Raw genomic sequence first — 72,089 nt, forward strand, 5'->3', positions numbered from 1 at the left:
ACACTTCAACACTTTGGTTTAAGATTTTTGCCATTTTATTTTCGTGTGAAAAAAATATTAGAAATTCTTACAACTTAAGCATTTTGATTAGTGTTATTGATCGGTTTTGCTTATAACGTTATTTCTCTGTATTTTTTAAAAATCTTTTTCCAGAGATAGCAGATTTTTTTAAAGATTAATCATGTTAAATTTTACTGAAATGTTGTTCAGTTATTATTTTGGAATACATTTTAACCATATTCCTCTATTAAGATTTAGATCATAAGATTATTTCAAATAGTTTTTCATATAAAGCAGATTTGTTTTGTTTTTTTCCATATAGGGCAACCATTTGTCCTATATAATAAAAGTAACAAAACAAATTTGTTTGCAATAAAAGTAGATATTTTCGTCCTTCATCTACTATTGCTGTAACTAGTTTTATTATTTAAATTTAAATTACCTAATTTTACTGAATTGTTCATTTATTAATTTCGTTGAATTGCTTGAATTTGTTTTTCTAATGAGTTACAATAAAATACCAATTTTCAAATTTAAACAACTGAATAGTTTAAACAGAGTTTCGGATTTTAGAAATGTAATTAAATTTTTATTTTAAGTGAAATTTTACAGTATCTCCAGTTAATAAAGTTTTTAAAGGTAAGAAAAAGAAAATATTTTTTGATAAAATTTTTTGTTAGCTTTGACTATTTTGTGGTATTTTTTAACTACCTTAGTGTATTTTGGCAGCCTTTATTTCCATTGAAATTCTTGAGTTCCTTCAATATTACAAAGGGAAAAAATCAAGTTTTTCACAATTTTTTACAAATATTTAAAAAATAACACCCGTTAAATTCGGCAAATGTTTTAAAATTCACAGGAAGAAAAAAAAAAGTTCGGTAAAATTACCGTACTTTATAGCAATGGTATTACTGGTTAAAAAAATAATAATTTAGATAATAAAAACCAAATTACACGAGATATACATCAATCATTTTTTATATTTTTCCCTTTCAATGGTTTACCGTGGTTTACGTAAATAATTAAAATACCGTAGTTTACCGTAAATATTGGTTTTCAAAATTATAATTTCTACTACCACTCATTTAGTAACAAGTACAAAACTATAATTAAGCTTAGCCGAATAAATGGTTTCAATGCCGATTGGTAAGGTATCATAATTAAATTACTACATTTACCAAACTTTAATAGACATTATGAATTAATATTTTAATATTAATTTTACCAACTTCATTATCAAAGCACTTCGGTAAAAATTACAGTGACTTTTGGTTTTTCCATAGAACCGGAAGCTTGGTAAACTTATTTTTAACCATCTTTTTTTCTTAGTGCATAAATGAATATGAATAAAATTAATTCCAATTACTTTATTTTAAATGTCGAAAATCCATTTTGCAACTGAAAAGACATTTAAACGAGTGAAACATCTTAAAAAGTAAAATTTGTACTAGTTTTAAAATGTAACGTTAACATTAATCTAAAATGCCAAGTAAAAAAAGTAATTCTCTGTGTGCCATATTATTTAGCAAAGTTGATAGAATTAATTAAAAACGTTGTTTTTAAAATCTGAAATGCTTAGATTATAATTTTAAAATGAAGCCTTCTTAATGTTTTGTAAGATCTTGAAAAAAATGAAAATTTTATTTGCAGAAGAAGCATTTTTTCATAAAATATTCATATTTCTTATATTTTTTTCTAAACATAACTCTTAGTTTGAAATGAAATATAAATTATCTTTTTTCTTAAATTTTCACAAAAAGAAATTTGTTAATTATTTTTAATATTTAATAATTCAGTATCAGTTGAATAATTTATCAAGGCTTTTTATTCTAATGAGAAATCACTGTATGCACACACGAGGCGTTTAATAAAGTCATACTTTTATTTTGTGAGAAACGCATATTGGGATTAATTCCAAAATTTAAATTTATTTGTTTATTTTTAGGGCAAATAATTATTTAACATGCATACTTTATGTTTTAGATATTTAAATGTAACATACTTATCATATTCACGTGTAAGAAATTCAAGCCTTTGGAGGTGGTATGCACAATGAAAGAAAAAGATTAGCAAAAAAAAATAATAATAAATAAAATAAGTACAAGTAGGATAAAACATAAATTATATACTAAAAATATAACTTAGAAAAAAAACTCCAAAATCATTGACATATTATTACTTTTCATCACAAAATGAATTGTAATTTGGATATCCATCAACAAGATTAATATCATTTGATAATTTTTGCAATACTTCGCATTCCCTTTTAATTTTTTAAATAATTGAAATATTCAGAGATACGTTTACAATTTCAAATTATTTTTAAAATTATAGCTCTAGTTGCCATACATTTAGTCACAAATACAAAAGTAAAAGAATTGAATTTATGTCATACTCTAAAGTAACATGTTTAAATTACAAAATTTTACCACATTTACCAAACGATAACGCTTATTATAAAACAGTATTTTGTTATAAATTTTAGTTTGTTATAAATTTTTCATCACAAAAGCGCTTCGGTAATAACTACCGTAGATTTTGACTTTTTCAGAGACCCAGAAGTGTGGAGAATTTCCCAATGTTAGGTAGTTTTGACCATATTTTTTTTCTCAGTGTATCAATACGTTATTTACATCGGTTTAGAACTGCACAATGGGCTATTGACAAAAGTCTAGGAAACATCCCAAATGAGGATTCAAGGACATGCCATCACACTTTGAATCATATGCGGAGGGGATTGCTCTCATCTCCCCCTTTGGAAGGCCGATGACCTGTACATAAAGGTTGAGCACTTTTCAATCGAAGAGTGTAACGAAGATCGATGCTGTGCACTCTCGGTCTTTTTGCTGGTCGATCAAAGTGATCACTCATTGAATCACTGACCACATCCAGTAATGCTTGACTTCAATCATCTTCTTGGACCTGTGCTTTAAAATCAGTTGACAGTGAGACTACTATTTTTTTTGAAGAATCTTAACAGGTTTAATACTATTCGATTATAATTAAGTTAGTCTTAGTGGAATCCTTGACTTAGCGGTTTATTTCGATAAATAACATACTCTCGAACATTAACTCTTGAAAAAGAAACAACTGTATGACGTTGGAAGAGCATTGTACTTGATTGGACCACTAAAAATGACGTATCTAATACTGACACGCCTTTAACAAATAAAATATGAGCTAAAGAGTTTTTACTTTTGCTTCAATGTAAAAAACATGATTTTAATATTATTTAAAATTCATTCCTGCATTATAATTCAAATTTTAGAATTTAAAATAAATAATTGTAAATTTAAATAAGATTGATTAATAAAAATTGTAAAGTAAAATTTATTTCTTAAATAATTGCTTTTATGATTCTCAATTTAAATCTTTTTCCTTTCTTTGGTTTACAGCGAAATATTTTGCGACTACTAATTCAAATTTATGTAGTGCAAAAATTAACTTTTAACAATCGTTGTTTGTAAGCGTTTTGTGGCAACGAACAGCATATTTTATTTATTTCAAAAACACTTCCTGGATTCATTTTTTGAAAAAATAATATAAATATCCTAATAAAATGTAAATATGAAGTAACCCCCTAATTTTATGGACAACAAAAAAAAATTTGTTTTATTTAATTAGTTTTGTTTTTCTCAACGATTTAAGAAAGCAAGAAAAAAGAAGGCTGTGCAACGTCGTTTCATAAGTAAGCGATGATACGCTTTCACGCTGGGAGCTTGGCATCCACTTGGCGTGCACTTAGATGCAAACAAACTCTCGCCATAAGGATAATGGTTTTCTTTCTTAACTTGCAACACAGAATAGTACCTCCTTCTTATCCTGTTTTTTTCTGATATTTAATCCCAAGATGAATCCGCACTAAATAATGCCTTTCCCTTAGCTGTAATGTTTAATGGGATCTCATCGCAATCGATCCGTTTTATGAAGAGTTTATTATCAGAAAAGAATGCAAAGTGTACTGTAAACAGTGCATTAAGTGAGATACTGCATTAAATAGCTCTGTAAAAAATAGTCCACTAAATAAAACTTTTTCTTGTTATTCACAATCAAATGAGATATTAAATTTTCGTTGAATTTTGTTTATCGTGTCAGAAGCCGAATTCTTGGCAATAGATGTCGCCACTAGGAAACAAGAGCAACCCATCCCTTGCCTTAATGTCCTACGAAAACAACAACAACTTATTCCGTTGTTAATAGAGTAACAGCGAGGCTATTTTTTTATTTATTTGAGAGAATTGATTTTATTTTAATTTACAGAATCAGTAAAAATTCAACAAAAATTCCTTAATTTCTGTGTTTTTATTTTTGTTATTTGTAGCTAATCGCATTATCTAAATGATATTAAATGCTTATTTCTTTCTCAAATTATTATTTCATTTTTACTTTTAAATTTGTAAATTATAATCTTGTAATCTTTTGTTAAGACCAAATTTTAATAATAAATCGCGAAAATAGGAATCGAGATGTGTGATTTTAAATCATGTAAATATTTTTTTAAATCTGGTTTGTATTTGTAGGATTAAAAGCAAAAACGAATTATTTTTGAAGAGGCGGATTATTTATTACTTTTTCAGAAATTATAAAAACTTTTCGACGATGGTGACAAATTTTTCGCGAAATATATATATATATATATATATATATATATATATATATATATATATATATATATATATATATATATATAGATAGATAAGTTCAAAATGAAGATGAAACATAGGAAAATTATAGACATATGAAAAAGGGGCTGAGGAATAATAATGAGAAAAAAATAACAAACAGCAGATTTAAAAAAAGAAAAAAGAAAAAGGATTAAATTTTTTTTTAAAAACCGGAAAATAAAAGATATAATCTTTTTATCAGCCCACACGATTACATCCGCAAAAAAGAGTGCTTTCTGTTATTGCATCAATATAGCCAAAGCAAAATATATTAATACAATATTGTCAAGAAAATTTTTTCACGAAAGTTACAACAAAAAAAATAGAACACAATAAGTAAAAATCACATGTAAAAACAGAAAATAAAATAAAAAGAAAAAACAGTATAAAACAAAATCTCCAAAGCGAGTAGCGAAATATTGAAGGGGAAATTTTTCAAGAATGATTTAAAAATATTTTCGCAACAATATTGCCAGATTACAAAATATGAAAACAAAAGCGCAAATTGAGTGTAACTAGAGGATTTTAAAGTGCCGTTCTAACAGTTTGCTGAAGTGATTTGTTATGTTGTGCATTGATTTGTTAGTTACCAAGGATGGGTCCGAAATGGATGTGCGCAAGGGAATATTATACTGGATAATTTTAAAAAATTGATCATAAATAGTTTTAGAAGATAAATATTCATTTAAGAAAAAATATAAAATAGAAAAGAGAAACATAAATTGCATGTTCTGCAAATAATTTTAGCCACGGATTTGCCCGAAATGGATTTGCACATGGAAATATTATATAAATTATCAAAGAAAAAAAAATTTTGTAGATAATTTTAGCCACGGATTTGCCCGAAATGGATTTGCACATGGAAAAATTGTACAAATTGATAAAGAAATTTTTAGTAGATAATTTTAGCCATGGATTGGACCGAAATGGATTTGCACATGGAAAATTTAGGTATATTAATAAAGGAAATGTTTTAATAAAGGAGTTTTTTAGTAAATAATTTTGACCATGGATTTGCACATGGAAAAATTATACAAATTAACAAAGAAATAATTTAGTAAATAATTTTGGCAACGGGCTTACCCGAAATGGATTTGCACATGGGAAAATTATATAGATTAACAAAAAAAATGTTTACTAAATATATCCACAAAAATATACGATTAATTCAATGATTTTATATAAACTTTTATTATTTTAGTTGGGTATCCATTGTTCTTTATCAAATTTTGAAAGAGTTTATCGATTTGTTTTTTGGATAAATAAATATTACTACATATTCTTTTAATTCTGTTCATTTCATTAAAAGTGGTATTTAAATAGATGCTACTAGAAACATTAGAATTCCAAGTAATTAGTTTATTAATATTAAAATTAAAATCATTTCTTTTATCGTATAAATCAACAAAGCAGATATTTTCAACTTTTATAATACGCAAATCCAAAAAATTGAAATTAATGTTATCATCATGATAACGAAGCAAGATTAATTCCTCAGGGTAAATATCATTTAATAAAATAGTGTAATCTTGAAAATTAAAGATAATTATGCATCAATATATCTAAAAATAAATTTAATACTAAGAGTATAATTTTTTTCATAATAATGAAAAAATAAGTTAGCTAAGAGAGATGAATAATTAATTATTCATCTCTCAAATCCATTCGCAATCCATTTCGGGTAAATCCGTTGCCAAAATTATTTACTAAATAATTTCTTTGTTAATTTGTATAATTTTTTCATGTGCAAATCCATTTCGGGCAAATTCGTGGTCAAAATTATGTACTAAAAATTTCTTTACTGAAAAAATTTCCTTTGTTAATTTATATAATTTTTCCATGCGCAAATCCATTTCGGAATAATTCGTGGCTAAAATTATCTACTAAAAAAAATGTTTTTTTCTTTGTTAGTTTTTATAATTTTTCCATGTGCAAATCCATATCGGGCAAATCCGTGGCTAAAATTATCTACTAAAATAATTTTTATTTGTTATTTTTTATAATTTTTCCATGTGCAAATCCATTTTGGGCAAATCCGGGGGTAAAATTATTTACTAAAAATTTCTTTACTACTTTTTCCATGTGCAAATCCATTTCGGGCAAATCCGTGACTAAAATTGATTGCAAAACAGGCAATTTATGTTTCTCTTTTCTGTTTTTTTATTTTTTCTTAAATAAATATTTATTTTCTAAAATTATTTAAGGTCAATTTTTTAAATTATCCAGTATAATATTACCTTGCGCACATCCATTTCAGGCCCATCCTTGATAACTAACAAATCAATGCACAGCATAACAAATCACCTCAGCAATGCTGTAAGAACGGCACTTTAAATTCCTCTAGTTACACTCAATTTGCGCTTTTGTTTTCATATTTTGTAATCTGGCAATATTGTTGCGAAAATATTTTTAAATCATTATTGAAAAATTTCCCCTTCAATATTTCGCTACTCGCTTTAGAGATTTTGTTTCATACTGTTTCTTCTTTTTATTTTAATTTCTGTTCTTACTTGTTACATTTTTACTTATTGTGTTCTATTTTATTTGTTGTAATTCTTGTAAAAAAAAATTTTTCGGTGCTCCTCGCACTATTGTATTAATATATTTTGCTTTGGCTATATTGATACAATATCAGAAAACACTCTTTTTTGCGGATATAATCGCGTGGGCTGATGAAAAGATTATTTCTTTTATTTTCCAGGTTTTTTTAAAAAAATTTAAATTTATCCTTTCTTTTTTCTTTAATCAGTTGTTTGTTTTTTGCGTTATTATTCCCCCCCCCCCCTTTTTTTTCATATGTCTATAATTTTCCTTTGTTTTATCTTCATTTTGAACTTATCTAATGAGTTCTGTTTACTTGCAGATTATGCGCAATAAATGTTTTTCTTAACTTTCTTCGTGTTTTCTTGTATTTATTTATTTTGTTGCATGTATATATATATATATATATAAACTGCTGTTTGTAGAAAATGCAACACCATGAAGGAATCATCAGAATCAAATGAAATTCGCAGCAAATGTCAATTATAGGATATTATGCAAATTAATAAAGTTTCAGAGCCATCGCGCGTGCGTGGCGCGCGCAGCGCCCTCTGAATTGATGCTGAAAGCGTATAAATAAAGTGCTGTAGCGGGACGTTGAAAATAGTCTATGATTATTTGTTAGTGGCAAACGTTTAGTGAGACCTGAGTATGCCTCCACGACGGAAGAATAAGAAATTCAAGCAACTTACGGAGTTTGAACGAGGGAGGATAATCGGCCTTCGAGAAGGAGGATTTTCCTATCGCGCAATAGCAGCTCGTATGCAGCGGAACAGTTCCACAGTGATGCGAGTTTGGAAGCAGTGGACCGACGAGCACCGAACAACTCGAAAAACAGGCACTGGACGACAGAAGGTGACGTCAGAGCGCGATGATCGACACCTGCTCCGCATGGCGGTGAATGATCGCACAGCTTCCTCCAGGCAGCTGGCAGCACATTGGTCTACTGCTACAGGTGTACAATTGTCGGCTTCGTCAATTCGTCGTCGTCTGCTGCGCCGTGGATTGCGTGCAAGGGTGCCATTATACAGGATTCCCCTCACGGCGGATCATCGACGGCTGCGTCGGCAGTGGGCTCTTGAGCACAGAGACTGGCGAGCTGATTGGCACCAAGTTGTCTTTTCAGATGAATCACGCTTCAATTTGTGGACCCATGATGGCCGTGTTCGTGTTAGACGTTATGCCGGTCAACGCTGCCTTCCTGAGTGTATTATTGAACGACATAGTGGTCGAACACCCGGAGTTATGGTCTGGGGTGCGATTTCGTATCATGGACGATCCAATTTGATACGAATTGAGGGTAATCTCAATAGCAACAGATACGTCCGTGAAGTGCTACAGCCCGAAGTCGTTCCTTTCCTTCAAGGCATCCCTGGAGCTATCTTTCAGCAGGATAATGCACGCCCACATGTTGCGCGGACTGTTACAGACTTCTGTTCAGCACAACGCATGCAACTTCTTCCTTGGCCTGCTTATTCGCCGGATATGTCGCCTATTGAGCACGTGTGGGATATGGTTGGTCGGCGTCTCACTCGTGATCCGCGTCCTGCAGTTTCCAAAGACGAACTTTGGTTGCGCATACAAGCGATATGGAATTCTCTTCCTCAAGCAGATATTCAACATCTGTTTGACTCCATGCCACGTCGTATAGCAGCACTTATTGCAGCGCGTGGTGGCTGCACCAAATACTGATTTCGGACGCTTAATTTGTTTCTTTTGTTTTGAAAATTTCATCATTTATTTGTATCAGTACAAGTCGTTTCTGCATTAAATTTCATTTGATTCTGATGATTCTTTCATGGTGTTGCATTTTCTACAAACAGCAGTTTATCTCTGTGTGTGTGTGTGTGTGTGTGTGTGTGTGCGAGTGCGTGTGCGTGTGCGTGTGTGTGTGTGTGTGTGTGTGTGTGTGTGTGTGTGTGTGTGTGTGTGTGTGTGTGTGTGTGTGTGTGTGTGTGTGTGTGTGTGTGTGTGTGTGTGTGTGTGTGTGTGTGTGTGTGAGAGAGAGAGAGAGAGAGAGAGAGAGAGAGAGAGAGAGAGAGAGAGAGAGAGAGAGAGAGAGAGAGAGAGAACAAAATATATTAAAAAAGTTTTAGCAGTAGACAAATGTCGTGTTAGTACATCACGTTTTGGCCGGACTTTGGGCTTTGGCCGAATATATATATATATATATATATATATATATATATATATATATATATATATATATATATATATATATATATATATATATATATATATATATATATATATATATATATATATATATATATATATATAAACATCATATTATTAACAATTAACATACAAAAACATTAATAATTAACATTTTATTATTAGCATTTAACATATTATTATTAACATTTAACATATTATTATTAACAATTAACATATATTATTAACATATAAGAAGTGTTGATAAATAAAAACTATTCAATAAAATTAATATTCTATATTCAGCATAATATATAAATCTTTATACATTGCACGATTTATTACAAAGCTTTTGAACATCATTTAAAAAGCATAATTACTTTTACATGATTTTAAAAATAGTTTAAAAAAATTTAATCATATGATTTTATTTATAAACTACATGATAGTAGGAAAATCATATGATATGAATTATAACTTATGAATCATTGTCATTATTTAATGTTCAATGTTTGTTTCGAAATTTTCTGCTGATAATAAATGGATTTGGCATGTAGAGACCTAAGCAGTGGAAGCAAAATAACGATGCATTAACTAGAATCTGAAATTTGATTAATTCTCTGTCACTTGAAACATAATAATATTGTAACATTGGAAAACAGACAAAGGACCTCGAATGTTTGAATTTCTGAAAAATCTATTGAATGCTTGAATTTTTATAACGTTTGTCAAACGTTTTCTATGAAATGGTGAATTAACCTTGTGATCAAGGAATGGGTTTAAACACATTATCATTTGAATTATTTCTATGTTTGGCAACTTATTTCCGATTAATGCAAATGCATTTTCTAAACAATGACAACTTGTTTGAAAATTGAATTAAATTTCTAAGTGAACTAATAATGATATAAATTGAGAGACACAGACATAAATATTGTACAAAATAGCAAATAATTGTATGTAATATACATTGTAAGAAAATTTTTAATTCAACAAAACAATTTAGAAAGATTTCGGATTAAATTACGATGTAAAGAACCAATACTTAGGGTGCATCCTCCGTGAAATGATACCGTGAAATCCATTTTTACAGTAAAGTTTTACACTGTAACTTCTACTGTACTATTTATATATTAGAGGGATTCAGTGATTGTAAGGAAGTTGACTGGAAAATTTACGGTATATCAGATTTTTCGTCCCGTAATATGTTCCTGTAAAATTGAATTTTACTGTAAAATGGGCTTGAACTTTGAGTGACATTACTACTTTTTAACGTAATTTGATCCGGAAATTTTAGCAGTGCACAATATTAATAAATAAAAAAAATTGAATTCAAATTTTATTAGATATAATCGAATGAAACTAGAAATATTTCATTAAACAGTATGGAAATCCAATATTTTAATTACAATAAAAACCAATTTATGAATAATATTCAATCTCTCATAAAATAAACCATCTGAAGCAAGTAGTTCATAAAGCAAGCAACTGTTCAGTGATCTGAATGACGGTAGAGTTGCAATCGGGAAACAATGAAAACAAAAAATAGTTTCCTCAATATTAACTATCAATATTATTTGAATGTAGTCTGAATGACAGTTGAGTTGCAATCAGGAAACAAGTAAAATAAACAATAGTGTCCACAATATTCACTATCATTACAATTTGAATGCAGTCTAAATGATGGTTGAGTTGTAATCAGGAAACAATGAAAACAAAAAATAGTTTCTTCAATATTCACTATCAGTATGATTTGATTGTAGTCTAAATGATGGTTGAGTTGTAATCAGGAAACAATGAAAGCAAAAAATAGTTTCCTCAATATTCACTATCAATATTATTTGAATGTACTCTGAATGACGGTTGAGTTGCAATCAGGAAACAAGGAAAATAAAAAATAGTGTCCTCAATATTCACTATCAATATGATTTGATTGTAGTCTAAATGATGGTTGAGTTGTAATCAGGAAACAATGAAAGCAAGAAATAGTTTCCTCAATATTCACTATCAATATGATTTGATTGTAGTCTAAATGATGGCTGAGTTGTAATCAGGAAACAATGAAAACAAAAAATAGTTTCTTCAATATTCACTATCAATACGATTTTAATGTAGTCTGAATGATGGTTGAGTTGTAATCAAGAAGCAATGAAAACGGAAAATAGTTTCCTCAATATTCACCATCAATACGATTTGAATGTAGTGTAAATGAAGGTTGAGTTGCAATCAAGAAACAATGAAAGCAAAAAACAGTTTCCTCAATATTCACTATCAATATGATTTGATTGTAGTCTTAATGGTGGTTGAGTTGTAATCAGGAAACAATCAAAACAAAAAATAGTTTCCTCAATATTCACTATCAATACGATTTTAATGTAGTCTAAATGATGGTTGAGTTGTTATCAGGAAACAATAAAAACAAAAAATCGTTTCATCAATATTCACTATCAATACGGTTTGAATGTAGTCTAAATGATGGTTAAGTTGTTTTTGAAGCAAAGTCACTTATGTTAATGTCGAAAATTATCAAATTTTTGAATAGTAAAATTTAAAAAAAATATATATTTATAGCACAACAAATGAACAAATGTTTAGAGTTTTTTTCTGAATAATTATTATTCAATATTTAACATTAAGCATTTCATCATAATGATGTTTTCACTTCATTTCATCATCCTTGTTTCCACTTCAAAAAAAATAAAAGCTTATTTCTCCTTGTAAGTAATGTTAACATGAAAATGGATGATCGCGTAGGTAAGTAATACTGCAGATTCAAACTTCTTCCCATCGCACCTCCCTTCTCCCAAAAAAAAACTTTCATTGTATGAAATGCATGGATCATGGATGCCTCAGCAGTTTTCTCGTCATACATCATAGATTCCGAACGAAAAAAAGTGGATAAAGAAGTATAGGAAAAAATACATCAAATGGTGAGCTATAACATGAAAAAAGCAACAAAAAGAACAGAAAAAAACGAGATGAATTAACTTTTTGACCTTCAAGAGACATTGAGAGAAGATCAACTCAAAATGTTCAGCGGGAAGATAGACTATAATGTTGAAGCTTATAAAATAGTTAAAAAAGGAAGAACTTTTTGATGACCAGAAAAAAATTGCTGATAAGTGAGACTATTTTGATGAAAAAAATTATGTGAAGTATAACTTTGGGGCATGGTAAATTTAGTTTCTAATTTAACGGTATAGGATGGTCGTAAAGCCTTAGAGATAAAAGTTGTAAATCATTTGAAAAAAATGAAGGAAAAAAATAGGTGAAGATGGATTAGAAAAGCTAAGAAAACATTTAAGAAAAAAGACTTTTACACGAGTTTCGAAAATGTTTGTAAAGTGCCGCAGCAATATTTCATTTATTAGAAAGGTAGTTTCGAATGCAATAATTTAAAAATAATGTGTCGCCATCTATTTATCTAAAAGCAAAATGATTTAATGTGTCATTCAAAATAGTAAATGTAAACTTTTTAATCAATCAAAGTTCTCTTATTAGTTTTCGTGGTAGGAAACTTTTCCACTCTGTGTCTTAAAATACTTCACTTTTTCATAAGAATACGAAGTTGAAATGTCCTATTTTGCAGATAACATTTTTCTACCAGTAGAAATAATATGAAAAAGGCCCCGACAGTCCAGTAACTATAATGAAGCATGGCAATGAATATTAATGCGTGTAGATTTATAGAAAAATTCTACAACTTTCGAATAACTAAGAGAAGCAAACAAAAAGATAAAAATATTAATAATAAATAGTGATGTTAAATTCAGAAATAATTAAATCTAGGGTACTTCTTTCATGCTTTCACTTTATAAATCGTCTTAGAAAAATTTAGGACGTTATTGTTATTTCGAAAGAGAAGGATAGGGAATAGATCTACTACCAAAAGGCAACGTGACTAAATCACAAATAAAAATGCAGAAATAAACATACTGTAATTTTGTTTACATAAACAAAAACCTTCCTCTTTTTCTAAACATCATATGGTAGTCGAAAAGTAAAGATATAAGGGAATATTAACATTTCACGTGATTACTCTAGATGCGTGTGTGAAACGCGCGTGAGTTTAGAAACTACATAAATTACATATGCGAACGCATGTGTATGTGCGAATTAAATTGACGTACAGTGCGCAAAAAAAGAGAATAATTTTTGATCTAATCATGGGATCTTCACGATCTAGGACTCATTAATAGTTCGTGGGGGTGACCTCAAATATGCTAATTAATTAGTGCAGACGATATTTTAAGTTACGAAATCAGACACAAAAACCTACTTTTTTGAATAAACATACCTTTTTTTCAAATGTTTTGGATTTCTAACCCCCAAAATAAAGAGGGTAGTTATAATCTGAAAAAAATGCTCCCCATAGTTTGATCAGGAGAGCGATTCTTTGGACCCCATAGTGTTAATTTTACTTTTTGCGCATTTTACCATATCTCGAGAACTTTTTAAGCAAATTGAAATTTTTGTAACACATTTGTAAAATGCAATTATACAAAAATAATTCAATATAAAAAATACGTTTTTGTAAATATTATCATTTTGGTTTTATTAAATAGTAGTAGAAAAAAATTTCTATTGTAAGGCAAAAAATTTTTTGCATAATTTTAAAGAATGTAATTTTATATGGCAAAATTTGAGTAAAATTGTTTGAATAGTTCATGAGAAATCGAATTACAAGGAAGTCGTATATTAAATATTTGAGGATAAGAAATACGAATCCATCGAAAAAAAAGATATGTTTATTCAGAGACGTTTTTGTGTCTGATTTCATAACTTAAAGTATCGTTTGCACTTCTTAGTTAGCATATTTGAGTTCACCCCCTGGTGCCATTAAAATTGAGTCTTAGAGTGTGAAGATCAAAAGTTATTCAGAGTGGTACGTTTTTTTTCTTTGTGCACTGTGTTTTAATTTTCCGGCATCTTTAAAAAATGATTTGAAATATTTTCGTAGAATCAAAATTTATTCAGGGTGGTTCGCTTTTTTTGGCGCACTGTGCAATCGTATGTGTGAATCGCATGCTGTGAAAATGCACCAAAATGCATGCAAAATGCTTTAACAAGCGGGGACCGAGGGGAAATCTTGAACACGATAATAAAAGAAGGGAGATAAGAAACATGCGTAAATTGTTAAGTCAAAAACTACTCAGGCTTCAAAAAATTAACTTAGATTAGATTTTCAAACATAAGATAAGGATGGAATGCTAGGAAGATTATTAACTAAATTATTGGAATATTTCTAAATATAGAATGATTCCCAGAAATCAAGCTCGGAAAATGAACAGTAGCTTATTATTAATTTAGCAGACCAAAACTCAAATCTCTTAAAAGAATTCCAATTATTTGGAACTACGAAAGATTATTTAATTACTTGATTTTGGACATATCTTTCATGTTAAAATTTAAGATTACGTTCAGTTTCTCCAATACACGCAAGACCACCCTGACATAAAATTAGGTAAATACATCAGAATGTCTTATAGCTAGTGCTTACAGGGGGGACATGTCTTTGAAATCAAATTTACTCAAAATATTAGAACTTCGGGAACTGACTTTCAGATAATGAGGTAAAGCAATTAAATTTGAAAAGTTCGAATAGGAGAATTTGTTGATTAGGTGATTAATTTTCTACAGATGGAATAAATTTTATTAGAAGGAAATTCACTGCGAACAGCTGTAGTTTTTTTTTTTTATTTTCTTACAATTAGTATAATCAAAAAACAAACTACTTTTCATTTATAATGCCGGAAACCTGTGAAAAAAAAACATTTTCCGCATTTCCCCCTTCCCCTACACTCTAAGCTTTGTTTAATAGATATGAAAATTGGAACTATTAGCTTTGAATTTATGTGAATGTGATATTTGTAATCTAAAGTAAATAACTCAAAAGTTCTTCCGTTCTTAAAAGAAAAAATATATTCCTTTTAGTTTTTATTATTTTGCAGAGCATTTCCTTGTTTAAGCTGCAGAGGAAACAATTACCATTTCGATAAGAATTAATTAGAATACAAGTATATTTAAACAGATGTTTAAATGTTTTAACTAAGATATCTCAAAACTTGAATCATGGAGCTTTCTGCGATTTTTTAAAAAAATTATTTTTAGATATTTTGTAAAAAGGATATTTTTATAATGGTATATGTTAAAAATGAGGTGACTATTGTACAAATAAAAGACTTGATGAACTTCAAAAGAAATTAATAAAAATTTTATCTGTGGGGGGCGGAGTTAACGACCATGCCAACCTTCATCTATCAAAAGGTACCTCGTGATTGAACCAAGTTAGCATGTCTTATATACCAGTGAATTGATGTTTAATTTTCGTAGTGGTAGTTACGCAACAGTACTCCCCCACCAGAATTTTATCAGGGATAGAATTCGATGAACGGATCTCACTGATGATTGCTGTACTTGTGAAAGACCGGGAGAGAAAGAGTCACCGAGCTTTTGAGTGCTGAATGTGAGAGGTGTATTAACTTCACAATCGAAGTCGCTCCTGTGTTGCCATTAGCAGTCGAGTATATGGAGGCAGACATTGTGTTTAATCGAGACGAGACTGAGTAGCAACAGCGTGAAGAGGTTGATTATGTCGCAGTCACAAGTAGCAAGTCAACTGTTCAATGTGGATCATCCACCGAAGTAGGCGTTACTAGATTGAAGTGTGCGTTACTGCGTGTACAAATTACGTCCGGAGGTCGCCAATGTGGGGGCGGAGTTATCGACTATGCCAACCTTCATCTATCATGAGGTACCACAACGAAAATTAAACATCAATTCACTGGTATATAAGACATGCTAACTTGATTCAATCATGAGGTACCTTTTGATAGATGAAGGTTGGCATGTTCGATAACTCCGCCCCCACATATCTATGTTACTATAATTATTTTTTATCAGTTCAAATCTTCCCATTTGTATCTTTGTTTTCTGTACAATCTTTCTCTATTTACCTATGGACGAGTGTAAAGAACACGAATATATTAACTTACGCTGTCCTAACGGAATATACAAAATGCCTATACCTCACAAAAACATATCCTTCAAGAACTTCAGTCATTTAGCTCCTAAATTCTTTAGTATTTCCACTAATTTGCAAAGCTCTCCGATCAGGAGCTCATTCAAAATCAAAGAACTTTTATTTGCAATCAACCATAGGTTGGTATGCACAGTGTGTTTAAAAGAAAGGCAAACATTTTGGTGCATAGCAATAGTCTTTTTTGCAACCTTACCCCAAACATTGCTGAGGTTAGAAAAGGGTAAAGCCCTGGACACATAGCTCAACGAGCGACACAATTTTTCCCGCGACCTCTGTTCCACTTTCAATTTAGATTGGTTGTCGTCGATCATTTGAATAGACGGTCGCCATTTTGGTGAACAGTTGAGGTGGTGAAGAGTCCTTACTTTCGATCTGTTATTTATATTTTCGTTCCTTTTTGCTTTATTTGTTTCATTCCTTAAAATTAATAATGACAGAATTGCCACGCATTTGGGTGTTCTAATAATACCAGATTAGGCTTCAAATTATAAAGTTTACATGTTGTAACACACACAATAAAAAGCATATTTAAGACAGAAAGAAATCTTCGCTCCACGAAAACCTTTAAGCGCCTTTAAAAGTGCTTAATTTCGTTTTGCAGAGACCAAAGGAGCTTCTTTTTTTCCCTTAGAAGAAATCGATGTATTAGTTTACGATGGAAATTTTATTCTTTGAATACATTCATTGTCAGGGAGGTATACTATATTTTTTCTTGTAATAAACTAAATAATATTTTTTGCATGGAATTATCTCTCTTGATTAATTTATTGAGAACAGATTTTGCTGACCCTATCCCACCATTTTTGATGCCAAAAATTCAAATCCAACAACAACAAAAAGAATGAAAATACCTGATGGGGTCTGATTTCGTTACTTTAATATATCGCATTAAAAATTAAGCCCACAAAATTTAAAATGGAATCATAATATGCGAAAAACTGATCATTAGATCAAAAGTAATTCAGCGTATTGTCTTTTTTTTTCTTTTGTGGACTGAACATTTATAACTGAATCGTTCAGAAAAACTAATAAAGTAGATTTTACGATATTACTCTAAATAATTTCATAAGACATTTTGGCCTAGTATCTTATTTTCTCTTTTTCTCTAAGTCTTTTTGTTTCTTTCCTTCCACGTGTAGGTTTTCTAGTAGTTCGTTGGTCAACCAAACAATGTACTATAACGGAATATCCTTTACTTCTCTTACTTTTGCGATCAATATTTGCCACAGGCACTCTAGTTTTCCTTACAAAAGCAAGGAAAGACGATTGTGCATTTACTTGTAACTTTTACGCTTTTGATTAAACATCCATGATGAAAGCATCAAATATTTCTTAAAGCGGTTTTTGGCTTATTACATGTTAAAATACTTCCTCAAATTTTAATATGTATCATGATAGTATTGTAATTGCACTATTCTCAAAAAGAACACGTCGAATTATCTACCAATCTTTAACTCCTGTATTTGGTAATATGGGTATGTCAAGGTAGATTTCAACTGAAGCCACCTTCTCGTGGAAAGTTGTTCTTGTAATAAATTATTATTGCATAAAACTCGAACAAGGCACGTGTATTCCAAAAATTGTAAAATTGGCTGTGATATATATATATATATATATATATATATATATATATATATATATATATATATATATATATATGTGGGAGATAGTGCAGCATAGGAGTAAATGATGACGATAATTTAACAAACATAACAATTTAATAGAAATAAAAAGATACGTAGAAGGATATAGCAGTTAGCATTATTGACATGTCTCGTGAGAGCTGCCTTCTCGCAGTGGTCTCCGGAATGCATGTGACTAAGAATTAGATTGTTCTATGGTATAAAGTAAGAGTTAATTATAAATTCGGGAGTTTCCCTTCGGGACTTCCCCTTCTGGTCAGGCTGGCGCCTCTCAATGTCAAAAGGATGATGCAACTTCCTTTAATATTACAAGATGGTGGATGACGCAATGTTCGCAGTTGTTACACTATGGTATTGAAACCTACAATCAATCGGCGATCCTGACAACAAAATGTCCTCATTTTCATCAGAATAGCTACCAGACACAGTTACCTGAAATAAAAAAGAAAAAAACGAGAAAGCAAAGTATAAAAATATAAAAAGCAATTTTTTAATTAACTGGCCACGGTTTCATGTGGTCAGCTGAAGATGAAGTATTGTTCGGTCCATCGTGATTCCCGACTTTTAGCACATCATATCTATCATTCTTCTTCACTTTTGTGATTTGGTATGGACCGAAGAACTTGGGTCTTAATTTGAGACCAGATCCAAACTGAGTTCTCTGGATTGCAACTAAATCTCCTTCTTGATATTCGTTGGCTTTCTTTCTTCTTTTATTGTACTGCCTGCGGTTCTCTTCTTGGATCTTCAAAATATTCTTTTTGGCTTCTTCTCGAATGTTCTCTCTATCTTGGATAAATGATTCCATGTGTTCTTTCTCCAGCATTTGTAGAATTTGTAAGTCCTCTTTTGTTTTCATTTTCACTCCGGTTAAAAGCTGGAACGGTGTCATCTGAGTGCTCCGAGAAACTGTAGAATTAATGGTACGCTGTACTGTTGGAACAAATTTGTACCACTTAGTAGGATCTTTTATTGATAGTTTTGCCAGTATCGGTATGAGGATCTTATGCATTATTTCCACTTGTCCATTACCACGAGGAATGCCTGTTGTTATTTTCACATGTTCGATACCTTCATCTTGGCAATAAGTCTCAAAATCTGTTGAAGTAAACGCAGTACCTCTGTCAGTAATTATTCGTGAAGGATTCCCAAAAGTTATCTGTTGAGCTTTTAACTCATCTATTGCCTCTTGACTTGACGTAGATTTGGTTGGGTAGAACCAAACAAACTTGGTAAAAGCATCTACCACGGTGAAAATATGTTTATAGTTCTTATTAGTTGATGGCATGGGACCAATGAAATCGATATGGTAAGTATCTAAGGGAATATTATTTTTAGGAATCGGGTTCAAAAACCCTTCTCTTTTTCCTGCCTTCCTATTTACTAATATACACTCTACACAATTATTTACAACATTTTCAACACATTTCTTCATATCTGGAAAGTAATAGTTTTGTTTAAGTACATCAAGAGTTTTAGTTATACCAAAATGACCATTAGCATGTGTAGATTTGATAATGTCAGTTTGCATTTGTTGTGGAACCACTAGTAAATAATTATCATTCTCAAGTTTATATAAAACATTATTTTTTACCACAAAATCGTCAATTGATTTATTTTCCAAAAGTTGCTTAATAGAGTTAATATATTCATCATTTTCCTGGTTAGTAACAATTTTAGAGGTTAGTTCGTCACAAGTAATATGCATAATTGGATATCTACTTAAACAATCAACATGTTTCATTTGTTTACCTGGGCGGTGTACAATTTCATAATCAAAATCTTCCAAAAATAATGCCCATCTAGCAATTTTAGGAGTTAATTGTTGTTTACTCATAGTCTTTTGGAAAGCTGAACAGTCTGTTACTAGTTTAAATTTATTTCCCACCAAATAATTTCGAAATTTTTTCAAAGCCTCAATTATAGCCAACACTTCAAGTTCATAACTTGAATAATTCTCCTCTTGAGGAGTCGTTTTTTTACTCATATAGTGTATTGGGTGTAATTTGTTATCATCAGATTGCTGAAAAAGAATAGCACCATACCCGAATTTACTTGCATCGGTATGCAATTCAAGCTTTGCTCCTTGTTTAAAAATGTGTAGAACTGGATTTTCAGAAAGTTTTTGTTTTAAAGTTTGAAATGCTGTTTGTTGTTCTGGGCCAAAATAAAATACACTGTTATCCCGAAGTAAATCACTTAATGGTTTAGCAATTAAAGCATAGTTGAGAATAAATTTCCTAAAATATCCGGTTAAACCAAGAAAACTCTGCACCTGTTTAGTAGACTTAGGTACAGGAAAATTTTGAACAGCTAGTGTTTTTTCGGAAGATGGTTTAATGGTACCGTTCTCAATAATATAACCCAAAAAGTTAATTTTAGACATCAAAAATTGGCATTTCTTTAAGTTAAGTTCTAGTCCATATTCGGATGCAGTTTGTAATACTCGTGTTAACCTGTTCAGTGCGTCAATTTCACTCTCTGCGGGAATAAAAATATCATCCATAAAAATGACGACAACACCTTCTCTAAGAAGATCACGGAACACATAATTGATGTACCTCTGGAATGTATTAGGGCTATTACACAACCCAAATGGCACTTTATTAAACTCATACTGCCCATCAGGTGTCACAAATGATGTGTACTTTTTACTGTCCTCGTCCACATCAATATGGAAAAACCCATTTCGAAGATCAATTTTGTTACAAATTTTAGAACCCTGTAATTGGTCTAACACATCTTCAATTAGAGGTAAGGGGTATCTATCTTTAATTGTTTTTGAATTTAATTTCCGGTAATCTATACATAATCTTAGGCTATTATCTTTCTTTTTGCAAAGAACTATTGGGGAGCAATAATCAGAGCAACTCTCTCTAATTATGTCTGTTTTTAACCATTCTGATATCTGATCATTTACCTTTTGTTTCTCAGAAAAAGATAAACGTCTAGCTCTTTGACATACTGGGATTTCATCTTTTAAAATAATTTTCATTGTTAACTTAGTGTCTTTAATTTTGTTTGGTTTGTAATTATTAATCAACGCGGACAGTTCTTTTCTAATACAAGGATCATTAACATGTGATAAATCAAGTTCATCATTACTATACACATTGTTGATATTAAATAAAAAACATTCACAAGAGCAAGAATCATTAATATTGAAACAAGAACATTCATAAAAATCTTCACTCTTAGAGGTTTTGGTTTGAGTATTTACACTTGAAGAAAGCTGACCTAGTTTTATTAATTGCTCGTAAATCGTTGAATTTATTATTGCATCTACTTTAAGTTCATCCGAAACAGCGGCGCTGACCTTCAACCCTGACTCATTGGGATATAAAGACATATGGATCTGTATAAGTTTCGCTTTCCGTTCATCCCCGAAACATGACGTCAGCATTATATTAGATTGAGAAAAATCTTTTATTTTTATTTTATTTGAATTAATCACCGATATTTGAGCTCCTGAATCAATTATAGCTTTCACCGGGTGATTTCCATTCAAATAAATCTCAGCATACTGTAACTCGTGTTTAAAATTATTTTCTCCAGATGGTTTGCAGGAATTTACACTAAATCTTTGATTACTTAAGTTATCACTAGGAGGGGTATTTTTTCTTTCTGATTTATCGCTTGTGGAATCATATGTTTTTTTCAAACTCTTTTCGCATTCCCTTGCTAAATGTTTGATCTCTCCGCATATATAGCATCGTTTCTCCGCTCTACTTTGTTTATTTATCGTTTGAGAAAAACGATCCGGATGTTTTTCTCTGAAATAATTTTTCTCGCTTCGAAAAAAAGTGTTCTGCCCATATTTATGGGTATTGGAAACTTCTCTGTAAGGCATATTTTTAGACGTAGTGTAAATGTCTAATTCTCGAGCTAACTCGACAGGATTAAACCAATTTTCTCCCTGACGGATTAAAATATGACTGACCATCTCTTTATTTAATGTCTCAATTATTTTATCGGATATGATTAAGTTACATAATGATTTAAATGTTTCAACTTTGCGTAGTTTGCAATAATACTCAAAATGTGAATTTAAGCGAGTAGCAAATTGAATAAATGTTTCTTCTTTAAATTTTGAGGCATTTTTAAAGTTATTCAAACATTCTTGGGGAGTTTGTTGAAAATCGCGCAGTATTAAAGCTTTTAATTTTTCATAGTTTTTTAAATCCTCATCTTCAATGTATAACAAGATGCTGTTTGCTTTTTCACCTAGCATGTTAATTAAGATTTCGGCTTTAAGCCCCTCATTTACGTTTTTCGTAGTAAAAGCTCTTTCCAACGATGAAAAAAATTGATTAAAGTTTTCAGGTTTCGATGGAACTGGAAGAGATAGAGTTTTAATGCTATGAATTAGATTCTCAATGTTTGTTGCGGGTGTATCATTTATTGTTTTGGGAGGGTCAATTTCAAATGCTTTGTTTTTCGCCTCTAATAAAAGCATTTCTTTCTCGAGTCTTTCTAATTTTAGTTTTTCTAACTCAACTTGAATTTCGCTTTGTTTAAGTTCCCTGTCTGCTGCCTGTACTCTTTCTTCTACGGCGTTAGCTATCAAATTTTTGACAAATTCAGAATCATTCCTAAATATTTCGGAACATTCAATTTTTTCTTTTAATTTAACGATATTATCGCTGCTGTCTGCGATGCCTCCTATTTCCTCTAATACTTTTACTAGGTCTTCTTTCTTTGAATTTTTATACATTTTTAAAATTGAAAATTTCCTACCTTGATTGAAGAGACTCTCAGTGTCCAATGGTAATCCAATGTTTCTCGATTCGTTGATTCAAACCAGATTCGTATCCCTTTCGTATCCAAGGATTTCACACTGCACTTCCACGGAAAAGTTGACTGCCCTGCTGATTTGCACAGGATATTCCAATAATTTCGGAAAGTTTCTGGATCAATTCTGCCCTTCTCGACAGAAGTTTCTGGATCAATTCTGTCCTTCGCGACAGAAGTTTCTGGATCAATTCTGTCCTTCGAGACAGATCCGGTTATTGCTGATTTAGGAAAGTTCAGGTCTCTGCTGCTGCTTTTCTCCAGTTGCTGATTTTTTGCTGCACTTCTCCCCTCTCGATCAGTATGACTCCAGAAAATTCGTGGATTCCAGCTGCTTTTGCTGCACTTTGATAAATCGCTCCTCCACGAGCGTAGAATTTCGGTGAACAGTTTCAGAGTTCGGAAATAGTTACAGCTCGATGTTCAAATCCCGGCCGAGCCCCCATTATTTGTGGGAGATAGTGCAGCATAGGAGTAAATGATGACGATAATTTAACAAACATAACAATTTAATAGAAATAAAAAGATACGTAGAAGGATATAGCAGTTAGCATTATTGACATGTCTCGTGAGAGCTGCCTTCTCGCAGTGGTCTCCGGAATGCATGTGACTAAGAATTAGATTGTTCTATGGTATAAAGTAAGAGTTAATTATAAATTCGGGAGTTTCCCTTCGGGACTTCCCCTTCTGGTCAGGCTGGCGCCTCTCAATGTCAAAAGGATGATGCAACTTCCTTTAAGGCGACAAAGGGCTTTCAAATTTTTTTTTTGAAATTATAAAGGGATTTGCTTGAAATTTTCAGGATACATTTATATTGCTAAAAACAACTTCTATACAAAATTTCAAAAAAATATTTCAAAATTTAAGAAATTAAAAAATTTAAATTTTTCAATTTTTTATGTTTTTTTTATATTACTCCTCGCGTCTGAAATTTTGTCAAAATGACAAAATTCTTTTAAAATATTACATATTAGGTAATATTGAAAAAATTGTTGGAAGTACTTTTTTTATTTTTTATTATAGAAACAAGTAACATTAAAAAAACAGTAAAAAACCTACATTTTTAGGAAAAAATCATGATACCTCTATAAAATATCATGTATAAAAAAAATACTATTCACTTAATTCAAAAAACTTTTCCAACAAAATGTTAATAATATTCATAAATATATAGCATTAAATTCTCAGGTCAATAGAATGAAAATTCATTACGCTGGAACAGTTTGAAAATTGTAAATTTCTCAAAATAGACATTTTGAGAAAAATGACTTTTAGTACTTTTTCATTGCAAATTTTACATCTGAACAAATATTTCTTGTTTTTAATATAAATACCTATAAATATTGTCTAATGAACTAGTTTAATAATTATATACTTTAAATTTTTTAAAAAAAATTAACAAAATATTAATCTAATTTTAAATTAATTTTAAACTAAACTAATTTTAACAGTTACCTGCAGACAAAAAAAGGTAAAAAAAGGGGCGTGGTCAAAACTGAAATGGCCATAACTTCATCAATTTTGCTCTTATTCCAGAAATTTTTTTTTTTAAATGTTCAGTTAAATGCCTAAATTTCAAAAATATAAAATGTAAAATATCGATTTTTTGACAAATTTTTGCTTCTTTGAAAGTCCCTTGTCACCTTAATATTACAAGATGGTGGATGACGCAATGTTCGCAGTTGTTACACTATGGTATTGAAACCTACATATATATATATATATATATATATATATATATATATATATATATATATATATATATATATATATATATATATATATATATATATATATATATATATGTATAATATGTAAGGATTTATTAATGAAGGATAAGTCTATAAACGGCTTTCTATCCTGACAGACTGACTTTTAAATTAATTTCCCTATAAATGATTTTTTTTTTTAGACTGCTAATTTAATCAATCCATTTAACATTTTTATTATTATTTCAATTTTATTACATTTTTACTAATTGTTTCTCATAGATGGCAGCACTAATATTTTCCTAAAAAATTTTTTTTCTTCTTCTTCGATCAAATATATTTTTTTAATTTTATTTTATTCGATTCAAGCTATAAGCACAACTTCCAATATTTTACATCTTCGCGATTTTTGTTAACTGTTTTATTATTGTACTTTTAAACCTAAACCGCGTTTTAATTCACGCCGGTAAGTTTGATTTCTTTTTACATTTTTCTTTTATTTCATGATTTTTTACAACATAAGGTTTTTTGCGATATCGACACATATAAAGAATAATTTTTATCTTAGGATAATTATTCTTTATTCAGAAATATCGCATTTATAGCAATAGATGTGTCTTGATAACGACTATTTGCTTTTACCATTCTTGTTTCTCTATTTATTTTATTCATGTTTACATGTTAATTTGTGTTTATATATATATATATATATATATATATATATATATATATATATATATATATATATATATATATATATATATATATATATATATATATATATATATATATATATATATATATATATATATATATATATATATATATATATATATATATATATATATAATATCTATATATATATATATATATATATATATATATATATATATATATATATATATATACAGTGAACTCTCACTTATGCACCACCTCCTTTATGCACCTTTTTCATTTATACGACAATTTTGATAGGTCCCAGTACATTAGGTAGGAAAATAATGATATACATCCTTCGTTTATGCGTCGCTCTAAAAATAAATTTTTCAATTATGCGCCGAAATTTTAGGCTAACATTCTAATTTTTTTAGCCTTTAAATATTTTTTTCTTTTTTTTTATTAAAAAAAAGATTTTAAATTAAAAATGAAGCAAATAAGCAATCCTTGTTACACATAAAAAGAAATATGTTGTTACAACCTATTGAATTTTCTTTCCCCTGTGACCTTTTCATTTTTGCTGTTTCTGGAAAGATATTCTTTCTACAATTTTGAATAGGGTGTTTTATCTGTTACACCAACAACAATAAAAGCCCATTCATCTTTAAGAAAATGACCATTCCTCTTGTCCAGAGGTTAGTTTTACTCCCATGCTGTTTTCTAGAGAAAAAAAAAGACACCTGGAATATCAAAGAGACCGCGATCACTTACTTGCAGTCAGATGGACATCATGAGTAAATAAACAGAGGTGGTCCGTGAGTGACAATAATAGTAACAACTTATTGTGCAGCATATTATGATGTCAAGTACTTTTCTTAGAAATTTATCATGTGATGTTTCACCCCCTCCCATGAAACTCAAATTTTTTGTGAAGAGCTATTCATTTATATCTAACTTATACTTGTGGACGATGAAAACGTGGGGGATGATACTGAGGAGGACGATAAAGTTCCTCCAAATCACATAGCAGTATTACGATAGAAGCTTTAGACACTATTCTTGACTATTTATAATTTAATTTTGCTTCTGAAACTCCCGTATCCCATTTATATGAACTGGAAAAAGCTGTTTTTGAAATACGACGGCAAAAACAAATGCTAACATGTATTAAGATTATTTTGCAAGAAAATAAATTGTCTCTAGGTATGTTAAATTTTTTCTTTGTATAAATATAGTAATTACCAAAACAGTATAAATATTCAAATTTTATGTTTAGAAACATATTTATTCATATTGTCATTGCATTTTACGTTGCGTTTTAGAATTTTGAAGATTTTCACTTATGCGCCTCTTTCACTTATACGCCTTTTTCTGTTGGCCCCTTACACCGGTGCATAAGTGAGAGTTCACTGTATATATATATATATATATATATATATATATATATATATATATATATATATATATATATATATATATATATATATATATATATAGGGCATAAATGGCGCTAGAGAAAATTAATAACATTTATATTTTAAGATTTTTTTACCATTTTTCGCCGTTTCTTTCAAATTTTAAAGTTTATACCTTAAAAAAAATTTTTTAAATATCTGTTTTATAATCCACCTTAATCTACAACATGCTTGTCAATATGAAACAAATATTATTTTTTTCTAATAACTTTTAGCTTGACTAATTTGAGAAACGTGTTGCCAAAGTCCAAAGGTTTAGACATTCTAACTATTTCGAATAATAAAAGCAATTTATTGTGAAAGGGGAAAGATTGTGTATTTTACTGCGAATGTCATCTTGATCAGTTTACTCACAGTTCTATTTAAACCTCAGTAAAGGATGTAATGTATGTGTAGTAAAAATTGCTAATTTTTTAATTCTAATTTGATAAAAAAATTTATTTTAAATAAACAGCTAAATTATACAGATATTAATTTATATTAATAAACCATACAATTCTCAATCATAGAAATTTTTTCTTGTAATTAAATCAGAAACATGAAATAAAAATAGAAGAGATAAACACGTTTAAACTACGTAGGCAAAACTCTCGATTTAAATTAAATTTTCAGTAAACTAAACAATTTTTGTTTATTATTCATTTCTGATCATTGTTGGACAGGTTTTCAACTTAAATTGATCATCTTATCATAAACTTAAATCGTGTACTATCTATTAGATGTGCATAAAAAAAAGTGGTATTGTGTATCAAAATATTTTTGACATTAAAGCTTTAAACAAAAGAGTTGATACTTTAAATGTATCATTTTAAACGTTATTTATAATTAGAATCGTTGATAAATCTTCATTCAAGAATTTTTCTTGAAATGAAAACACTGAAACTATCATAATAATTTTTTTCGAAATGAAAACACTGATAAAGAACAGGCTTCGTTGGGAATTCTTAGTAAACAGTGATATACATCACAATCTATAGTCATTTTCACGAAACAGATTATTTTCCTACTCAATAAGTGCTTTATCTTTAATAAGTTAAATATTTAATGTATGCAATAAAAAAAGGTTCTTTTGTTATACTAACATATTTAAGTCAAATTCACTTTTCTTATGTAAATTAGATGAGAGCTCGTACTTCTATACATTTATTGATTTGAAAATATTTATTAAACTTAAAAGGAATGAAAGTTAATAACATTTATTTAAAAATATCTACGCATATTATTTTGCTGGTTTTAACAAAATGCAATTTTGGTTGTTTAAGTGCTTGTTTATTCTTAGAAAAATATTTTTCTGCTATATCCTTTTATAGAAATTGTAGGTTATTTAATTTCAGTATACATTAGTAATCTGGTGTGTTTTTGAACTTCTATCAGTATCTTTATATCTTGTATATAGTGTCTTTAAAGATATTTCTCTATAAAAGCATAAAAAGGTTATTTTTTTTAAATTTAAAAACGTGGTCAAGGCTATTAAAACAGCTAGTTAAATTAATTTGCTGGCATAGCCGGAAATATTTCCTTCTCTGATAAGATTAAATACTTCGCATCCTAATTATATGTAAGCATTTTTTTTGAAGTATAACTTGAAAGTCACGGTTCTTAAGTTTACGCTATGGAGCAGTATTTCTTGATATTGACGATATTATTAACAATTTGTACTTATTACGCTGAAACTGAACCGTCGCTATATCGTTCGATTGGGTCTATTAGTGACGACACTGAAAAATGGATAGAGGGATCTATGCTAGATCAAATAAAAGGTAAGTGATTTATCGATACAGTTGTTTTAAATAATCGTAATACTTATTCGTTAAACTTTAACCCTTTAACGCATTTTCCCGTGTCTGACACGGGCGAATGTTTACCGGCAAATTTGCACATCTCCGTGTCTAACACGGGCACCTTGTATCTCGGAACGGGCATTCACATCGGCAATCACACGGGCATTTTATTTCTAAAGCCCGTTTGAGATCCGTACTAGTAAAAATGAATAGGCTAGATTATAATTTACTTTTTTTTACCGTAGATGACACCACTATATAGCATTTTTCTTACGCATACCACGTGGTACATTTTGATGATAAGCCATACGTTTGTCAGGAATTTATTGATATAAAGCAGCTTTTTGGTGTGGAAAAGGTAATATATCCCTTTTTATTGTTTTGAATATCACAAAAGTAAACAGATGACCATAAATTAATTTTTGCTAAGTGTTTTCGTAAATTATTTTAAAAACATTATCCGATAATGAGTGACTTTTGATTATGCTAATTTATCGCAAGGTTTCAGCGATGAAAATGATGATCTCTTGAGTTAAATTAATTAGAATTTAATATTTTGAAATTCAAAATAAACCTGTAATCAAATTTTTTTAAACTTTGTTTGCACAGTAATTTTTTCTTAAATTTTTACGCTAACCCCCCCTTCCTAGTCACTCCTCACAACTAAAATTGCAAAAAATAACTCACACTATACCTATACATTTAATTTCTGTTAAAGAAATATTTAATATTGGTTAGAAATTCCTCCAAAATTTATTGACACGTTCTAAATTCTCTCATACTCCACAATTGTTGTATCTGATAGAAGTGTAGTGCAATTTTTAAATTCAATACTTTTTTGCCAGTTTGGGGTCTCACAACGGAGTTGTATGATTTATTGACAGCAAGAGTTAATAAACAAAAACAGTTTGACCAGTTAAAGTTTTGCATACTTCCCATGTAGAACCAAGAAATTTTTCTTAGGAGCAATCTACCTACTTACGTTGACCGGACTGTGGGGTGGTCAGGGAGAAGACCTCAAGTCTGAAAGGTTCCGGGCTGGAATACAGGATAAGGTATTCATTCTCTTATCTGTACTTTTAGTCCTTCTTACTGTGGAAACAATGTTGGCCCACCGTCTATGATGTTCCTGAGAGAGTGACCATCCAAGCCTGCAATTCTTGTACCCGAATGACAAAGTTTAATATACGGGTGGATATTGAGGAAGAAAAAAAAACGACACAGAAATATTCCTAAGAATAAGCATACTGGAAGATGATTTTTCGTATCATAATTTCCAGGAATATTGGTGTAGTCAGAAAAAACAGAAGGAAGGGAAAAATATTGAGTGTCAAATCCTTAATATTTAAAGATTCTATGAATCATTAGGTTCAAAATCTCAAGTAGTAAAATTAGGTTATATGTGATTTGTTTTTGCAAAAGTACACCTTAAACACGCTCATTTTCTTCTTCCTTACAATTAAATACTTTAGAAATATCTTTACATGCAGTCTTTTGATACATAAGTTGCTAACATTCCAAAAAAAAATATGCATAGTATGATTTAAACATATTTTCTGCTATTATTACTATTATTATTGTGTCATATTAAACAGTTTAAATAAATATGGTAGAACTTAAATAAAAACCAAACAAAATTTCAAAAATGTCAGCAAAAACAATACTTTTCCAGGGGACAGTACTTCACACTGAAGCCTTTCTGTAGTCAGCGGTTCAACCAAAAACTACCTGTACCCCTAGGCCCCCATAATGGAAGACAAAATAAGAATAGAACCACAATACTTCAAAAATTCATTGATTAAAATAAAAAGGAAAATCCAGAGAAATACAATTGTATCTAAAAACACATGAGTCAAAAGTTCCCTGAGAAAAACACGTCAACTTATGAGATCTACAAACAGAAAGTTACAGTTAAAATAATCTCCCCCCAAGAAAAGATTATAGTTACAAAAAATTAAAAGGAAAATTATTATTACTCAAAGTAATATCTTGTCATATTTTAACCCTTCAAAATGCTTTGCTTATCACCAAAATTTATTAATTTTTGACTTTTGATGGGCAGTTATTTTCTCCCCTATGCATCCGTCTGCTGAAAACTTCGGGAAATAGAAGAAGTTTTTTAAAAGTAGTTTAAAGTAGTAGTCATTTTTGAAAGAAGTTTAGTAAAAGTTAAAAACGAAGTTTTTTTTCTTCTTAAATTTCAGTAACAATAGATTATAGAGCGAGGCCTAAAGGAAAAGCTGACAATAGGAGGCTATTTTATGTTGGGCGTTTGTTCATATGATCCTTTCTCATTGAATATATTTGTATTTAATTACACAGAATTTACAAATTCAGTTTTTTATAGGCATAGCTTCTGCCCAATTCCTTACAGTAAGTAAAATTTTGAAAAATCCCCTCCCGCCATTACGTCAAAAATAGTTTTACAAATCAAATGAGTTATCATTTTTGTATTGAAATATATTTAGGATTGAGATTGATTTATAAAATTAAATTCACTTAGTTTATAAGGGTTAAAAGATAAAGAAACTTTTTCTTTCATTTTCCCCCTATAGTCAGTATTTATGCAATTTAATTAAAATTTAAGTCAATATTTTGTTTTGTTCTTTGAAGCTGTAGCTAACAATTGTGATAAGGAACTCAAGATTGACGCTACAAAACCAGGCGAAATAAGAAGTCCAAATTATGATAAAGGTTCTTATATGAAAGATCTTTCTTGTTCGTATAAAATACAAGCTCCATTTGGTTACGTAAGTAGACATTCAAATTATAATCATAAAGCGATAACTTGTTATTATTTACTTTTATAAATACAAGCTCCATAGGGCTACATAAGTAGACATCTAAAAGAAAATCATAAAATGATAATTTGTTTTTATATATACAAGCTCCATCGGATTATGTAAGTAGACATTCAAGAGAAAATCATAAAGTGATAATTTAGTTTTATGTATACAAGCTCCATAGGATAACGTAAGTAGACATTCAAGGGAAAAATCAATGAGCAAAAATTTTTTTTTTTATAAATACAAGTTCCATATGGTTACGCAAACAGACATTCAAAGGAAAATCATAAAGTGATAATTTGTTTTTATAAATACAAGCTCCGTTGAGTTACGTAAGTAGACATTCAAAGGAAAATCATTAAGCACTAATTTGTTTTTATTTGTTTTTATAAATACAAGCTCCATATAGTTAGGTAAGTAGACATCCAAAGGAAAATCATTAAACTATAATTTGTTTTTACTTATGCATGTATAAAAGAGTTTAATGCGAATGTATGATAATTTTTGAAAGTGTTCTTAAATGAATGTGATTATGTTTTCTTGTGCTGGCTGTTATACTAATTGTAATGTATTGCAGAAGATTTTTCATTAGCATATTTATTTTTTATAACATACAAAGTAAGCTTCTAAAAAATATTATGCTATGCATTCTAAAAAATTTTTAAAGACTTTTCAAAATTTAACCACTAAAAATTTTAATGACTTAAAATATTGAGCTTCTATATCAAAACTTTTAAATTTAACTCTTCTCTATTATATTAAAGTTAAAGCCTGTTTAGATGTTAGCTAATAACTCGAGAACGAGTGTTCGATTTGCATCGTGCTTTTTTCAGCAGTTTTCAAGCAGTTTCAGCAAATTTTCAAGGGGTGGTTTGTAAACAATCACAACTTTCCAGCGTTATGTTGTTCGGGAACAGTACCAGAAATACGAAATTTCATTGAGGAAAACTATTGCTATAGATTAAATCTTGCGTTGTCCCGGAAACAGAATTTTTACTAAATATTTAAAAAATGGAAGCAGGCGAATACTTCAGAGAAAAATTAAATCCCTTTAAAGCTCGCTGAAATCACAGTTCAAGTGCAGAAGTAAAGCGTACTAGAAATTAATGTGCCGGCTAACATGAGCTGTCAAAAATTGAAGAAATATCATATTTAACCGTCAGTTATATAATCCAACTTATTCAAAATAACAAGTAAAATTAGTAGTACACTTTAGTATAGAGAATTGAAGGGTGATAGAAAATTTTTGATTGCATATTTTGATTAACTGTCAAAAAGCTTACTCAAATCCTCATGTAAAATTCTTAAATGATTTTCTCAACAGTAATATTTTTGAAATGTTTGATTATTTGGATAATATGAATGTACTTATTCTCATTCATCTTAATGGCATTTCAATTTTAATGCTTTTAAACATATTAAATTCTTAGTACTAAAACGCTTTAATACCAATTAATATTAATAATTATTTAGAGTAATTCATTGTTCACAGCTTTTTTGATCACGAATTTTAAATTTTCAAACTTTATATTACTTTCCTTGAAATGAAAATATCATAAACTTCATAAAAAAAACAATTTCAGCACTTAATGGGTTATTGGTAGTATGAAGCCAAGTTCGCCAATAAGTAGAGCAACGCCAGGTTCTGATATGTACAGGTCACCGACTACCGATAATAGACATTGCATTGAATATGGCAATATCCTGAATGTCATGCAAAGCGATAATTATTGAATATGATGTTTTTGTGAATGTTGCTATATTTTAGTTGGATAACAAAAGTATTGAAACCGCTGTGAAATTTATCGATTAATAGGAAAATTATCGCGATATGTTTTTGACTTGATAATGCATTGCGATATTAAAATTTGTTCTCATGAATCATAGTTGTTTAAGTTGGTATGGGTGAAAACTCAAAAACGCTAGCCGACAATGCATGGTCAACTGATATATAGAAGATAAGAGGTTGACTGCCAACAATGGATAGGCCTTCCAAACGTACATAAATTGCATATTTGAGCATTAGTTATGTCTGTACTTCTGGGTTTCAATATTATGAAAATGAAGTTTATAATAGTGCTTTCAATAGTTTTATTTAGTTAAATAATTTTTTACTAGTATTTAATAGTAAATTAATGATAAATTTTTTTAATATAAAGTTTTTAATAAAAAGCTAATAGTTTTTTCGTCTAGAGTGACTTAAGTTTATTATAACTAGTTGGCAACTGATTGGTTTTAATTACCAATAAAATATATCAAATAAATGCAAAGATTGGTGTTAACTTTTGAACGCAAATACTCTTTTACTTGGTTATGCCGTCTTTTAGTTCTTCATACAACTCTATTAAGCTAAATTGTTTTTGAAAATTTTATTTTTTGCTTTAAAATGTTTTATTTACTACTAACTGAATAACCGTTCTTCGCACAGGAATATTTAAAAATAAATAAAAAAAAATCAATAAATCAGTATTGAGAAACACTACGAAATCATGAAATCAAACTGAAAATCATATACCGACACGGAAGAACCAGATAAGTCATATTTTTAGGGGAATTAATGAATCAGAATTAATGAGATTAAAAAAAAAAGTGGTTGAATATAAATACGGGTATGTTTAATGTAACAGAACTGTTTTTGGTTTCACTTAAATTTTAACATAACTAATAACATCAGTTTTCAGTATGCCTACATGATTTTTGTCTCAAATTAGGTCGTGGTAAATAAATAAAAACAAAGAAATATTCGTCCCACTTTCTAATAAATTGGTAATAAAATAGTTCAGATGCTACTTTTTTTTTAGTTCTAAAAATGTCACTAACCTGTTTCTTCCACTAAGTTTTTCAATTAACATGGCTAGTAATTTAATTTTTTTAATTTAATGTTACATGTTGTTATCTTCGATGGCTTTCTGTTTTTGAAGTAAGCAAAGCTCGTTGTTTGTTATTCATACCATTGAATAAAGATAGAATGCGTTTTTGGCATGATGTTAGTGCTCTCGGCGGATTCATGATAGTTAAAATTCCCCTTAAATTAAACACTTAATTCCAAATTATAAGTATTAAAACTGTTTGATGCAGTTTTAAAAATCACCAAATATATCAATATAATACTTTATACCTATATAAGTATACTTGGTAGGGGAGAGTCGGGTAGCCCCGCCCACTTAAGGAGTATTGCTTATATTTCTGTATAATATTGAGTAATAATCAATATTTTTGTATGTTTCTATTGTTTTATCATCTAATTAAATAATGCAAAAATAATAAACCAAAAAAAGAATAGTTTAACTTAAAAAATAGAAATTTAAAAAAACATGTTTTTCAGCTCTTTTCCAAATGCGTCGGGTAGCCCCGCTCAGTTACAAAAAATATGTTTTTTTTTTACTGTTTTTTCAGGTGTAAATGAAAATGATCAATGTATTGACAATAGATGAACCTCATTTATCATTTTTATCACAAAAGTATTTTATTTATTACATATTTATATACTTTTAGTGAATTCTATCATTTAATAACAACAATATTTGTTGTTAAAAATTCATATAACATTCAAATTAGAGGCAATAAAATAATAATCTTTGCAACCGTGCATTTATCGACGAAATAAAATTGGGCGGTGATACCCGACATTCATGTGATCGGGCTACCCGAAATCCAATTTTTTTATAAATTTGTAATTACTCGAACAATTTTTCACATATTAACTTCTTTCTTCGTGCAAATCAAACTTAAGACTACATACTTTAATGCTGTATGTATAGAAAAAATTATTTTCTTAGTATTAAAATGAAGTTTAATCGAAACATTCAACCAATTTTTCTTAATTTCATGACTACTGTATTCAACATATTTTCAAAACTATTGCTTACCATGTTACCAGCTGCATAAATACTTGAAACTTTAAAAATAATATTTTTTTAACATAACAATTAATGTCTGATGGCCCATTGACTTGAAAAAATATTCTATACATATGAAATTGACAGTGGGCGGGGGTACCCGCTGGGCGGGAGTACCCGACACTCCCCTACTTATTACATAACCCTTCAACATTAGAGTTTATACATATTTGTCAGTGGCAGCCAACTAAAGCCGAACTTTTAAAAAAATATATACATTGGAACTTCATAAGGATTTTGGAGCCTGACCATTTCTCTACCTGACTTTTAATTCGCCGTTAAAATATTTATAAGCAGTAGTGGGAAAAAAAATTATTTCTAATTCTTACTGGAAAAAAATATTTTCTGAAGCTGCGGAAAGCCCGTTGTAGAATTCTTATCAGAACCAATTCGCCAATTACCATAATACCAGTAGTACATATTACTACTGTCTGTGATACATGGGTCATTCTCACAGAAACAGTCATTTTCATGCCCCCAGTATATTTTATGTCTGTTTTACAACTTACGAAAGAGAAAATTTCAGGGAAAGTGTCCTTCAGAATGCAGGCTAACAAAAGAATAAAAATAAAATTATAAATTTTTGTTTTTTATTTAATTTAGGTAATTAGAATATACCAATATGTCATTCCCTCACTTGTCCCCACTGTTGATTTAAAAAAAGAAAAAATTGTTTCTGAAATAAAAATAAAAAAATTACAAATTCGTGTTTTTTATTTCAGACTATTGAAATATAGAATTCAGAAAATCAATTTTAAATTTAATTTCTGATAAAAATACTAACACAGCACTATTTTACTTTGTCCCTGGTGTTTCGCATCATTCCCTCACAACAATGTTCTTATCACTTGCAATCTTCTTAGAATAAAAATATTTTAATAAAAACTTTAGCAGTTAACAACTGGCATCATAGAACAAAATTGCAGTATGTTTCCATCTTCAACTTAAAGAAGCTTTGCTGTGGAATAAATTTGAATGAATCAAACCAGGTAAAATTTCTTACATTTGTCATTCCCTCATGTCCTTTTTTAGAGTAAAATAAAATACAACTTCATCGAGAAAGTGGATAATTATATGTTGCTTTCTTGTAGGAATATAATTGTATGTGATTGATTTCAGAAATTAATTACGCCTAACTGTTATTTTAAAATTTTATTAAATTTGTCATTCCCTCACTAGTGTATAAAGTGAGGGAATGACGCTGAAGTGAGGGCATGATTCAAGATGAGTATGTTATTAAATTTTTTTGTGTTCAATCGTGCCAGCCAATTTTATTTCCCAAACCTGTAAAAACTATTAAATATATAAGACTAAATTATAATGAATATTTGATATACTTAGTATGTTATCATTTTCAAACTTGAGATAGCTGTAACTTAGAGAAAAACATGTATTAAAATAAAATATCATTCCCTCACTTTTTAAAGAGTGAAATTAATTAATTTATTTAAATATTAAGTATAATTTATAGGATATATACTTTCTCTATAATGCCATTACATATTTCTATTAATATAAAAAGTTTCAGATCTTTTTATTCACTTTCCTTTTTTGGGATTTTATGAACTGAAAAATGCCTGTTTTCGTGAAAATGACCCACATATGAATTAAGCATCTTCTGTGAAAGGGAATTTTTTACGGTTTTCTTGAACAAATTTCCCAATAATCTTTCTTCCATGAGTTTGGCTCTTGAGCACATAGCTTATTTTATTTTACTTTAATTAATACACAATATCAATATTAATTGAGCTTTAGTGTCGATAATGATATGCAGAATTTTTTACGATTGCCCAAAACGCGAATAAGTATGTTTTCTACTTATTTTTGCTTTTGAGGTCAGAAGTTACTTTTTTTTATTTCAATTAATACATATTACCCACTTTAATTAAGCATCATTGTCGTCAATGATAGTATGACGATTTCTTACTGTTCTAGATAAATAAATACCCTTACTCCATTTCTTTTGTTTTCTAGTATATTGCTTATTTCTTTTATTTCAATATGCATACATTACCTTAATTAATTAAGCATAATTGGAGTAATTCAGCCTCATTGGTGCCAATTTTTAATGTTTCTCCTAAACGAATTAGTACCACTTTCCCATCAACACGTTGAATGCCATGCTAATTTTACACGGCTTGTCCGTCTGACCAAAATGATTTTCTACTATGCGCTGCATATTTTGATGAAATATTATTTACAAAAGAACAGTAAATTTTTGTAATCATTCGTGACACATTTAGTTCACTGAGGTCACCGGTGACCCCCGGGGTGCTACGAACAAACTTAGTGCCGGTCTCCGGTGACCCACATGGTATTCAACGCGTCAATTTTTGCTTTTGAATACATAAATACTTTTTTTCTTCCATTCGCGATCGCAAAGCTTAAGTACGTCCTCTAGCGGGAGCCTGAAAATATCAGGCATTTATTTATTAAGTTTTCATTTAGTTCCATCAGAATCATTGGCAGAGTCAGACCCCATTTTTTAAGCAGCAAATAAGAAGCAAAATTTCCCTTACCAAAGGGCCGAAGAACTTGAAAAAAACTCTCCAGAACATTGGTAAATCTTTCGGAAACAAAACACGCCAAATTTTTGAAGAAAAATTCCTCAATAATTTTTAACTTCCATTACCAACAAACTTGCAACTGATAACTTCCGATTTCGGGATCGCATAATGTTACAGATGTGTGTATTACAGTAAAATACATTTTTTCTGTCTTTAATTCATTACAAATTAAAGTGAAGTCAACATTGCTTTCTTCATTCTAATGAATAAATGTGAATTCAGAAAGTACAGAACTGTAATAGTTATAGAATATTCTTCTTCTTTATAGAATAGTATATATTTCTGTATCTATATAACTCGGAAAATTACAATAAAGAATCATCCGAATTACTTGAAATAGTATCATTTGTGCTGATTATTAATAAATTTTTATCGTTTACTTGGTAGGAATTTTTTAGTTTTGAAAGAATAATTTCAGCTAGAATTCAGCTATTCTGTTTTTAAGCTACATATTAAAATTCATATCGAGATCTTACAATTATAAAATTTTGCTGTGTGGTATGTTATCTCAAAGTAATGAAGGGATAATCTATGTATATATTATTTGAAAATAAAATTTTCAAACAAAGAACATTTCAATTGGAATTCTCCGGATTTATAAGGCAGGTGAGTGCTATGATTTTTATAATAAAAAATTTGCTTGTAAATAATGTTTTTTCTTATTTGATGATAGTTCTCAGTAGAATGGTTTTTTACGTCTGATTAAGAACTATAAGAATAAGAAAAGAAACAATATGAAAGTTTTTTATTTCAATATGAAGAATTTCTTAAATCACTATTTTATCCAAAGAATTCTTTATTTTACGCTTTTTAGTTTATAATTTTTCGATAAAAACTGTTGTCAAAATACTTTTTGAAAATTAACTGGTATAACGTTATGTGTTTATGTATATTGCTTGCATATTCTAATGTTTGAAGTAATATGATTTAGAAAAGTATGGAAAAAAAATTCGTTACTTACGCATTAACGCCACCGCAGCTAGAGATTTGTCAGTTTTCAAGTGCCGCCAATCTACCCCTAAATTTTTTGCTGCAAATCATAAAATAAAACAGTTTATTTAAGATCAAAACACTTTTAAAATTCAAAACACTTAATTTGAAATCTAAGTATAGTCAATCGAATTTTGGTGGAGAATGGGCCGATATAGAGTTTAACATAGATTCAAAACAATCTCTATTTTCTTTCACCTGATGCTGTCGCCATACGAACTCTAATAAATAAGATTCCAACTGAACTAACATTTCCAAAACGTACGTTTACCAAGATAAAGTTTCATGCCATGGGAATTGGTACATTTTCGTTTTTTGATAAAATATTTCGCAATAAAATATTCTATATAAATTTCGCTATAAATTTCTAAAATATTCGCTATAAATTTCGCTATAAAATATTTTGATAAAATATTTCGCTATTTAAAACATAAAATTGCATCTTGTTCTGTTTTTTGCAAATCCCAAAGACGCATTTTCGTAGCACTAAAAATGGCGTCAAAAATCAGCAAACAGCAAGGCAACAGGGAATCCAAAAGATGATACCCAGGATAATTTGATGATAATTTTCTATAGAATGGTTCTCTACGTCTGATTATGAATAAAAAAAAGTTTTTTATTTTAATGTGATGAATTTTCGGAATTGTTTTTTTTTTTTTTTTGCTTCGTAAACATTCTTCATTTTTCGTTTCTAAATAATGATTTTTATTGAAACTTAAAATTTTTTGATAAAATTTTTGTCAAAAAACCTTTTTTACAAAATTAAATAAATAAAATTATGAAGCTTATGAATACTTTTTGCTTATTTTAATGTTTGAAGTAATATGATTCTTAAAACTATGGAATGTAAAGTTTAAATAGGCCTTTCATGTTATAGTTATCATTAAATTTAGTAAAACTATTTCTCAGGCATTAGGTTTTAAATCTAATAGGAAGATACGTATTTTTTTTCCTGTTTATTTGCAAATATTTTTCCGATGTGTTTTGGATGTTCCTTCTCTGAAAAAAGAGATACCATTTTGTTTTCGTTTGCATAAGAACGAATATCGAAAAATTTTCTTTTCTAAATTTAATAAGCCACAATAAAGAAGGAAAATTACAATGCCACACGCTACATTAAGGACGTCTCCAGAGTAACTGAATGACTGTTCATATAGTTTATTCTTATCTCGCCCCGCCCTATTTTAGGGCATACGAGAGTTGATAAATACACAAATGATACCTTAAAAATACATAAATCTCTAAAAGTTACATCAACAGTGAATATAAAAATCTGAATATCTAAAATAATGTTCAGTACAATTCAATAAAACAAGTTAAAGCCAAATAAAATAATAAAGTAGTAAAAAGTTTAAAAAAAAAAATAAAAAAATAAAAAAATAACACAAAATCACCCAAAAACCTATAAATGTTAAAACTTTGCAGGAACATGCAAAACAGTGATAAAATATAGAAGTTAAAAATCGATAAAGAGGTTAAAAGGCAGAACAAGTTAAGAATCAAAACAATCAGTTAAAAGTTGATAAAAGCAATGCTTGTTAAATTAAAAATTTATAAAAACAATACAAGTTAAAACGTAGAGAAGTTTAAAATGAAATTAGATTGATACACAAGACACCAGCAATAGTGTTCGCAGGCTCCGAGCATAGTTAAATGTGGTTCAGCGTGTCCTCCAATGTTACCTTTATAATTTGTTTAACTATGTTTCTACAGACCAACTTAGCAAAGCATTGGTGCAAATTTTGTCCTGCAAAATGGTTTCCACGGAGTGTCTGGAAGTGTGGGCAGTTCAAGATCAAGTGTTCGATTGTCTGATTGTCCCCACAGTAGGTACAATTTGGGTTTTTATTGAAAAGTCTATTTTGGTATTCTCCAAACACCCCGTGTCCAGTAAGTAATTGGTTTAGGTAAAAGTTGGCCTGTAGTCGTTTGGTGGAAGGGTCTTTAAAAAAAATATAGGTTTGTCGACCTCTCTCGGAGCTCTGCCATTCTGTTTTCCATCTATTTAGGTTGTTGGACTTGATGATTGTTTTGATCTGGGCCTTGGAACTTGGGACCTCTAAATTGATATATTCATCATATAGAAATATACTGTTCATATAGAAATCGCAGGTATTCGTCTCATAGAACAACTCCCCCTATAGTGCCTTGCGATCTCGAATTCCATTACAGTTTGTTTTAAATAAGCAATTATTTCAAAACACGATTAAAAGAATTGATATAAATAAAAGAAAAGCACGTGGTATCAGACAAAGTGCAAATTTTGTGACGTCATTGTTTGAATAGTATGTTATTATTAATAAATTTACTAAAAACATCTTTTTTACTCCATATTTTTACCATATTCAAATCCAATTAGAGCAAATGTATTTCTCTCTTTTTTTAAATAAATTTTAATTTTCTAAAATCATTATAATTATATAATTAAATATCAACCTTATTAATTGTAAACTTTAAATTATCCACCATAAATAGGTGACATGTTTTTGATTTTTGCAGAGGATAAAAATAACATTTACTGGCTTCGATATAAAACCTTCAAAGCTTTGTAAGAAAGATAGACTCATCTTTAGTGGACAAGATGGTAATTTGGGAGTGTTTTGTGGTTATGATATTCCTCGTCCGGTTCTTTCTCATGAAAATGAAATACAAGTCCTTTTTCAAACGAAGACTTCGGATGGAAGAGGATTTGTTATCCAGTATGAAGCATCTCCAGGAATGGGTAAGACGAGCGAATAATGAAACACATGTACATTGTAAAAATAAATTGGAGGTACATAAACACCAGAAATTAAGACAACTGACTTGCACTTATTTATCAAGGCAACCATTTTCACTTCAGTATTTTCTACTTTGAAACAAAAATACATATGTTACTGCGAAGGACCGAAGTTGGTGGTTGTTGCCTTCCAACGGGAAATGTTGGCAATCACGTAGTCACTTCAGTAAATGTCCGAAATATGTACTAGGTTTTGTTAAGTGCAAGAGCCTGGTATACATTTGACCGGTATGCCCTGCATCAATGTTTTTTTTAAGGTTAAATGCAATTTCCCAGTATACATTTAACCTGTATTCTCCTAATCTCACCACAGTCGATATTGAAATATCGAATAAATATAATAAAATCAACGAATAAACTAATATCAAATTGGATGTAACAACTATTTCGGACATTCACCAAAGCGACTTTGTGATTGTTGACATTCACCGGTGAAAGTCGACATTCTCTTGATTTCGGTCAGTTTAGGTAACATATATACACAATGTATTAAATTTAAAATGAAACTAATTTAGTTCATTACACAATTTATCTTTAACTACACAACTTTGTCTTAACTTTCGTTGATTAAACTTTCCTGTAAGCATTCTTCAGCACTGAATACTTTTCTGCACTTTTGGTGCATTTTTTCGGTTTGTTATGACACTTCATGTCCAACTTTTTTTCAAATTCGGATGAATCCCTTTCCAGTGATGATTTCGATGCTATTTTTTATGAATGGTTCATGCAACATCACCTTTCCATAACAGGAATTACATGGATTCTTAGAGACGTACTCTATTCTTTTTTTATGAAGAACAAATGTTCGAATATTCAATTTTTACTACTAGGCTTAGATTGCAGGACACTTGAATGTACCATGTCTTTCTTCATGTTTCAGAATTTTAATATAAATATTACATATTTTAAAAATATATTTATACAACGATAGCATACTTACATAGAGTGCAAATGCTATTTAGTGTGTATAACTACATAGTTTTGACACTGAGTTCAACTGCAAACCTAACGTTTACAACACTTCATTAATCTTTAAAGTAAATACTCCTAAATTTGAAAATGTCTTAAACTATTAAGTGAGATCCCTATCAGCTTAAGACCTAGAATGGCATTCAAATACAATTTTATGCCAATTATAAATAAATAAACAAGTTTCTTTTTTTACATAAAATAAAATAGTTTATTATCATCTTCTTATAACTATTTATCCCTTTATAAGACAGAGATAATTATACTTCCCACCCAATTTATTAGTTTTATAAAGTTGATGGGAAGCTATTTTACCTCCTATGACTTGTGTGGTCATCAGCTGATTACTTTAGTAAATCCAAAAAAAATATTTAGAAAAATTAAACCAGCAAAGCATAAATGGGGTTATAGCGTAGGGTAAAAAAAACCAATAATGGGGAGATATTTTTTTCCGTTATGCGCTTGTCCATTTGATCATTTCTCATTGAGTTTACTTATAGTTCTAAACACGTAATTTATAAATTCAGTTTTTTATAATCAAAGAAATTCAAGCTTAGAGCAAACTTGACACATTAAAGTGATCCAACAAAATGGACCACCATGAATATAATGTTCAAAGCTTCACCTTCGAGGGTTCAGTCCTAATGGTTGGAGGGGTGACCTCAGATATGCTAATTAATTAGTGCAGACGATATTTCAAGTTACGAAATCAAGCACAAAAAGTACTCTCTCTCTCTCTTTGTGAATAAACACATCTTTTTTCGACGGATTCGAAATTCTGACCCCCGAAATATAGGAGGTAGCCACAATCTGGGAAATATAGTCTCAATAGCTTGGTCAGGAAAATAATCCAAAGTTTGGACTCCTTAAAATTAATTTTTCTGCACCATATCTCGTATTCACCATGTCTCGAGATTTGTTTGAGCAAAAAGAAAAAAATGTCCACACAATTATAAAATTTGCATAGAATTATCCAAAGATAATTCCATGCAAAAAATAAATTTTTGTAAATATTTATTAATTTTTATTATTTTATTTAATAATAGTGAAAAAAAATAGCAGTAAGGTATTTTTACGTTCATTACATCATTTTAAATAAGTAAAATCTCAGTTCGCAATTTCTAAAAAGAGTTTAATAGCTTTTAAATTATTTAAGTTATTTGAATATTCTAAAGACCTGATAACGCTTCATGGCAAGATTATCTATCGTTTAAAATAATCTCTTTTCTTCAAGTCTAAGGCACATAGCTTTTTTATTTTTCTTGACGACAGAGCTTCGAAATACAGAGCTTAATAAAACGGAACGTTAAATGCGACGTAACGTTTTGAACGTCCCGCGAGGCCAGATAACCAGCGAAACTTCGAAAGATATGTATGTCCACACTTCGGTTGAAATCAAACATCTGTTACACTAATTTAATTCTGAAAAATATGCTGCAAAATACGGATATACATTAAGAACAAATACTCAAGATGAGTATTACATAATTTGAAGAGTTTTGACTAATGTTGTTCCCCTGCAAAATGTTTAAAGAAAGCTTCCCAAAATTAGTATGTTTAATACAAATAGGTCAAAATGATGTCGTTTTTAGTGAATTAGGACTACCCCCCCCCCCCCCCACATAATTCAAAAGCAGTTTCCTCCTCTTTTTTCAATATATTAACATCAAGTCTTAGTATATGAGACACGCACAAATCAAAATTTAAAATCTCTCAAACTGAGATACTTTAAAAATGTAATGTATTGGTTCATGGTAGAAATTCTTGCAAATAATCTGTGTTTTATTCTTAGAAAATATCAATACTTATATATTAAGAATCAACCCTATGTAGCTTAATATAAAATCTGAAAATATCTAAAAAATATCTGGCTAACAAAAGCATTAATTTAAAAAAAAAACATGTAACGAGATAAATTAAAAATAAACAATTTAAGGAACATCAGAGATTTGTTGATTTTTGATGAGAATAGTTTTTGTTGATTCGTTTCAATACTTTTATATTTTCTTCTTTATATTTGCTTTTCATATGTTTTGGTTCCTCAATTTTTAGTATTACCTGAAAGAGCAATTATCAAAAATAAAAATATTTTTCAGAGCTATGCAGAAGAAGAGAAACTGTTTGCAGGAATCGAAATTGCTACAAAAATTCAAGAAAATGCGATGGTATCGACAATTGTGGGGATGGTACCGATGAAGAAAACTGTGGTAAGTTGCCTTAGGAATCAAAGAATATAAAAGTTGCCTTACTACAATTATTATTAATTCATATCAATAGCTGTTACAGATTTAGATCGAAAATGTTATTTCGAATCAGTTATTTCGACACGCTCTTTTTTAACTAGCAGTGAAAACAATTTTTTTTAATATATAAATGATGTCTTACTAGAGCTAATGGTACAAGCTTACAAGAGATAGAGCTAATTAGCTATTGGGAATGGATTTTAGACCTATCCTTAATGATGATTCGAAGACATTACAAGTACACTCTCGTATTACACTTCCATAATTTAAATCAGTTAGCAGATAGTTGTATTAAATACCCGTTTTCCGCCCATGCTCCCCAACTGCCTGGAAAAGCTTGAAATTTTCCGATTCAAATAATAATCATATTTTTAGGCTTTGAAAAATAAACTAATATGTTAGAAATAGAGGGTAGGGCAAATGTTGAATGTTTAAAAACAATTGTCGTAGATAAACATTTAATGCATGGAAAAAAAGTTATTATAAAACAATTTATTCGCAAACACAATTGAATATGAAAGACTGAAACATATAAATAATCACGTCGATTTTTATTAAAATATTAAGAAGTAAAAGAAAATGTGATATTTCAGTGGGAGTAATTTTCAAGCACACTGATAAATCAAAATTTCCATCATAACATTTTGATTAACTTTATTCATTAAAACGATTGCTATGAAAGCTATCAAATTGAGCTAGATCAGATCTGAAGTTCAAATTTCCTCAAAAATCAAAAATCATAAATCAATGAAAATTCTCAAAAATTTGTACAGTTGAAAAAAGCGGACCATCTTGAATAGGGTTCAAAGGGATGCCCTCAAATATGGTAATTAACTAGTGCAGACGATATTTTAAGCTAGGAAATAAGACTTAAAAATGCACTTTTTCTAAATTAACCTATCTTTTTTCGAATGGATTAATGTTTCTGAAAATACCATTTTGTAAGTAGCTGCAATCTGGGAAATATGGTTCTCATAGTTTGGTCTGGAGAGCGATCTAAAATTTGGACCCCATAATGCCAATTTTACTTTTAGCTTATTTCACCCTATCACGATAGAATTCTCTAAGTGAATTAAAAATTTTTGATCACAATTATAAAAATTGTTTATCCAAAAAGAACTCCATACAAAAAATAAATTTTTGTAAATATTCATTATTTTTTATTATTTTATTTAATAATAGGCAAAAGATTTTTTAATTGTAAAATTTTATGCAGCAAACGGTCGGTTAATGGCAAAAATTATATGGTGCGTAATTTTATATGGCAAAATGCAAAATTTGTGAAATCAAACTTTAAATATATGACTTTTTTAAAATGCGATTTCTAAGGAAAATTTCAACCGATTTCTCTGAAATTTTGTATTTTGCCATGCAAAATTACGTACTTTAAAAAATGTAAAAAATGGCCTTTCCTGTCGCACTTCGTTTTTAAATTTGAAATCAGTCTGCCAACAGCTATCGAATTATCTCTGAAAATTTTGATATCAACTTTCAAATATAGAAAGATAAAAAGTATGATAAGTTCTCTAAAAATTTCAGAAATGAGAGAATATACATTTTTACTTTAAGCTCTCGTTAAAATAATTTATTTAGAGAGGAGGGAATTGTCTGAATAATCTCAACAATTGTGAGGGGAAAAAAGTGTTTGTTTCATTTTCTGTAATTTATATTTGTCTTTCTTATGGTTTTTCAAAATTTAATGAAAAACTAGCTCTCGTGATTCGCAATCGAAAAGTAATGTCTCTACAAATATTCGGTCAATGAAAGCTATTGGAAAGCGTTAATAAAGTGTTCTTTTGTTCGCAGATTTCCCTGTTGCAAAGTTATCTGATGATAACTGTGGAAATACTCCTATTAAACCCAAAAACCTATACGTAGATAACAACACATCAGTGGGGGCTGTTCCAAACAGTTGGCCATGGCAGGTATCTTTGCAGTACTCAGAGATTGAGCCGAACGGCCATTTTTGTGGTGGTACACTGATTAGTCCACAGTGGGTCATTAGTGCAGCTCATTGTTTCACGAGGTAAGTATGTTATTACTTTAATTGAGACGGACACTTAAGTAAACGCTATATTACGGAAGAAATCCTTCATACTAAATTTTCTTTTACCTACATATGTACGGGTCAATGGAAACAAACCTAGATTCCCCATATTTAGCTTATAAGTAACTTTAGTTACCAACTAATTTATGACCTTCTAATTTAAACTTATTTCCGTCATTTATTTGCTGTTATTTTTTTATATTTGCGATGGCTCAGGGGATAGAGCGCTCGCTTTCCAATGAAGTGAACTGGGTTCGAATCTCAGTAATCGCTGGGTGATACGAATTCCACACCCGACTTGCACCAACCACAGTGCTGACATGAAATATCCTCAGTGGTAGACGGATCATGGGTTAGAGTCCCTTTGCCGCCATTCTAACTGTGGGAGGTTCTCGTGATCTTCCTCTGCATGTAATGCAAATGAGGATTAGTTCCATCAAAAAGTCCTCCACGAAGGCAAATTTCTCCCAATGCTTGATCCAGGAGTTTCCTTGACTTATAGATTGGGTTCAAAATAACAAGGATACGGAGTTGAACATTAGTAGTCGTAAACCCGAAAATTGGGTCAGCAGTTCAACGACGGTAATAAAAAAAAATTGTTTTCCGTGAGCCACACTCACAGGGTTTCCCCTGGGGACCAAATCACTGATCTTTCCATCTACTGCCAGTGTTCCCATTTAATTGAGAGCAAGGCTTCCCTTCTAAGTGTCCTACTCTTTTTTCTAAACGAGCACTCACTTCGGGTCAGTAGTATTCCTGCCTCCTACGAGGATGAGTCGGGGGTTAAAGCGCGCTACCTATAAAAGTAATTTAAAATTTTAAGTACAGAAAAACTCAGTTCTGGTAAACAAGGAGAAAAGTATAAAGTTTAAAATGCTGAAAAAATGTTTCGAATTGTCAAAATGCAAACAAATTATGAAAGAATTACTCAAGAGGATGCAATCAGAAAGCAATCTTGCGAAGATAAAAACTTCATAGTTTAATCTAGATTTATTGAAACTCTAAATTTCAAATTTTTTTCTCTAAATTTGAAATTCTGTAATATCAATACTGTTGAGACAAAATTTTCCATGAATGGTTTTTTTCGCAATATAGTGACTCTAAAATTGTCGAAATGTTTAAAAATTGAAAGCGTTTGAAATATACTTCCTACTTAGAAATTATGATTCATTAGGAAAAAAGCTTTTATAACTTGCATTTATGATTCTGAATAATTTATTTTGGTGAATTTATGCTAGGGTGTCACATTTTTTACTGTTATAAGTCGATGATTAAGAGGAAAAAAATCATTTAATGAATTTAAAATGCACTAAAGTTTAAAATACAGTTGCATAAAAGTTTTCTCTTCCAATACTTAGTTTGGAGCGGAGAACGTTTGCCCCCGTAAGATTTTATTACGCCTCAAACTTGCTTAGAAATTTAAAATTGTTTTTTTAATATTTAATTTCTCTTGTAGATAAGTTGTAGCATGCACCAGTTCTTAAGTTGTTACATGCATTAAAACACAACGAAAAAAAGGTTGAAAGGACTTGCACTGTTGATAGAACTTACAGTGCTATCTGAAATGAACCCATGAATTCTGAGACCAAGTATTTATGCCCTGTCACGTGAATTTACATCCAATGTTTTCTACAATAAAGTGCTTCCTTATCATATAATTTAAAAAAAACACTTTTATTTCTAATTGGGATGAAACCCTGCATATAGACCATAAAAAATAAAGCATATACATTTAAAAAAAACATTGCTTGATTGAGCATTGTTGGTCAAATAATGGTGGTCAAAACAATCATTAAATATTTTCAATGAAAGTAACTTCGGACTGACGAAATTAGATAGTGGGATACTTTACAAATTTCGGACCATAGAATTTGACTGACTTCAGAAAACCACTGGTAATAATATTTACCTCTATAACTATTGGACTATTGGGCAAAATTCAAGGATGCCATTGGAGAAAGGTAATATAGCATGCGAAGATTAAAAAAGTATTTTCCTGTCGCCCCCAATTGCTATTTTTCTTCTACTTAAATACACAACATTTGCATTTTATTATTTAAAGTCGACATTCTTTTGTTTCGATCATTCACGGTAACATATATACATAAAGTATTAACTATTTTAACCATTTGCATATTATTTTTTTTCATCTTCTTGTAACGTTTATAATAGTTTAAAAAGGGTTCAAAAAAGTATTATTACCTTTGTTTAATGGTTTAGAATTGTCTATCTAAGTAGCAACTGTAAAAAAATTTACAAATGACTACAATCCAGAAGCAAACTTATTTTTCTCTATGTCTATAACTATATTTATAGGGTGATTAGATTTCAAAAATTAAAATCTTATTTCGAAAATTAAAATCTAATTTCAAAAATTAAAAATCTCAGAAAGAAACGGCAAGGAAGGAAACAAATCTCTAGAATTAGTCAAATGGTATGTTTATTGTGAAAGTATTAAAAATTTTAGACGAAAAATTTTGGAATTCAGTGACAAAATTTGCCAACTCAGTTCTTGAAACGAATACAAATGCCGCAGAACAGTAATATAACCCAAGATATTCCAGTACCAGAAGCATGCGTTGTTCAATAAAATCCTGGTTTGAACCTCCTAACCTGGTAATCACAACCTTCTTTTACTCTATAACGCTAGAACTAATCACTCTAGTCATCAATGGCAGCTGTTGTTGTTATCAGCCATTAAGGAAGAAGGCATGCGATTGTTCTTGTTTTCTAGTGGCGCCATCCATGGCTAAAAATTCGAATCTTGCAACACCCGTTTATACTGCGAACCCATTCATACATCCATTCATTCATCCACAGATCGTAAGTTTGACCTGAACCGAAGAACTATCAATCTCCAATTCCGTACCCTCAGAGGTATAATTTGCTATTTGAACATGGAGGATTTTTTGACCCGACAGATTTAACATGCACCAGTCACCATTTACTACACGGAGAGTCTTTGGCCGGCTGGATTCGAACTCCCGTTCACATGAACGTGAGTGCAGCACTCTGCCTACCAGGTTATCCACCTAATTCCCAATTAATGAGCAACGATTCTGCAGCTTTCACTTAAGATATACGGTTTATTTGATTTCTTTATCACCCTTTGTTCCAAAGAATTTTAGTTTTGAAATCAGTAAGTTTATCGTTAGACTCCCTTGAATTAAATTGCATGATTGTATCTCAGTATTTTTATTATTATTTTATTATTTCAGTATCAAGCATCCTAATGACGTAAGAGTTGTCCTTGGCAGTCATTACCAATTTGTCAAATCAGAATACGAAGTAAATCGCGTGGCTGAAAGAATTATTCCTTATCCCATAATAGCCTATCCTGGTTTGGATGGAGAAGAAGTAAGTTTTTGTTTATTAGATTCGTTGAATTAAGGGAGTTTTCGGCAGGAATTCATATAAACTTATCAAGTGATGCAAAAGTTGGAAAGCCAAAAATTTCAGCTTGATTTTAATTTTCCTCAGTTTCAAATCGGCATAAAATCCTACGTATTTATTGTAAACACCTTCAACTGAAACATTGACTTACTTACAGGCATTACTTTACACACATTATTTTCGATTAGTTGAACACAGAAAAAAAAAACCATACGAGCTGTCTGTTGATTTGTAAAACACATGCAAATGTTTCACATATTATTTATTTAGATTGTTTTTTAGTCTTTTTCTGATATATCAGAGTGAAAAATATTTTTTCAGTTATAAAATGCAAAAATTTGATTTTTTTTTTCTTCAATCAAATGAAAATGATTCAAATGATATCAGAACGAAAAGTCATATTTTTCATTAATTTTTGAGTGCTAAATTTTTACAACACTTTTTATGAAGAAAAAGTGTTTCCTATAATGATATGATTGATTGATGATTCCATTGATGATATGATGATTCCATTGATGAACTACGAAATTAAAAAATATATTTACGATATTTTTTTCCAACAGAACTCGAGCTCTGAGCCACATAAACTGGTATTAAAACAATATTATACCTTTATATCAAATTGAAAAATGCCATCTTTCTTAGCAGTCTTGTTGAGAGTTGTGGGTCTGGACTATCAACAATGCAACCATCATTTACTTAAAGGCACCCCTGATGAAAATCGAGTTAACATGTCTTATATACTATTAAATTTGATTTGAATACTTGTAGTGGTAGCTAAGCTACAATACGTCCCCATCATAATTTTACATGGGATAGAGTTCGATGAATGGATATCACTAGTTGTTTCATTGCTGTTTCGTGAGACGACGGGAAGCTGCCTTAAGATCACCGGACTTTGAGAGCTTGTCATGACAGCTGTATTAAGATCACGATTGTGTATGTGGTCTATCCTATGTCATTATTAGCAGTCGAGTGCGTGACCCCCGTTGTTTACGATAGAGACTGTGAAGCAACAGTCCGAGGAGGACAATGTTGCAGTCACAAATAGCAAGTCAACTGGCCACTATGTTTCATCCTTCAAAAAAGCGTGTTCACATCGAAGTGGCCATTTCTGTCGAGGTAGCCATGTTCAGATCACGTTCGGATCACTAATGCGTGGCTAAACTGCAGACAATGTCAACAGTCATCGATCTAAAATTACCTCAGAAACGAGTTAACATGCCTTATATAGTAGTCAGTTGGAATTGAATAATTGTAGTATAAGCTACGCTACAGAGTACAGCTGAAAAATAAAGCCTTCTTTTGAATATTTAATTTATTATAATTGTATGTAAAATATATTTCAATAGAATACATGGTTTTTTTTCCCATTTAAAATTATATTAGCTCAAAATTTAAATGCCTGATGTCTTTCTTAGCTGAAGATTGCAAATTACAGGAATGACATTGCCCTGATAAAGTTGAATGCTCCAGTTAATTTTACCGATGGAGTTCAACCTGCATGCCTGTGGGGGTTTGGAGTAATGTCTGGATGGAAGTGCTATTCAACTGGATGGGGCGAAACTTCCCCAAGTAAGTAAAAGCAGAATTATCCCTATAAAGGGATCTATTCTTATATACATAAAAGTAGATGATTGCAGAAAGCTGCGAATACTGGCCAATGAGTTAGAAACTTGGGAAGTTTTCTCTTGTCTTGTTGGCATTGTACAAACGTCAGTTTTTATCGAAACATGTTCTGCTGGTATAGGAATGTAGTCTCGGGGTTTCTGAAGGGTCAACACAAAGCCGTGCAACAACTGAACATAATGGCAAACAAATTTCTCCCTGAATGTAAAATTTTTGCTTCGAATAAGCCGGATACTTAATGGATGACAATGCTAGTCTACACCGTACCAAAACTGTACAAAATTAATTCAATGAACTTTGATATGACTTCCAACCTCTTTTTTGGCCACCACGGAATCCAGATATCAACATATTAAAAATATTTAGAAAATGCTGAGAAACCAATAACGATAGCAATTTATTCTTCCATAAATGCCCTCCAGAAATTTTGTAGAATTGATAATCTCACCAATGCGGTCTATTTTTCGGGCAAAAGACCTTCGAAAACATTAATAATTTAAGGTTTCAAATCCATTGTCTTGTATGCACATATGTATGCATGCAACTCAATGATGTAAAATGTATAACGAGAAAAATACATTTAATCTGTTAACAAACAGATTAAATATAAGTGGTCATGTAAAATTGTATGTATTAACTTATTTTTTAAAAAAAAACTACCAAATTCCTCAAATACTTGAACACTTGGGTCTAGCTAACATAAGTAAGCCCAGTCATTAAAAAATGATTGAAAAATTCTTATTTTTAAACCTAGTGTTATTCTGTTTTGGATAGTTGTGATAAAATATTTTAATTACTACATATAATTTTCACTTTTGATTTATCAAGTAAGTTCAAATGCTTTTTTTGTGTTTTATTTCTACAGCTACCGAATATTCTAAGGAACTGAAACAATCAATACAATTCATCCAAGACACGGAGCAATGTCCACATCATGAAAATACACAGATTTGCGTTGAAAAACCCAGCAGTGATGCATGTTTGGTATGATTAGTTCTGATTTTTTTTCATTAATTAAATATCAAATTATTTATTTTTTAAGCAGTTTGTAATCACTCTTTGTTTTAATTTATAAATAAACCATCATTACCGGTTTTCAGTGGGAAGATTAAAATTGAATGTAAATTTCAATGCATAAAAGCGGGTAATGACAATTCTGAGGCAGATGTAAACGTCCATGTGTGTTGAAGGTAATACAGCTAAGTACAACCACTAAACCATGATAAATACCAAGAATGTAATATAGGAATTAGAAGAAATATTTGTGAGCTGAATGGATGGCACGACGGCTGATATCTGAAAGTATGCGTATTTGTCCAAGAATACTTATTTAGCGCCTATGATATTACAATATAATTAAAAATGTACTTCTAAATGATGGAAAATCACTCTCACTCCTAAGGATCTTGGGATCCATGTTAATCAGAAAATGTTGTTTCTCCGAATAACAAGACTAGGTTTTTACTTACGTTAACCATAACGTTAACCTTGTTTTCTAGCCCTTACCCCAAATTTACACGTTGTTAGAAAACTGAGGCCTGAAAGTAGTCTTCTGATATCTCAAGATTGAAAAAGGTCTTGTCAAATTTACGCCAGTTTTGATTGGCTGAAAGTATTCTGACAGGTTGTGGAGTAGGAATTTGGACGTATGGTGGTTTGTCCGGAGTCAAAACTACGTCCCATTCCTATTTTGATCGTTTGCCTATTTGGGGCGGGACAGTCATATAGGCATTTGTACAGAATGCATGCTGTCTTCTCCACGAAAAGATCAAAAATAGAATCCAAAACAAGTGTCCAAGTGTTTGTCAAAAGTTAGATGATGTGAGATTATATCAACATTCAATAAGTAATATATATATATATATATATATATATATATATATATATATATATATATATATATATATATATATATATATATATATATATATATATATATATATAAAATCTAGATTTTCCAAGTTTATTGTGAGAAATAGATTAAAAAATAGTGTTACAGGGTGTCCAGTGGATAACTGACTAATTTCGAAAGGGAAAATTTTAGAAACAGTGTGATAGATGATGAATGAAACAAGCGGTATGTTACAGTTCTGTCTGAGATCTTAAATTTTGAAATTAGTCAGTCATCCGCTAACGTTTAAGTCCCATATTTAGATTATCCTAAGTTTTCCCAGTCCAAATTACTTATAAGAGAAGGGACATTTGAAAGATTTTAGTTAAAACAAAATTCTGTTTCAATAATGTAGTGTGGTTGAAAACCCTGAAAAGGGTAAACATTAGCCATCATTTTTGCACCTAGGGCAAAAATACTTATTTAAAATATCCGTTCTTTTACTCGTAAAATAGCGAAACTTTACAGTTCCTGTGGATTCGTTAATAAACTGTGTTCTTATTTCAGTATATATTTTTTTTGCAAGATAGTTTTAAAAGTAAAAATTTGAATTTTAGAGTGAATTAATGATATAACAGGGATTTATATGGTGTTTTAAGAGAAAGAAGAAGATGCAAAAATTTCATTTGTATAGAATTCATTCGCACAAAACTTATCATGATGTGCGCGCTGTATTTGCATTTCACCTCTATGGTTTTATTAAATTTATAAGCTTTTTTCTAAATTTTAATGTTCTATGAATTCAGATTTTTAATAACAAAAAATTATAAATGTTAAATTTTATTTTCTTTTTTTCTTTTTTTTTTCTTTTTCCAGATAAACTGATTTTTTTTTGTTTTGTTAAAATCTTATTAAATTTAATTATGAAAATGTAAAAAAAGAGTACTATTTCACTTTATGAAAAGATAAAAATGAGGAATAAATTGAAAGTAACTATTTATTGCGTAACTAAAATCATAATAATACACATAATCATACACTTTGTTCACATTTTCTAATTAAACTTAATTAAATTATTGCATAGTAAAAAAACTAATAGTTATATTTAAAAAAAGTAACTCTTTCTTAAAAAAACTATTTAATGTACTTAAATTAAAGATTAATGAAAATTTATGAATTTGTTAATATTTTCTTTTAAAAATTAATTTTTTAAATATTATTTAAATCAAGAAATATTAATTTATAAATTGAATACAACATACTAAAGAGTTGTCAATCTTCTAAGAACAGAAATTTAGAGAAAAAATCCAAGCGTGTCGGTCTGGAAGAGAACTTCAACCTCTTTTCAACAGAAACTGGAGAGTTTTATTACTTTAAACGTAAATAAACTGGAACTTTAATAAGTCATACTTTATCCCAGGTGCAGAAATGGCTGCTAGGAATTTTGCAGATGTGTACTTCCCCTGTTAGCATAATCTGAAACCTACTATAATTATTAAATATCTAGGAAGCCTCACTTCTTTATTTTGAATGTTTTTTAGTATATTATAGATTTATTTTAAATTCTTTCTCTTTTTTAGGGAGATAGTGGTGGTCCTCTTGTTTGTTTTCTTAGAGACAAATGGCGTTTAATGGGATCCGCAAGCTACAATGCCGCTGGGGACAAGTACCGATTTGGAAAACTATGCAAACCAAATGAAAGTAAATTGATTTTTGCGAACATTAATCACAAGATGAATTGGATAGAGAAAACGGTTAATGAAAATCGTTGAAAAATGGGTGAAACAGCAGGAAGTTTATTCAATAGAAAGTATACTTATCAAAATAAAAATTAAATATATAAAGTTTTATCTCAGTAATGTTGTTGATTCCTTTTCATTTTACCATTTAATTTTTTCCCTTCGTCTACTAATTATGAATTGATTCATCTGTTTGGACCTCTTACACGATAATGATGAGTCCTGTCCTCATACTCCTGAAGTCACTCCTGCCACGCCCCTTTGGAAGTCCAGTCCACTGAAAATTAACTGTTGTGCGGCTTTGAGGAGAACACTTCCACACTGAAAGTCTGAAGCTGTCTGCTGCTAAGGTAACAAGCGAGAGCACATTTTTAATGACAGGGACAATGAAGGAATGGAAGTGTCTATTGGTCCACTCACGCTGACCAATGCCAAAATTAAGACAAAACTATTCACCCCACACTCTTATTCGAAGTGACTTTTCCTCGTAACCATGGTACCAGCCATGACACGAGACTGTTGTCTGGAGAAGTTCTCCTGAAAGCCGCGCTATACCATTTTCTTATTGGAGTTTGGAATTTTTTAACTTTTCTGATAACTTTCCTGATAATTCCTCATGAATTCTCGAACATTTTACTGCAAATTTGCAAGTCCTGCAATTTTTTCGTTTCAGGTACCAGCAAACTATTTTACTTTGGATAAGGTCATCTGAGTCAGGCCCTACGTAATCTCATCTGACATCAGTTCCAGTACATCTGTTAAGACATACTAAACATGCATAAGTTAAAATATACTATAAACAACAAATATTCAATTAAGAGTCACGATGGCTCAGGGGATAGAGTGTTCGCCTTCCAATGAGGTGAACTGGATTTGAATTCCAGTTGATATGAATTCCGCATCCGGCTTGCACCGACTACAGGGCTGACGTAAATTACCCTCAGTGGCAGACGGATCATGGGTTAGAGTCCCCTTGTCGTCAGGCTAACCATGGGAGGTTCTCATGTTCTTCCTCTCCACATAACGCAAATGTGGGTTAGCTCCATCAAAAAATCCTCCACGAAGGCAAATTTGTCCCAGTACGCGATCCAGAAGTTCCCTTGTCTTCTGGATTGGGTTCAAATTTACAAGGCTATCCGGTGGAACACTAGTAGTCGTAAACCCATGAAATTGGGTCAGCTGTTAAACGACGGTTATAAAAAAATATTCAATTAGAGCCGCGATGGCGCAAGGGATAGAGCGTTTGCCTTCCAATGAGGTGAACCGGGTTCGAATCCCGGCGATTGCTGGTCAGTACGAATTCCGCATCGGGCTTGCACCAACCACTTTGCCGACGTGATATATCCTCCGTGTTAGACGGATCATGGGTTAACCCTGGGAGGTTCTTGTAGTCCTCTGCGTGTAACTAAAATGCGGATTAGTTACTCCACGAAGGCAAAGTTCTCCCAATACTTGATCCAGAAGTTTCCCTGTCTTCTGGATTGGGTTCAAAATTACAAGACTACGAAGTTTGGCATTAGTAGTCGTAAACCCAAAAATCGGGTCTACTGTTCAACGACGGCTATAAAATAAAATAAAAATATTCAATTAAATGCTAAACATGCCTGTTACTTTTCATAGATATCTAAATTTATGCGAATTTTCAAATCTATAATAATATATGATAGCTTACATTATTTAAGAAAAATTGTATTTACGTAAATTTAAACAATAAATAAATAACAGCTTTCATTCTAAGAGAAGGAGGGAGCTTGCAACGGGACATTTGGCGACAAGGTTATAACGAGTCCAAAATATAAAAGATATATTTTTCCTGCCATCCTAAAAAAGGAGTAAAAAAAAATGACTCGGGATCTCTAGTGGTCGATTTAAGGACGTCACGTCCTGTCCACATCCGACATCCCCACAGACGAACGAAAGATACGGAATAATCTCTCCTCGCATGTATATATGAAATAGGAAAGGATAAGGTGATAAAAAAGAGGGACGGTTGAAAAGAAAAGATACCTTTCCAGATATGAGAAAAAGAAGTCGTTAATGTATGATGTCCAGAAGTTCGAACGGAAATGATATCCTGGCACGTATCCAGATCTATTTTTAAGGAGAATCAATCATTCAACTTTTGCAACGAAATGAAAAGATAACCCATTTAACTTAATCTTTCGTAAATTAAGAAAACTCTAAACAGTGTTAAATCATTTTGTTTTTATAAATGAAAAACGTAATATAAACGCATAAAGAACTAAGTTTTGTAAAAAGAGAAGTCTTAGTAATAAATAAATATGTTTGAGTATTTTAAAAATGAAATTTATCTTGCAGGTTTAACCAAAATTATAATTTTTATCAGATGAAAACGAGATAAAATAACGGCATTAAAGGTTAGCTGAATACTATTTTTTTGTACGAGATTAAAAAAAAAGTTAATAAAAGGATATTAATTAAATTAACGAGATCATGCACAAAACTGAAAGGTATAGAAATATTTAAGGGGACGTAATTTCCATTTCTTAATTCATTATTATTTTAATCTTCCGTTACTTTACGTTGTTAGATTACGAAAAGCACATTTTTAGAAATCTACCACATCAAAACCAATACTAGCTCTATTTAGTATCATTTAGCATAAAGCTGTTGATCGAGGTCAATCGATATAGAAATCGAAATTTAAAACTAGAATGTTTTTTTTTTTTAATTTGAAAATTTAGGAACTATTTGACCGCTTTCGTTCAGATTTTGTATTTTGCCATATAAAATGATTTTCTTTAAGTTAATGTAAAAATTCGTTTACAAATTTACATTCGTCTCTCTCTGATTCGAAGTTCTTTTTTTTTACTATTATTAAATAAAATAAGAATAATTGCGAAAAAATATTTTTTTGTGTGAAATTATCTTTGGATGAAAGAATTTCATGATTGTGTGTAAAATTTTTTTAATTCGCTTGAAGTATGACGAAAAGTAAAAGTGTACCATTAGTGCGCCCAAACGTTCGATTTTACTACTGAAGAGATTGCAGCTACCTCTCATATTTTGAGAGCTAGAAATCTATATCCGTTGAAATAAAAGAAATATTTTTATTTAGCGAAATCACATGTTCGTGTCTGATTTCGTAACTTTAAATTTCCCCAGCACTAATTAATTAGCATATTTGAGGTCGCCCTTAAGCCATTAAGACTGAAACCTAAATTTACACACTGTACATTACATTCTGAATCTCATCGTATTTAACGACTTTTTTGTTTTACAAGAAAAGGAATAATAACAGCCAAGTTACTTTAATTCCGAAAAAATTTTTTCGAGTGCACTGAGCTTCATTAAATGAAATTTGCTTTAAATTCGCGTCCAAGTTTTAAATCAATCTGAAGTGTTCGTGAAGCAAATACTTAGAAACCTGTTAAACGCAGTTTATAGTTTTAACCAACTTTTTTTTTCCACTTCAGTTGTGCAGTAAATTCAATTTGTTTACATGAGCAAAACAGGGAAATGTTTTACCTAAGTGAATCAAATAGTTTTACTCTAACATGCTTTGAAAAGTTACTAATAAGTTTTAGGTTAGCTGAGCGATTTTTAATTTTTGCTTTTAGTCTATTTTAAATGCATCGCAAAAGGCTATTGTTGTTATTTTATATTTCATAAATTAAATTAATTTTAATATTTTCGTCATAACAATTGTCAAAATCAATTGCAAATGAAATGGATACAAACAAATTTGGCCTCTTAATTTCTAATGGAAATATTTTTCCTTTAAAGATTTCAATTCTATGCAGTATTTAAAGAATTCAATTATATTATAGTTGGAAAAACAATCAACATATTATTGTAGGTTATTTTTCTGAATTGAAGGCTTAAAATAAAAAAGCGATGTTCTTTTAAAGTAATCAAGTTATAATACCTTATTACACGACATTTTGAAATAATCATATTTAAAACAGCGTACAGTGAGCAAAAAAAAATTAATTAATAAACGGAGCACCCTAATTAACATTTAATCCTAATGTTTGGATCTTCACGGTCTAGGAGTCAATCTTAATGGTTTGAGGGATTGACTTTAAATATTCTAATTAATTATCCAGACGATATTTTAAGAAACGAAATAATGCATAAAATTTACTTTCTCTGAATAAATAAACTTTTGTTCAACGGATTCGGATTTTTGATCCCCAAAATGTAGGGGGTTGGCCACAATCAGGGCAATAGGATCCCAATAGGATCCAAATGTCAGGAGAGCGGTTCAAAGTTCGGATGCCTTGTTAATATTAATTTTTGCGTATTTAACCATTTCTTGAGAACTTTTTAAACTAATTGAAAAAATTTTGCGCAGATATTTAAATTTCGATTATCAAAAGATAATTCCATGCAAAAATAAACTTATAGTAAATATTTATTATTTTTCATTATTTTATTTAAGAATAGTCGAAAAAATTTTGATTTGAAAAACATACAATTTTTATATCATTTTGAAGAACTTAATTTTAAATGACAAAATACAATATTAGAACAAAATCGGTACAATAGTTCCTGAGAAATCAAAATTTCAAAATACAAATTTTTTGGAGTTATACCCACGAACCATATCTAATATATTTAAGAATCTATATATATATTTCTCTTACACGGCACCAAAAAAAAGCCTCATTACAACTCCCCGAATGGCAACGTTAGAAAATCGACCAATGATTGCTGCTGAAAATGTCACATGGCAAGTCTAGAAGAGGTGGCTCAACATATAGCACTTTTAAAAACGGAAACAATAACCAGAGTGAGCATTATCAGGTTGTTCAATTCAGATTCATGCCCTAAAAACATGATAATATTTAATTTAAACTCAATTAGGAATTAATTAATTAATTGAAGTGAGAATGCTCTAAAATGCCGCTGTTGAATTGATATTTTTCTACTGGGAACTACCTAAACGTCTAAAAAACGTCTACGTGTTTGTATTGAATGCATCGAATTTTTTTATATTTCGCGTTTATTTATGCATTGAATTTTCACGCTTTAAAATGTAGAATATTAGTGAAGCTGCTAGGGCTTTTAAACGTAATGAAAGAAAACGTGTTCGAAGAGCCCAAGAAAGTGTTGAGGAATGTTATGGAAAACGTAGATTGCAGAGATCAAGTGCAATAATAACTGTTCAAGATGTAACAGTAGATGTCGAAGAGTATAATATCTGTCAAAATCAAAACTCCCCGATTAGAAATGCAGCATGGCGACCTCCACATGGTATTTCTCGGGTAATGCCAACAGCCATGCATTTTAATTTATTGTATGTAAAACCTCCTTATTTTGTTCTAAAATGTTATGTACTTTATCACAAATGTTAATTAATATAGAAATTGATTTCAATAATACTGATCACCAAAAAATATTTCATTTGGCGATAAAACAAATTTTTGTGTTCTTGAAAATGAAAGACTTTTTGAGGGTTATTATCTCACAAGGAAAAGTTAGGGTTTAAAGTTTATATTTTTAAATAATAAATTTTCTTCCTAAAACTTTCAGAATTTCTAGCATTAACTAATTTATTATACACATTTAGTTAAATTTAGGTGAGTAACTGCAATATTAGATAATTTATTTTGCTAATATGTTATGTTCCTCATTTAGCTAATGTTTTGATTTTTTCACCATGTACAATCTAAATAGCTAATATGCTTTTTTAAAAGCCAATAGGAACATTGATAGAATTCTTCTACGTAAGTACAATACTATGTCTTTGATGATAATATACTATGTCTTTGTGCTAGAACATTGTGTTCATTGGCGAGCGAGCGCAGCGAGCCATGGTTCACGGCGTGAACCACATAGGATTGCGTAGCGATTCTCGGGGGTTGGCGAGCATTAGCGAGCAGGGGGCGGAGCCTCCTAGTATATTTAAGAATGCGTCCTATAATGTGAAGATTCGATACTTTACATCAATAGTTATTCAGGGTGATCCATTTTTTATTTTGAGGCTCTGTACATTCTCTGGACAAGAGTATACCCTACTTAAAGCATCATGAGGAGAGGGTGTTTATTACTGTTAGAGCAGGGTTCTTAGAACATATGGACAATCATGCTCACTCAACTCTGCGGCAATAATTCGGCGAAGGTCCATTTCAATAACAGCAGAATAACTGCTCCATAAGCACATCACACTGAGCCAAATCAATCATTCTCATTGTTAGCCCTCATTTCAGCTAAGATCGATTCTAGGAAGTTAACACCCATGACCGCTTATAAAAATTTTATTTTATAGTCGCCATTGAACTGTCGTCACAATTTTTTGAGTTGAGCTTATGTTCAACTCCGCAGCCTTGCAATTTTTAAACCAAATCCAAAGACAATGGAACTCCTGGGTTAAATATTGGGAAAAAATTTGCCTCCGTGGAAGTATTTTAGGTGGAACTAATCCGCATTTAAGTTATATGGAGAGGAAAAACACGAGAGCCTTTCACGCTTAGCCTGACAGCCAGGGTTCTCTAACCCATGAACCGTCTACCACTGAGGATATTTTACGTCAGAACTGTGGTCGGTGCGAGTTGAGGGCAGAATTCGTTTCGACCAGCCATTGCTGGGAATTGAACCTGGTTTTCCTCATTGGAAGGCGAGTGCTCCATCCCCTGTGCCACCACGTTTAGATTATAAAAATTGAATAAAGTTCTCTCCAGGAATGTACATGTAGCGCTGTGGGTAAAGGTGTTGTTGATTCTACTTGTCGTGAATTCGATCCAAGAAGCCGACTAAACAACCGGCGTGTATAATGCGCAACAAAAAAAACGGACCACCCTGAATAACTTTCGATCTAATGATAGGATTTTCAAATTCTAGGCCCTAATCTTAATGTCTCGAGGGGTGACCTTAAATATGCTAATTAAATGATGCATACGATATTTTAAGTTACAAAATCAGACACAAAAACGTACTTTCTCTGAATAAACATACTCTTTTTTTTCAATGGATTTAAATTTTTGACCCCTGAAATACAGCTGCAATCTGGATACAATCTGCTCAACATAGTTTGGTTAGGAGAGCTGTTCAATGTTTGGATCCCTGAATGCTAATTTCATTTTTTGCGCACTTAGTCCTAATCTCGGGAAATTTTAGAGCTAATTGAAAAATTTCGGCACACCGTTATAAAAGTTGTTTTTCCAAAAATAATTCCACGCATTAAATAAAGTTTAATAACTGTTTATTATTTTTTATTAAAATACAGTCGAAACAATTTTGAATCATAAGGTATAAAATTTTTTACACTATTTTAAAGTATCAAATTTCAGATTCAAACGATTCTGCTCACATTTTGTATTTTGCCATGTAAAATTATATTCTTCAAAATAATGAAAAAATTGTATACCATGCATTTCTAAATTTTTTCGACCATTCTTAAATAAAATAATAATAAATGATAAAAAGTAATAAATGTTTAATAAAGACCATTTTTTCGCATAGAATTATATTTGGGCAAACGAATCTTATAATAGTGCTCAAAAATTATCAATTCGCTAGAAAGTTTTCAAGACATAGCGAAATACGCAAAAAGTAAAATTAACATTAAGGGGTCAAAGCTTTGGACAGCTCTCCTGACCACACTATTGGGACCATATTTCCCAGATTGTGGCTGTCCCTATATTTTGGGGGTCAGAAATCCTAATCAGTCGAAAAAATATATGTTTATTTAGAGAAAGTGCGATTTTGTCTCGGATTTCGTAACTTAAAACATCGTCTACACTTAATAATTAGCATATTTGAGGTCACCCCCTCGAGCCATTAAAATTAAGTCTTAGAACGTGTAAATCCGATCATTAGATCAAAAGGTATTCAGGATGGTCCGTTTTTTTGTGTGCACAGCACATACAGAAAGGTGCTCGTCAAATCTGTCGTGGCTGAAAGTCCACGACAGGTTTACGCTAAGTTCCGGAGAGGGGTACCGCCTCAGGCGCAATCCATTTCGTCTGACCAGTGTCAAAATTACGCGACATTCCTGCAATGGTGTTGAAAGTCCCGAGTAGTGAAGGCATGTTCTTGGGAAAAGTTTAGAAGTGAGCGTAACCGATAATTAAAATAGGTACCAACATTATGTTAATCCATACCCCAAGTCTCTCCGTGTCCGTACAATGGGAGTCTGGATAATAGCGTGCAAAAAGTAATTAACGTGATGACTATTTTGCAATTGTGCAATTTGTGTCAGGATCCTTTTGGGCTACAAATAAATATTATGTTAACCATTTCTCAAATGTTTAGCAGGCTCCCGGATACTTTTGTGTTGAAAGTAAATAAGTTGTTAACCAATTTACAATTGGACAATGGGTATCCGGATTATTTTGGGAAGAGGAGGAATAACTTGTAATACATTTTACAATTGTTATACAGTTAATAAATTTTATTTACTTTTAAAATGCACTTTATTAAAAAAATATGCTCAATCAACAAAATCAGTAATGAATAATGATCTAATAATTGCAAAACTCTAATTGAAATGAAGTCTTCGCATCATTAAATTTCGCAAATTAATCTGTTTAACGAAAAAAGATTTAACCAGTTTTTATAGTAATCAAGAATAGAAAGATAGAAAAAATTCAGACTAATTTTCAAAGATGACTGAACAAAATGATGCCTTAAATTTATTCTAATAGAATCGAAGACAAAATGTGTGGAATCAAATATCTAAAATATTCTTTGATATTGTATTTCAAAAATAATTAATTTTTTGTAATTATCTGTTTATCAGAAATTATTGTGTAGTAACCGTGGGGTTCGGTGTGCAAAGCGAACATGAGCGAACTCTTCTACATTTTTAATAATATTCCACCCATAATTTATTAAATAATGACTTCAAGAATTTTGCCAATATATCTTGTTCGTTTTTCAATGATTCTAGATGATGTATGTTAAACGATTGTTTCATTGTAATTTAATTTGCATATTTCAAAAGGCAAACTATTTATAATGCGTTATTCTAATTTTTTTCATGTACAAATTTCTAGAAACAATAACAGCTGTTGCCATAATTCGTTACTAAATTTAAAAGTTCAATTACTGGCTTAAACATTTATTTTGAAAATATCTAAATGCATTTTTCAAAACATCAGATTTCCATTTTTTGATTAAACTTACTAAAGAAACTTCTTATCAAATAATTTATTTTTGAGTAAGATGGCTTTCTTTTGTTAGATGGGTTTATAAAATGAGCTGTTCAATAATTTTTTTTACAAAGATAACGTTATTTTGATAGTTATTATGCAATATATTTTTATTATTTTATATTCATTGTTTTTCATCATTATTTGCTTCTGTTTTTCTTCATATATCTGCACATAAGACTTTTTAATTTTTAATAAAAAAAAGAGTAGACATTTTTATCTCAAATTCATTTTAAATGCATTATTGTATATTGAGGCAAATAATTTAAAAGCTATAACAATTTTAAATAGCTATAAATAATAATTTTAAATTGTTTTTCAATAGTTAATTTTACAATAGTCAAAAATGGATTTTAGTTGTTTATTAAATAACACTTTTAAATAATTAATATATAAGTATTAATTTTAAATAATTTATACTCTTAAATAATTTATAGCATATGTAGCTACAGCATAAACTCATGAAATCATGCATCAATGAAAACAGTTTAGTGATTGACCTTATTTCGGATATATGGGTGATTCTCACGAAACATGATATTCATTGTCCCTTGCTCCAAGACATAATACTATAATACTAAAAGAACATTTTTTTAAAAAAAGTTAATAAATAGCATTGCTGTTAGCATTTTAAAATGACTTTGCACTAGCATTAACTGTTTTGTATACTTAAAAATTTTTATTGAATATCAAAATGTCATTTTCCTGGCATGTCCCAAGCAATATTTCCAATAATAACTAGCTTCAAAACTTCCCATACATTTTTCAAAATCTAATTTTTTTATCTAATCCTATGTAAGCATTTCTAGAATATACGCAGAGGGTATTGTTTACTAAAACTTCGTTTAAAATAATTTTTTCAGTCAATAATTTATTTGTCCCATGAAAATCTGTCATTTTCCTGGCTACTTTTATTTAGTGATTTATAACCAAAATAGATAGCGCCAGGAATCAATATCTTATGTTAAAAGATTGATACCCTCCTATACCCTCCTATATGAGATACCCTCCTATATGAACATGTCTTGTTGCGTGAATAAAGAACCAATTTTCTGATTTTCTGGCTCAAAATCTATTTCAAAATATTTTTCAAGGTGAGTAGGTTTTTATGCTGTCATTTTCCTGGCTTCTTGAAATCATTAATAACAAAAACTACATAGATTTATCTGAGTTATGTTAAGAAATACTGTTGTTTTCTGCAGAATATAAACGTCTTCGGTAAACGCCAAAATATTAAATTAAAGTAAAGTTATATGCTATAAAATGGCAAATTTGTCATTATCCTGGCTGTCATTTTCCTGGCTTATGAATGCCAGGACATTGAAGTGTTACCAGAAATTCTTTTTAACTGCTAATACTGTAAAGGGGAAAGCAAATATTAACCTAATACCAAGTTTATGTATGATTGTAATATGCTTGGATGTAATCAAAGTTATTTATTTATTAAACGATTGATTATTATACACAATTTTATTCTGCACATATCAGCAACAAAATTTTTTTTGTTTCTTTCTAATCGTTAAAAAGAATTAATTTAAGCTATTTATGGTCCATCTAACATAAAGGCTTAAGTTGAATTACTTACTATTAACTTAAAATGACTGTTTTTTAAACTACTAAGGTAATATGTCATTTTCCTGGCATTCAAGATTTGGTGAATTTCTATTTCATTTTTTTTTCTCGAACAAATGTCAATAAACTACACTGCTGTCTATAAGACATTAATAAGTGTAGCTAAAGAAGTATACAACAAAAAAATTTAGATTATTTTGAAGACTTTAAATTTGAAGAACTTTTTTGGCCGAAAGTTCGTGAGAGTTCGTGAGAATCACCCATATATGAGATGAGTACTAGAACTAAATATTTTTAAATTTTTTGCTGTTCAGTTTACAACAGTTTCAAAGTTTTATTTTTAATCCGTAATGCATTCACCTTCGTTAGAAACAACCTTTCAATGCCGGATCGAAAATGAATAGAAAAAAATGAATTGGTTTTTAAGACTAAGGCGCCGAAACGACATTACTTTCCAGTCCCCCTAATACAACGATGATTATTGATCGTAGTAAATAGGAACTGTAAGCGTACCTAAATTCTATCAGCTTTATTCAATGGTTTAGACATAAATGTAAAATTTTATAAATATTACAAAAATTTACATTAATTAGCGTAGCATAATTTGTAGTATATGATCAAAAATCTTTATACACAAGATTGCTTACACAAATATTAAATGAATATGTAAATTAATAAAAATTAGAAATGGTGTTTTGTAATTTCATGTAAACAATAAAACATTGAATATTAAATTAAATGCATTCATATATAATTTATTATTTATCACGGTTTTTCTTTTCCAACTCATTAATGAATCCAGTTAAAAATTGATACAAAATTACTTTTAAAGAAAACAAACAAACTGAACTTTAATATTTAAGAAAATAAAGTTTAGATGGCTCATTAAGAAGCACTGGAGTTCGTTCCCCGGTGGTGCCTTCAGTTTCTGGTCGATGTTTACCCAGTTTGTCTACAAGTTAAAGACGGTCGGTAAAAGGAAGATTTTTGACATCATTCCATTTTCGGAACTACATAAATGATAATGGAACTATGAGCAGTTTTATAACTTATAAGAGAGAGAATAAGTTATTTGAAAACAGTTCTCTTAGAAAAGAAATGAAGAACGTGAGTTGGAAATTGAAAATCAAGTGAAAGAGAATTTCTGATCAAATGAACCGATTGAAATATATTGCATTTCCTTTCCGAGGACGCTTCGGGGCTTTAAGCTCAGTTGAGTTGATCACCAGAATCCAGTTATGTCTTTATGTGATTACTCCTGGAATTGGATCTGCAGAATTCTTTCTGTTACTGAACAGCTGCTAAAAGTAACACTCTATTCGTAAAAAAAGTTTTAATGACATGGGCATCGTTTGTAAAATTTGTTCCAAATGAAATAATATAATTTCAGCTATAATCAATAACATTTTGTTAGTTAAAAAAATAAAGAGATTTTTAATATAATTTAAAAAAACAAAAGCTTTTTCATTTAATGTAATAATTCTTATTTTATTTTATTTAATTTTTCTTTCTTTAGTTAATTTAAATGAATTTAATTTCATTTATCTTTCATTAATCTGTTTATAATTTATCTATTTACAGCGAACGGCTGCCGAAAGTCAAGATATTTTTTAAAAAATCCACCAAAGATTTGTTTATTAATATTTTTTTTGCATTAAACTAAATTTATTATAATTATTTTTATTGCTCAAACGAGTAATATTGCATACATAAATCTATTTTTTTCCGAAAAGAAATCTTAAGTATAGTGTTAATTAATATTATTAAATGAAAAGCTTATCTAGAATTGATATTTGTAAGACTATTGGAATATCGTTGTTTTCAAATGGAAGTCACTTCCACTCAAGATAAGCTAATTAATCAACTTGGAAAAAAAACTGAAGTCGTAAATTTATATTATAGTGAACTTCGATTTGTGAAACTATTGTCATAAATGTTATCAAATTTGACACATATCGATAATTGTGCTCATAATGATGTTAAAAATTTTTACACATATCGATATTTCACATATATTGTGTTACAATTGATTGACACTGTCAAGTTCCCTTCAATCTTCAGTGAATATAAATAATTATGACCAAAACAAGCATAAATGAAAATATTAGACAAAGCCGGGATTAAAAACTTCAGAATGGTTTTAAATATCTTAAGAAAGAAAGAAGAATTTAAAAACCATATCTAGCTTTATTTGACCATCAAAAAGATTTTAATGTTTTTAAGCCTTTTCGGGAAAGTGATCACATGTTCGTGACTCACATATACGTGAACACGTGATTCTCCCTTCACGGCTCACTGTATCATACATGAAACGAGCCTTCCTGATTACAGTGGCCCAATATCACACGGATGTGACCTGAATTCGGTACTATTCGCAAAAAGTATACACACTCTTTAGTACGTATACTCTCGGAGAACGGGCTTGGGGAAGCACTTCTTTTTCCTCCCGTTGGTCCTGAACTTCCAACTTAGTCAGCAATGAGAATCCAAAATTTTCTAACACATTTAACTTTTTCTTGCTTACAAATTAACTCTCGACATGAAAAAAACATTACTTTTTATGATAACAATTCTAAGAATTTACATTGCAAGACATTGTTACGTAACCATATTAAAATTATATTAAAATTTATATAATTGAATTCTAATTTCGTTTCGTAGTCTGGTGTGTTTCTTTGCAGGTTAGGCGTATGGTTGTAAATAAAATAGCGTTTGCAAAATGAAGAGAAAGAATATAAAATAAAATATGTATTATAGCAAGTAAAACAAAAATTCAGAGGAGGAAATGCGCGTCAGTTGCAATTACATTTAAATTTAGAAACAGATAATAAACAGTGAGTTTGACAAAAACACATTTTTTAAACTCATAATACAATTACTGAAAATCAAGATATGAAATCATTTTAAGTTTTCATTGTGGAGTGTTTATGAAATATTGTACTTTCCAATTGCTGTATAAAGTGCAAAAAAAAAATCAGTCATTCGGCTCTTTCTTAAATCATATTATTTACAGAATATGCACAGGAAAAAATGTATAGCACTTGCTTTACCTAAAGAAAAAATATTCTTAATAAATTATTGCTAAAAAATTTGGCTACAATCAATCGACAGTTTTAAGAGTGACTAAAAAAGAGGGAGATGTTGGAACAAGGGTCGAATCAGATAGAAAGAGGGTTACCGAACAACCTTTTTAACTGAAAGTACAACCTGTAACAGTCCTATGAACTTACAACTTTATTTTATTCTAACAATACATCTGTACATTTCGTTAAAACAGTATTTATACTTGTGATACAACTTTTGTTTTCGCTACTGAAAATTACTTTTAAGCAACACATTAATGAAAATTATTTAAGGCAATGCAAACAGAATCATCAAACTTCAGAACAATATCTTGTTCCATTACTCATCGCAAACAAATCAGAAATCAGGCCAATCACTTTAACTGTTTTCTATGATTTATGATTCCAATGCATATACCAATTTCTGTACCACACTTTAAACACTCCCTCCAGCGATTGAAGCGCGTTATCGAAGTGCAGTAATCATTAATAATAGAGATTTCATGTCAACCATCCGTTAAGTAAACGTTCGCCAAGACAGTTTTCTTCTCTTTTGTTCCAATCTTATTTTATGTATGAACATAACTAAAGAAAATCCGAAAGTCTGAGAAGGAAAATCTTTCTTGGATGTGTGTTTGATGTATGAGATGACAAATAAAGACAAGATCCGACAATTTTTTTTCTCCTTTCTTTTCAGAAATCTTGTTTGACTTGGCTTTCGATTGAAAGCAAGAATGAGGCACTAAAATATAATTTCGATCCAATAAGAAATTCAAAGAAGATAGAACTGCTCTATCGATTAAATGTTTTCCGAATTTCATAAATCACAACTATTTTATTGAAAAATTAAACTTATACAAAAATCCGAAAACTGAATGAGGAGATTTGATAAAGGCTTAATTTATTATTTTCTCAAAAGAGCATTTCTTCATTTGAATGAAGTAAATTACTTAGCCTATGTCTAAAAAAAAGATATTGTAAATTTTATTGATGTTTTATTAAAAGTTTTTGCGGCACTAAAATTTTTGCAATACTCAAGTTCATGGAACATGAATGCAAATTTCTTGTAACACTAATTCCAGTTACACTTAAAATACCTCAAAAAAATACCAAAATTTTTCAAAAAGATTGGCATTTTTAGTACCGTTAATGTATTTCATATATTTTAGTCAGTGCATTTATCAGATTTTAATTCTTCTCCAGTTTTTTTTTAACGCAGAATCATAATTTGAGAAACTTATCAATCAGCAGAAAACTTCTTGCTGCCAGTCAGCAGAAAAAGAAACATTTTCCTTATTTTTATTAATATAGGACTTAGACTTAGGAGTAGAGAAGCTCTGAGGTGCAAGGTTCATCGACTAGAGGTCTATTGTACCCAAACTCTAGATAATGATTAGCAGAAAAGCTTTAAAGCTGATACAAATCTTAGCTGACATGCATGTCTTGTAATTCTCAAGCCTTAACGCAATAAATAAATAAACGTATACTTACGAAACTTTATTTTCATTAATGTATAAAAACATACACTTTGATTATAAAAAATGTAAGACACTATTTTATTACTATTTTTATATCAATACCATTTTATAATTTGCCATATTAAACATGCTGAAAATTGCAAAACCCTTTCGTGATTACCGCATTGGTTAACTGTACAATTTAAAATTCATAAATAAAATTAAATGTAAAATAAATAAACTGAAATAACTAAATGTTTAGTCGAAACTGCTGAAATGAAAAATTTAACATGAATACTTTTCAAAATAAATCGGAAAGCAGCACACTAAATTCGATGTCATTAAATGAAATACGTTGAAAATAAAAAATAGAAAAAAATACCTCACAGTATTTTAATTTATTCATAAATATTCAACAAGCATAAAAGTTTTTTTTTAAGAAATGAGTCCAATATTTTGCAGTTAACAGTGAAATTACATTAATTGATTCTTAATGTTTCCCATTATGTTTCAAATAGTTCATTATGTTCAAAGGTTATAATAACTCTTTCACGCCTAACTAGAACCCCTCGGAAATTTCAAAATTATTTTTCTGTTTCAAAGTACTTTTTTTCAGCATTAAATTATTCCTATTTCATGATTAGCATTTACTGTCTGTTGCATTAATTTTTAAACATTAAAAAAGAGTCCATTAAAATTTCTATGTGGTTTACGACAAACTATTTGCTTTTAATGAATTATGCACAACGACATCTTTAGGAAGAAAACAGTCATAACCGACAGCAGTTAAAATAAAATTAAAATAAAAACATAATAATAAATGAGTACTTTGTTTCATTAGGATACAGTAGACATGGTATGAGTATATTGACATATTTAAGAGATGTATATATATGTATTTTTTTTTTTAAAATTGAATTTATTAAAATAAATTTTCGTTTATCTCGAATGGAACAAGAAGTAACATAAATAATTAGTGAATTAGAAACCATAATCTAAGTCAAAATTCATAAAATTACATTTACCCTTGTAAAAATTCACACAATAAATCAAAAAGTATTCAGTAATTTTAAATGTATTATATTTCTATTTAGAACTTTCTTCAGCTCTTTATTATTACATTTGGTTTGATGCAATAATAGAAATTTCTCGAAAAATGGTAAAATACTAATTTATGTAATTGTTATTTTACCATATTCAACCAGAAACAGTCGAATAACCATAAAAAAGATGGTATTAAAACTGTTACCAGTGAGAAAAATCGGTTATTGTCTTTTTCACCTAATACGGTTAAACAACCAGAATTTTATGCATGCCAACGTAGGGCACGACTAAAGAGAATTGAACTCATCTAACCTAACAACAATATTAAATCCAAAGCCCGCTTAAATTTCATTTTTACGATTTTTAAATAAAAACATGCTAGTTGTAAATGGTTCCAAAACCGTGTAGTTTTGTTTTCATGTTTTTTTTAACCATACAAATTGTTAACGGTTTCAAACTCTTGATATAGCTCGGTTTAGGTTAAGGAATGTTTCTTAACGTAAACT

The 72,089-nt window shown here is 30.0% G+C and overlaps 1 protein-coding gene across 1 annotated transcript; it reads left to right on the top strand.

Annotated features, from left to right (window-relative positions):
- Positions 1 to 28,207: 28,207 nt before the first annotated feature.
- Positions 28,208 to 55,456, top strand: LOC107456842 (chymotrypsin-like elastase family member 3B). The gene is made up of 9 exons (XM_016074807.5): positions 28,208 to 28,436; positions 31,071 to 31,207; positions 41,199 to 41,421; positions 44,544 to 44,654; positions 46,497 to 46,716; positions 49,956 to 50,094; positions 51,552 to 51,705; positions 52,625 to 52,743; positions 55,171 to 55,456. Exons 1-9 carry the CDS (start codon positions 28,289 to 28,291, stop codon positions 55,360 to 55,362), a joined length of 1,443 nt encoding a protein of 480 aa, XP_015930293.3. The 5' UTR covers positions 28,208 to 28,288; the 3' UTR covers positions 55,363 to 55,456.
- The last annotated feature ends 16,633 nt before the right edge of the window (positions 55,457 to 72,089 follow it).

Source organism: Parasteatoda tepidariorum, chromosome 6, assembly GCF_982258835.1.
Source record: "Parasteatoda tepidariorum strain Cologne lab strain chromosome 6, Ptep-v5.0, whole genome shotgun sequence".
Classification (NCBI taxonomy): domain Eukaryota; kingdom Metazoa; phylum Arthropoda; class Arachnida; order Araneae; family Theridiidae; genus Parasteatoda; species Parasteatoda tepidariorum.

What these genes read in the sequence shown, in the direction of transcription:
- LOC107456842 (XM_016074807.5), top strand. Translation starts at nt 28,289, where the DNA reads ATGGAGCAGTATTTCTTGATATTGACGATATTATTAACAATTTGTACT. An exon ending in TACAAGCTCCATTTGGTTAC is followed by an intron (nt 31,208 to 41,198) that starts GTAAGTAGACAT and finishes TGATTTTTGCAG; the next exon opens with AGGATAAAAATAACATTTAC. An exon ending in TACCGATGAAGAAAACTGTG is followed by an intron (nt 44,655 to 46,496) that starts GTAAGTTGCCTT and finishes TTTTGTTCGCAG; the next exon opens with ATTTCCCTGTTGCAAAGTTA.